Below are 72089 nucleotides of genomic sequence, written 5' to 3' on the forward strand. Positions count from 1 at the left end.
GTAGCTTTCTGCTAGGACAGGCACCAAACCACACTTGCCAGCAATGTAAACATATCCTCCATCAGTACTCATGGCATCAGCTTCCCCTTTCTGTGGAGGCAAAGTAAATCATTACAAAAACATTGTTTCACGGAGCCTAGGAGCCCTTCATCACGCCTGCCATCATATACACTTAGTGACAGGGTGATTGACTAGGGAGAAGGATGGGAAGTGTAGGAACTTAGGTAGAGTTTCATATGAGAAAATTACCTTGAATATCAACCTCATATAGCAGACCACAACTTTTAAAGTTATTTCTAAGGCTTCTGGCATCATAAACTTAGAGCTGGAAGTGATTTCCAAGGTATTCTAATTCAACCCCCTCATTTTATAAAAAAGGAAGAAACTCGACAGTCTAGGATCCAGTACAGGAGACATAAAACACATGGTTTCAAAATATTACATTTTATAAGTACAAAGCTTTTACTGCAGGAAAATCCCACTCTCTCTAACATGGGAAAGGGGGGGGGATTTCTTCTATACTAAGTGAAGGTACACAGAGAAGGGTACAATTCTGTAGTGGGCAATAACACGTCTTTATGTGCACATAACAATGAAAAAAACATAATTTCATTGAGGCAGGGTATAAATTTTCCTGATGTTATCTACAAAGTACAAATTCTTTGACTCATCTCTGTCCTTATCACCATGCTAATAACACACTAGGGATGTCTAAGGAGACCCAGGCTTTTTTCTCAAGCACAGATTCCCAGGAGCACCCAAAAGCATTCACATATTAGTCTGTGACTATACTGAGTTCCTGGTCATGCAGGAAGGGACTCAAGTTGAGTGGCACAAAATGGACTGTCTAAATAAGGGCAGCCATACACTTTGCTCATGGGAAGTTGGTCTTTAATGTAATTCCCTAACAGAGTAGCTCAGATACAGAAGAAATATTGTGATTATTATCATTTTTTATCATCTTCCTTCTCTCGGAGGAAATTCCTACTTTGAATTAAAAGAGTTTAGAATTAGATGTTACTTTCAATATCACCTATACCAAACTTTCCATTTTCCAAGCAAGGAAACTAAGTTCCAGTGAGCCAACAATGTTTTCAGTCACACAATTGATGGAACCATTAACCAGGATTCTGATCTTCCTAGGCTAAAGAGCCCCAAAACACTGATGCTGTACCAAAATGGGAGCACCTACCATTATCTTGACAATGCAGTCTTCAGAGTTTTCTCCTACTGCACATTCAATGACTCCTCTACTGAACACATTCCATTCATCACATTTTTTCTTTTCATCATCATTTACTGTGCACCACGTCACCTTCTTGTCCCCTGAGGGATGAATCTTGTCTAGGTCATGACCTGGGAAAAGAAGTCAAGAGTTTAAACCGTTAATCAATCTTTAAAATGCACTATGCAAAAGCCTGAGCTATGACCAGTGAAAGAAGAAATGGCTTTCTGAAGGTTTGATCTTTTGAGTTTATTATGTATGGTAATACATTACAAAGTACATACAAACAAAGACCAGCGTCCTCAACTTAGGTCTGGGCCCTGAAAACGGGGGTAGTTAGACATTTATACATTAAAAACAATTATTTAAATAAAGCCAATTAATTAGAAGGAAACAATACAACATTGAGTCATCTAATTTGATGAAAGAGCAGAGATTTTCTAAGTTGGGAGGAAAAGCACAAACAGGTACAATTCTTGAAATCAAACTTGCTCCCTGTGTATAAATAATCAGCACGGCAACAGTAACTAATTGATTGATATGGAGCCAGTTCCATCCCAATGATCTTAAAGTCCTAAGATCTAGGATTTAGTCCTGATTGTATTAGCTGTGTTTGTCATTTGATTTTTTAAACCACAATTGCCTTATAAAACAGAGAGGGGACCCACCTCACCAGGTTGTAAGAATTGCAGGAATAAATTAAAAGTGTTTATTATAATCAGGCTGAAAGAATTTTCAAGCTGAAATGGTTCTTATGTAGTACAATCCTATGCTATAGGATTTAGGACTGGAAGGGACCTTGGAGATCATTTTGCCCAGGGCTCAGGAATATCTAGCACATGGACTGTATAAGGCCTGAAAAATCATTTTCTAAGGTAACCACAGGCAATGATGAGCAAAAAGGTAGGTGCAAACACCTTCTACTTCTTGAGTTCTAGAAGTTGAGAATTTTGTAGGACCAGTGAATGATGTCATAATTATCCTTCCCCTGACTTAGACCTATCATCTCATTTTATGTTGAAAAAACTAAGACCCAGAAAAGGTAAGAGAGGTGCTAAGATCTCATGGTAAGTAGCAAGAACAGGATTTTTCCATACAAATTTTCTGGTTTCAACTCCAATTTGTTTTAATAGTTTTTATTTACCAGCTATATGCATGGGTAATTTTACAGCATTGACAATTCCCAAACCTTTTGCTCCAATTTTTCCCCTTTTCCCCCCACCCATGGCAGGTTGACCAATACATGTTAAATACGTTAAAGTATAAATTAAATACAATATAGGTGTACATGTCCAAACAGTTGTTTTGCCATACAAAAAGAATCAGACTTTGAAATAGTGTATAATTCGCCTGTGAAGGAAATAAAAAATGCAGGCAGACAAAAATAAAGGGATTGGGAATTCTATGTAGTGGTTCATAGTCAACTCCCAGAGTTCTTTCACTGGGTGAAGCTGGTTCAGTTCATTACTGTTCTATTGGAATTGATTTGGTTCATCTCATTTTTGAAGCGGGCCATGTCCATCAGAATTGATCATCATATAGTATTGTCGTTGAATCAACTCCAATGTTTTTTACTATACTGAGTCACACCCTTAGTGACAGTGACACACTAAATAATGATGGAGTCAAAACTAGAACTCAGGCCTTTCTAATTCTCAAATCACTGCATTTGAGTTGATCTTGTTATTATTATGATAAACGTGTATCCTTGTTTTTTCCATATGACACTAAAAATACCCCTACTTAATGAATAGAGTACTGGACCTGTTGTCTTTAAGACTTGAGTTAAAATCCAGTTTTAGACACTAGCCGTGTGATCTTAGACAAGTCACAACTCTATCTGCTTCAGTTTCCTCATCTATAAAATGAATTGGAGGAGAAAATGGCAAACCATTCCAGTATCTTTGCCAAGAAAAAGCCATATAGAATCATGAAAAAGTTGGACATGACTAAAATGAGTCAATGATTTTGAGAATAAAACAAAAGGAACATTGTAACACAGTTTCCACACAATTCAACTATATCTAATGCAACATTCAGTACTTTTACAGGAAGAGACAGTTTAAATACTGGCTCATAAGAAAGAGGCTGATTTTTGCAAATTAAAAGTGAACAAAACAAGAACTGTTCCTGAAAAATAGGCCATTTGGTAGCCTGGTACAAAGTGTCCAAGGAATACTAAGTAATCTCCTGGGATCAACAGTAGTAGGGAGTTCTTTATTTATTTTTACCACCTTGAAGGTCATCATAAGGGAGTTTCCTAAATTTGATCTTGCTATGTTTTTTGGGAAGGGAGTCTTCACAGGAGGTGGGATAGATTTGGGAAATTCAAGGAACAGAAACAAAAAGGTTCATGTCCAAAATAACTATGTTATTTTAAGTTAAACTGTATAACTGAATTAAAGACCCTATTCATTCATCTAAAAGAGATAGAAAAATCTGTTGCACACCCTCCCTTCACTGCCATTCCTGGTCATCAGTTTAGCTCAGAGTGGGGAAATGAAGCTCCATATATAAATGACCAAGATCCAGGAAATCAGGACAATTCAGGAATCTTTCTGGTTCTGGATGGCATACAGATGATAGGGGGACACAACTCTTCCTTTCTCATTTGGACTCTTCCTTAGTTTCCCTGCTTTAAAATCTCTCCCCACTTGAGTCCACCATCTACAAAGCCATCAAGGTGATTACCCTAAAATTCAAATCCAAACATCTTACCTCTAGTCCCCCTAATAAATAAACTCCAGTGACTCCATATTAGCTCTTAGATTAAATATAAACTCCTCTCTATGCCCCCTCCCTTCCTATCTGTCCAGATTTGTTTTTTTTTTTTTTTTCTATTTTTTTACACATTACCTACCTCTCTACACTTTATCATCTGGTCATATAGTCATAGTAGTCTACTTGTCTTTTTTTAAAATTTAATTTGTTTTTTAATTTATGAAAGAAAAAATATATTTTCATAGCAAAATAAAAAGGATGATTGCACATGAAGTTGCAAATTTATTATATACAACTTGCTATTACTTTAAAATATGTAATAAAGTTATCATGTAAATTTTCCCCCATCCCTTCTTTTCTCCTCAACGCCATTAAGGTGGTGTTTGTGTCCCCCATCCAGAACCAGAAATATGCTTTGTGTCCCCCATCCATGTAGGCCATCCAGAACCAGAAATATGCCTGAACCATTCGGATTGACTGGGGCTTGGGCATTCTCTATCTTTGTCTTTCTCTCTGTCTATCTCTTTGTCTATCTCCCTCTCTCTGTATCTTTCCTTGTCTCAATCTCTTTTTGCCTCTATGTATCTCTCTGTGTCTCTGTCTCTGTCTCTCTCTCTCCTTGTCTCCATCTCCATTCTTTTTATGTCTGTTTCTCTCTATATGTGTTTGTCTCTCTCTCCACAGAGACTTATAAGATCATTCTAAACAAATTTCTATTTATCAGTTCTTTCTCTGGTTGTAGAGAGCCTCTTCCCTTATAGATTCTTTTGTATTTAATTTGAGTATTTATAAATCAAAATGACTCATTTGACTAAAGTTGTTCACAATTTTGCTGTTACTGTAAACAGTGTTCTCTTGGTTCTGTTTTCATCTTTCATTATTTCTGCCTGTCTATATATGTTTTTCTAAGATTATTGAGCTCATCATTTCTTATAACTCAGTAATATTCCCTAAAAACCATATATAATTTCTTCAGCCATCGTCCAATTGATGGTCATCCCTGCAATTTCCAGTTCTTTGCCACCACAGAGAGAACTGCTATTTTAGAACATATAGGATTTTTTTTCCTTTTCCATTAATCATCTTTAGAAATAGACCTAGTAGTGATATTGCTAGATCAAAGGGCATAGTCAATTTAATAATTCTCTGGGTATAATTCCAGATTGCTCTCCACAATGGTTGGATCAATTTACAGTTCCACTAACAGCAAATTAGTGGCCCATTTTTCCTATTCTTCCCAACATTTTCCTCTTTCTTTCCAAACATTTTAGTCAGTCTGATAGTAAAATTACATCTCAAGATTGTTTTAATTGATAATGTTTAATTAAGAGCATTTTTTATATGACTAAATTGTTTTTATGTTTTGCATTGTCTGTTCATGTCCTTTGATCACTTACCAATTGGGGAATGACTCATATTCTTATAGATTTTACAAAATTCTTTGTATATTTGAGATACAAGATGATTATCTATAAATGATTTCCCCAATTTTCTGCTTTCCTTCTGATCTTGCCTACCTTGTTTTATTTGTACAAACCCTTTTTAGTTTAATATAATTGAAATTATCCATTTTATACCTTACTCTGCTCTTTATTATTTCTTCATAAATTGTTCACTTATTCGTAAGTCTGATAAGTTTCCCTGTTCTTCAGATTTTCTTGTAATCACTCTATCTAGGCCATGTGTCCATTTGATATTTGGTGTAAGATTTCTGTCTATGCCAGTCTGGTTTTGGCCAGACTGTTTTCCAGTTTTCTGAACATTTTTAAAAACTAAATAATGAATTCTTATTCCAAATCTAGTGTTTACACTTATCAAATACAAGGTTATTATAATTTTTTGCTGCTATAAATTTTATTCCTATTCTTCCACTGAATTACCTTTCTATTTCTTGACCAAAACCAGATAGTTTTGTCTTATAATATAGTTTATGACCTGATACTACTAAACCTCCTTCCTTTATGTTCTCCCCTCCCCCATTAATTCATTTGATATTCTTGGCTTTTTGTTCTTTCAAATGAGTTTTGTTATTTTTTTTCTGATTTAGTAAAATATTTTTGGCAACTTAATTGAAATAACCATGATTCTAACCAAATAAGCAATTACCAACATTAATATTTCTCCAATCATTTAAATCTGAATGTATTTGTATAAAATTTTAAAAAAATTTCATTTATATATTTCCTGGATTTGTTTTGGCAGTCTTATTCCCAGGTATTTTACACTGTCTAGATTAATTTTAAATGAGATATCTCTTATTATCTCTTTTTACAGATTTTGTTTGTGAAATATAGGAATACTGATGACCTATGTGCATTTACTCTATATCCTGCTACTTTGCTAAATTTATTAACTGTTACAACTAACTTGTTTAGTTGTGTCTTTAGAATTTTTCAAGTAAATTATTATACTGTCTGCAAAAAAGAAATAGTTTTATTGTCTCATTCCTTATTCTGATTCCTTCTATTTGTTTTTTTTTTATTGTTGTTAGCATTTCAATACAATATTGGATAATATTGGAAGTAATAGGTATCTTTACTTCATATCTGAATTGGGAAGGCTTCTAGATTATTCTTATTACAAATAATTTTTGCTAATGGTTTTAGAGAAATGCTTTGTTTTGGGGGGGTCAATTTTAGAATAAATGCAATTTTCCTAAACTTTCAAGTGTCTTTAATAGAAATGAATGTTGCACTTTATCAAAAGCTTTTTCTGCATCTATTGATATAATCATATGATTTAAATTTTTTTTATTATTGGTAAAATTCTTTATGTTAATAGCCTTCATCATAATGTCAGTAGATCATTCCACTTAGTCATAATGTGTAATCTTTGTAATATATTAGTGTAATCTTTTATCTAGTATTTTATTTAGGATTTTTTTTTTTTGGCATCCTTCATTAGTTGAATTGGTCTATGACTTCCTTTTTCTGTTTTTTCTCTTCCTAGTTTAGGTATCAATATCATATTTGTTTGGTAGTATCTAGTCTTTGTCTATTATTTCAAATAATTTATTTTATATTGTGATTAGTTGATCTTTAAATGTTTGGTAAAGTTTACTTGTAAATTCATCTGGTCCTGGTGTTTTTCTCTTAAGAAGTTCATTTATGGCCTGTTCAATTTCTGTTTCTAAAATAAGTCTATTTAAATATTCTATTCCTTCTTTTACTAACATAGGTAATTTATGTTTTTGTAAATATTTGTAAAATATTTTGTAAGTATTCTTCCATTTCACTTAAATTGTTAAATTTACTAGCATATAACTAAGCAAAATAACTTCTTATAATTGCTTTAATTTCACCTTCATTAGTGATTTATTTGCCCTTTTCATTTTTAGTATTACCGATTTGGTTTTCATTTATTTTTTTCTTAAATCAAATTAACCAATGGTTTAAACAAGTTTAAAAAATAAATCCAAGTCCTAGTTTTATTTATTAATTCAGTTGGGTTTTTTTAAAACAGTAATTTTAATAAACTCAGCTTTAATTTTTTTAGGATTTCCAATTCAGTGTTTAATTGGGGATTTTTAATTTGTTCTTTTTCTAGTTTTTTATTTAAATTGCATATCCAATTCATTGATCTGATCTTTATTTTATTGGCATAAGCATTAAGAAATATAAATTTTCCTCTGATCATTGCTTTTGCTGTTATCATGTAGCTTCTGATATGTTGTCTCATTATTGTCATTTGATTTAATGAAATTATTGATTTGTTTCTGTGATTTGTTCTTTAACTCATTCTTTCTTCAAGATTAGATTGTTTAATTTTTAATTATTTTATAATCTGTGTTTTTGTGGTCCCTTATGAAATATAATTTTTATTGCATTGTGATTTCCAGGTCCTGCATTCTATTACTTCACTCACTTAGCTGCTTTAAAAAGTGGCCAAATCAAGACTATCATTTCTTATGGAAATTATCCATCAACTAGTGATTACCCTATAATTCCACTTACCTTTATATTTCTTTGCCAGTATACTCCTATACATGCTATTTCCCCCATTAGAATGCAAGCTATTAAGAATTGTCTTGTTGGCTTTTATTTGTATCTCCATAGTCTAGCATTTAATAACTGCTTTAAAAAATGCTTTTAAATTTATTTGTTCATTCACTAGTCTTAAAGAAGGAATTAAGGCTAAGCATATGGGCTGCCAAAATACCTCTGAAGGCAGGCCCTGGATTTTGGGATCTTTTGGATTGCTATCTCTATCTAGATGTATCCTACTCTTCCTTGTATGGGTGGTAGTACTGATCAATAGGCCAATTAGAAGATCCAATTATTTTAATAATAGCTCAATATCTTTGCTTAAAATAAGTCCTGTATCTTAAAGCCATTTTTGACTTAAAGTTATGAAGGTGGCATGCAATGGGGCAACAGCAATATTCATCTATTAGGCAATAAGGCCCTTCAAGATAAACATTGTATTCGTTTTAATTTTTTAATCCCCAGACCCCAATACAGTGTTATGCTCATAGTAAGACTTCTGAACATATCTTTATGTCTAGAAAGTCACTAATACCCTACTGTTCTTTGGAATATAGCTCAAATCTTACTTTCTTTACTTTAAAATAGATGGGTTAATGGAAATTGCACTAGACATAGAGTGAAATTCTCTACATTCAAATCCTGATTCTGCTGCATAATGAGCATGTGATTTTAAGAAAGTGACATTGTGTTTCCTCTTTGTAAAATGAAAAGGTAGAACTAGATTAGAGGTTTTAAACCTGGGGTTCATGTATACCTTAGTGATAAATTTCAAGGAATCTATGAACTTGGATTGTAATGCCTCGGTTTCCCTGCCTCATTTTCCTGAATAGTAATAACCTCAGTTTCCCTCAATTATTATTCTATACCCTGAATAAAATATTATGGCCATCCCCACCCTTTTCCTTACCCCACTAAGCTCTGGTCACTCTCACATTTCAATGAATCATAAAACTCCAGATATGACTCACAAAACTCTAGATGGCTTATCTCAAATGCCTTGGTATTGCTCACTGTCTCTTGCTTCAAACTCCTGTCTCCTGCTTCCAACTTTCTTGACCTCCAATCTGTCAGAACTAAAGTTATGATCCTTTCCTAAAATTATAGCTCATCCATTCATCCAGTGTTCTGCTCCCCAGGCCCCCCAGCTTGCCTTTGTTTCCCTAATAGCTGAAGCCCTATAAAAGTCTCTGGAATTAATTGCTCGATGCTGGATGCTTTGAGACAAGAATCCCATTCAGTTGATTTTGGCTACTCCAAATTCTCCATTATTAAAATATAAAAAACCTAATCTCTGCCTTGCCTCACTTTCTTCAAAGTTACAGAATGAGAAAATAAGGCTTCTTTAATTTTTACTAACTTCTAACTGACAATTAGCATTTCCTTAAATTATTTAGAGAACCACTATTCTGTGATGACAAATAATTGGAAAATGGGAAGATTATCATCAATTGGGGAATGGCTGAACAAGTTGTAATATAGACTATAATGGAATAATATTGTGCTAGAAAAGCTTAAATGAGCTGATGCCAAGTAAAACAAGCAGAACCAAGAGAATATTGTACACAGTTCAACAATACAAAGATTTAAGAAAATTTCAAAGGACTCATGATGAAAAATGCTATTCACCTCCAGAAAAAAAAAATAGATGGATAGCAGATTAAGGCATACTGTTTTTTGCTTTTTGTATTTGTTTGTGTACATGTGTATGTACATTTCCTTTGGGTTGGGATCTGTGTCTTCTTTCACAATATAACTAATACGGTAACTTGCTTTGCATGATTGAACATGTATAAGCTATATTAAATTGATTATTGTCTCAGGGAGGGGGAAGGTGAGGGAGAGAGAGAACATTTGGAACTCAATATTTCTTAAAGTTGAATGTTAAAAATTGTCTTTACATGCAACTGAAAAAAAAAAGAAATATTATTACATTTCTCCCTGCCCCCTCTACTCTGAGGAGGAATCCAAAGTCTGTCACCAGACACACACAAAAAGGTTTAGAGCCCTTGGACTAGAAGTCTCTCTCAGGTCTTTTCAAAAACCTTCAGCAAATATTTGTTCAAAGTCTATTATGTGTGCAAAGTAAGGTAGCTGCAAAGACAATTACTATGCTTAAGTCAATAAGCAAAAGGACTACTTTGTTATAAGCACTGTGCCATGCGCTGAGAATACAAAGAAAGGCAAAGGCAGTCCTGCTTTCAGGAAGCCAACAGTTATATGAATGGAACAGCATGGGAACAACTATATGCCAACAAGTTATATAAATCAGAGATAATCACAGAGGGAAGATATTAGCATTAAAGGGGAAAGGCTTCTTGTGGAAAATGGGATTTTAGCTGGGACTTGGAATAAGTCTGGGAAGCCAGGAAGAGGAGATGAAGAGTAAGAGCAATCTAGGCATCAGGACATCCAAAGAAAATGTATTGAGTTGGAAATGTAGTTTTCTGGGCATAAGGAGCATCAAGGACACTGGTTGATACATACACGAGAGTAAAGTATAAGAAGATTGGAATAGTAGGAAGGGTTACAAAAAGTTTTAAAAGACAGGATTTTATATCTATTCTTGAAGATAACAGGAAATAAAAGTCATTTATGGCATATAGAGTTTACAATGTACTAGGCATGGAAATTTTAATAATTTCCAACCTTCTAGGCTTTTGATTCCATTTTTTTCTTTTTTGTTTAAAACATTTATATATATATATATATATATATATATATATATATATATATATATATTTAAAACTTAAATACAAAATAGAAAAAAAAAACAAAGAGGAAAAAATACATTGTTATGTGCATAGCAGAACATCAAGGAGGATTCAGAATATGTAACAATAAATTTCCATTTCAAGAAAGCATTTATAATAATAGAATACATTGTGTTCAAAACTATCCATCTTTTCTTTTTATCTTTTGTAGATTTTCTTCTGTTTTTTGCTATGCATTTTTTACTTTATTCTTTTTTCCTTTTCCTCCCTCCCCCTCCTCTAAGCAGACCACAGTTAAGCATGCAAAATCCACACACATACACTATCTCTATCTTACTGTCTATATAAAAATATATAGCTATATATTACATATATATATACACATACATAAATAACTATAATCATATATATACATACACATTCATATACATCTGTGTAACATTTTATTACACTTATCTGTCCTCTGTTTCTCTGGAAGTGGAGAACAAAATCTTTTTTAGATCTAATCTTTCTATACATTGAGTTGTTTTCTGTGCAAATCTGCAGGATGTGATCCGATGAGGTTTTCTTTGACTCATAGGAGGAGAAGTAAACTACTTCAGGAAATGCCTTTCTGACAATACAGCTACACTATATTGATTCTGGCTCTAATCATTTCAGAATCTCCCATCGACTGAACTAAAATTATATTGGTTATTATCTGTTCAGCATCAGAAGGCAAGTTTACATGAACAAGATCATAGGGGAACATTAACATAAGAGGATATACTCTTCAAAACACTGTAGAAATCCCTATTTGTATCAAGACTGTTGATATCTCTCTTTAAGTGCCTGTTATAGTGCATTAAAGCAGGTCTTTGAAGGACCTCTATTGAGCAACAAGCTTTCTTGGCAGTTTGTCTGATTCTTTGTATAAAACAGCATTTTAGGGCAAGTCTATGTGTCTAAATTTCTTCATTTATAAAATGAAGGTATTGAACTGGATGACCATCAAGATTCCTTCTAATACTAAACCTGCGATCCATGGGTTTTTTAAAAAAATGTTGTATAATTAAAATAAGCATGTCCCTCTCCCACTCCAATTTGCCAGAATTAATAATTTCATTCCATTCAGACGTAGTGATTCAGATACTGACATTTTAAATATTTCTTTATTTGAAGTAAATTAAGAGAGGCATCTTATATAGTAGATAGAAAGCCAGTATCCATGCTAGGAAGAACTGGGATCAAATCTAGTATCTGTGTGACAATAGTCAAGTCTTTTAACCTTGCAATATTCTAGGCAACTTTCTAAGGTAATCATCTAGGAATTTTTTAGGCCAATGAAATGAGGTCTAGATATATCTAATGCAGTTAAGGGACACAGTAGATAGAGTGGTAGACTTGGAATCAGGCAGAAATAAATTTGAATCCAGAAAGTCACAAGCTTTCTGGTCCTTTAGTGTCCTTTTCTAGTAAAATGGAGATAGTTAATATCTGCCTCACAGGATTGTTGTGAGAATCAAAATTCCTCTCAGGAGATTACCTTAAAAGAGATAATATATGTAAAGTGCTTTGCAAACCTCAAATAATTATTCTTATAGGTCCAGTCCCTATCCCTATCCTAAAGGAATAAAAGCAGTAGTCTTCTGAAGGAGGAAAGATCTCAAATTCAGGGTTTAATCGGTGACATTTCAAGCTGCCCATTCTCCTTAAAAGGGGTTGTTGGATGAGGAATGGGTCTTTCCCATTTTGATTTTGGCCTAGCTGACTTCAAATGTATGAACCCCTGAAGTGTTTAACCACAAAAAGCCCTTACAAAACATCTATAGCTTTTCCTAATTCTCTCTCCCCCAGCCCGAGCTCCATCCTCATTAATCAGCATTCCTTCCCCAGGCTCCTGCCAGGCAGTGCAGTAACACAGCCCAAATCTTCTTGAAAATGCACTGATCACTGGGGGGAAAGAGGAGGGGAAGAAGAAGGGAGGAGGAGAAAGGGGAGCGGGAAAAGGGAGGGAAGAGGAAAGAGGGAGAAGAAGGTGGCTGAGTGGCTATTGGGCAACAAGGAAGGACAAACACTGTTAGGTCACTGATTCTGCTAACACAGCTCCTGTTTCTCTATAAAAGGGCCAGTAGAACAGCTAAGAAGGCATCACAGAGTCTAGGGGGTCATTCTGTGATAGGAGCCCCACTACCTCCTTGCTGCCAGACCCAGAACCAACAAAGAAATGAGACTCACTTTTCCCACCTTATTATCCTTCGGGCTAATAGGTAAGTGACCACTGAAAGGGGGTTGATTTAGAAGGGCTGTTGATTTGGGGTGAAGTGGGGTGGGCAGTTTCTCTACCCATTCTTTGTGAGAGAAAACTGAACTTTCTCTGAGGCTACCAGAACACTAGAGGGTGTCAGTCGGTGAATTCCCAACCCTGTCTTCACAAAAGAAATGTGAATGAGGCAGAACCAAACCTGGCTTGGAAGAGAGATTAGTCTCAGGATTAAACTATCTGTGAGAGAAGTTTTGAGATCCTGACCTGCTTCCCTTGTAGATTTAATAATATCAAGAGCCTGTGACGTGCATGTTCTTAAGATTCTCAGCTTATGGATGAAGAAACTGAACCTCAGAGAGGTCTAAAAGTCTTGCAAATACACATCTAGTAAGAATCTGAGATAGAATTTAACTCAAGTTTTCCTTCTTCCAATACTGGACTTTTAGGAAGTTATAAGTGAGCCTTTGAGGTTATCAAATTCAACCCTCTCTTCTTGCAGATAAAGAAATTGAGGCTAAATAATTTGCCCAATATCACACAGCTTCTTTGAAGGGAGTGGGAGACATATCTCAAAAGGTTATTTTATAATATGAGGGCCTGATAAAAATCTAGAAGTTATCTAAGGTTTTCTGATCAGTGCTATAGTAGTCAGTCATGGGTAGAACCTGTTTTTGAAGGATGTAGGACTAATCATATCAAAATGCAGATTCTGAGATAAAAGGAAGCATAAAATCATAACTTTAGAAATAGGGACCATCTAGTCCAGGGGTTCTTAATGTTTGTGTGTGTGTGTGTGTGTGTGTGTGTGTGTGTGTGTGTGTGTGTGTGTGTGTGAGAGAGAGACATCTTTGGCAGCCTAGTAAAGCCTCATGGACCTTTTCTGAGAGTAATGTTTTAAATGCACAAAATAAAATATATGCAATGACAAAGGAAGCTGGGTATATTGAAATAGAGCCATCCAAACATTTAAGAAAACAACAATATAAAAGCAACTTCTCTGGTCCCAGGTTAAAAGCAATAGAGGCAGAAGGAAAAAGGTTCAGCAAGTGAACCTAGGTCTTGATTTCTGAAGTCACACTGCCTCTTAGCAAATCCTTAAGGAGGAATTGAGCTGCTCCTCGTGGGGTGAAACAGAGAGCTCAGCATATCCCCTCTCCTTTTCTTCCAGGGAATTGAGGGGATCATGTAGAGAGGAGGAGGGCAAAGAAAGAAGGAAGATGGGGAGGAATTCACCCCAGCCATGAGAATAGCATCCCATTTTAACTAATAATTCTGGATTACTAAGTTCTAAATTCTAGATTGAAGGACTGACTGTAACATAGAGGAAAGACCATTGGAATAAAAATTTAAGGACTTGGATTCCTCTTGGCTCTGGCACTTATTTCCTATATCTCTGGGAGAAGGCTACTTCATTTTTCTGGGCTACATTTCCCTCCCTGTAAACTGAAGGTATTGGAATTAATTGCATTCTAAGTCTCTCTCGGGCCTAAATGGAGGTGGAGTACAGGACCCATTAGATTAAGTGTGGGAGCCTAATAAGGAAATGCCTAATGTAGAATGTGGCCTGTGAGCCTAGTTTTGAGGTAAACAAGAGCTTGTTAGAGATAAATGAGGGGGGTCAGATGCCAGGATGCCAACACTGGAGATAGGACATTATGTATAAGAATGGCAAGGAGGAAAGATTGGCTGGAAGGTAGAGTGCTTGAAGGGAAGTAATATTTAAGTCTGGAAAGATGAGGTCAGAATTAGACTAAAGAATTTAAATGCTTAGCAAAGGAGTTTGAAGGACATGGGCCCTTTATGATCCTCTATGGTACTTTAGGGAGCTGGTCCTACCCTTGCATTCTGCAAATGAATACACTTTAAATGCAAAAACTGCCTGGGACTTGTCTCGTGTGGTATTTTCAATCCATAGCTAAGGAATCTCCAGACTCTGGGCTTTGGTTTTCTGCATATTTGTAAAACATACTTTGAATATATTCCTGTGAGCTGCTGTGCTTATGTTTCCTTATTGACGTTGTATTGTGGCTGACCCTTTGTGACTGCATTTGGGGTTTTCTTAGCTAAGACATTGGAGTGGTTAGCTATTTCCTTGTCTTACTCATTTTATAGATGAGGAAACTGAAGCAAAGAAGGTTACATGATTTGTCCAGGTCACATAGTTAGTAAATGTCTGAGACCAGATTTGAATTCAGGTCTTAGATTCCAGGACTGATGCTCTATCCACTGAACCTCTTAGCTACTCTGTCAACCTGACCAGAACTAGTCTCTGACCTGAGTGGCTGAAACTGAAACACTGCAGGCTAAAGAGAGGAGAATCAGGACTCAAACAGAAGTTTAATTAATTTCAAAGGGAGGAAAATGACAGCTGAAGGCAGAAACCCACCCACCTGCTAAGAAAGAGGGCTTGATGCTGTTGATGGTGGGGTCTCTCTCTCTCTCTCTCTCTCTCTCTCTCTCTCTCTCTCTCTCTCTCTCTCCCTCTCTCTGTCTCTCTGTCTCTGTCTCTGTCTCTGTCTCTGTCTCTCTCCCTCTCTCTCTGTCTCTCTGTCTCTCTCTCTGTCTCTCTCTCTCTCTCTCTCTCCCTCTCTCTCTGTCTCTCTGTCTCTGTCTCTCTCTCTCTCTGTCTCTCTGTCTCTGTCTCTCTCTCTCTGTCTCTCTCTCTCTATCTCTCTGTTTCTCTGTCTCTCTCTGTCTCTCTCTCTCTCTCTCTCTCTCTCTCTCTCTGTCTCTCTGTCTCTCTCTCTCTGTCTCTCTCTCTCTCTCTCTGTCTCTCTGTCTCTCTCTCTCACACACACACACGAAAGGAATTGGATCACAACAAAGAATTTTTGGATCTTCAGATAATTCAAATGGACATCAGGTATTCTTTGCTCCTACTGGAAGTCATTGTCTCAACTTTTGGAGAGTCTTGGCCACCCTGTGGGGCACAGAATCAGAATTCTGTAGTGAGGACAGGGATTGTGAACTTGTGGCAGAAGACCTTGTAAAAAGGAGAAGGTAAAATCCCTCAGTGAACACCTGGTGCTGGTCCAAGCGCTATATTTTACCAGAGGACGATATCATCCCTAGTGCCAAGCCCAGCACACAGCCCACTTGTTGGGTTTTAGTTCTGGGAACTACAAATTTTGCCAGCTCTCTCTGGGTGTAACACAGAAATATTCCCTCTGCTGGATTCTTCCTCTGATGTTTCACCTTGTCATGAGGGTGATCCTGGTTTCCAAAAGACAATAAACTGAGTTCAAAACCCAGAAGATTCCTCTAAGCTGGGAAGGTTTTTTTTTTTCAACCTAAAGTTTAGTGAAATCTAAACCACAGGCCAATTAATTGTGAAGAGGCTAGTATAGGGAGTTTTCAAAAAAAGGATTCTGAAAATGATGTAAGGTAGTTGTGTAATCCTGGGCAAGTAATTTAAGTCTAGTTATCCCTAAAAGAAAACAGAAAGAAAAGAAAATGAAGTAAGGACTAATGTCGGGGAACCATGAATCTTACAAAGATTGACTTACCATATTAAAAAAGCTGATTTGAGCCTTTCTATAAGTCAGAATTTTTTTTTAACAATCAAGATTAAGTGAATTGTCTAGTGTTAGTAAATGTCTAGAGCTGGATTTGAACTCAGGCCCTCCTAACTTCAGGATCTGTTCATTGTTCCACCTAATTTCCCCTAAGTTAATAGGTTCTTAACTTGGGGTTTGCAGATGCTTTTTTTTAACTGTATTTAATATAGTTGGTTTCCTTTGAAATCCTCTATATTTTATTTTATGCTTCCTATTGAAAGATTTCATGGAAAAAAATAACAGCAACACTAACAAAACAACTCCCTTCCATTATCCCGCCTTCAAAAAAAGAACCACTGATGAGGAGGAAAATAATGGGGAGAGAGGAGGGGGTAAAAACTTTTTCCTATCCCTTGAGTCCTTCCCTAGCTTTGGAAGTAAAGGTGAGGCATCTCAGAAATTAAATTTTGTGGCTTGGATGAGCTGATAATTAATCCAGGTCCAGTTACTAGCTTTGTTCAACTATTTGGTGGGCACAGTCTCCTCTCTTTCAAGCAAGCACTGGAGATCTTGTTCTCTGAGCTCCTTTCTGGAAGATGCAGGACCTGGGATAGAGGACACCTTCTCTGTTCCTGGTTGAGAGAAGTTAGTGTGGCCATGAACTCATTCCCCTCTGGCTTTTCTCCTTTAGGGCTGTGCCTGGCTTCTACAGATCGACAAGTAAGATGGTGTGCCATATCACAAAATGAGCTGAAGAAATGTCATGAATTTAAGGAAGCCTTAAAGACCACCAACAGTCCCAGTCTGGCCTGCATCATGAAAACCTCCCACATGGATTGTGTCAAGGCCATCTCAGTAGGTCACAAGCCCTTGTTAGTGGTGGAGGGTGTGTGACTGTCTGCCTGAAAGAGAATGGAAGAATGCTGTCTCTGCTCTCCACCAATACTCTTACTTTGTTTCCTTTCCATGAGGGTCTCTAAGAAATTCTTGTTATTGTTCAGTTGTTTCAGTCTTGTCTGGTTCTTTATGACCCCATTGCGGTTTCCTTGGCAGAGATCCTGGAGTGATTTGCCATTTCCTTCTCCAGATGAATGTACACATGAGGAAACTGAGGCTACAGAGTTAACTGACTTGCTTGGGAGCTGAGGGCGGATTTGAACTTGGGAAGATGATTCTTCCTAATTCTAGGCTTAACACTCTGTGCACTGTAGTGCCACCTAGCTACTGCAAAGAAGCTCTTAGTTCTCAGTAATTCTGGAAAAAGGCTTTCCTCAAAAAGGGGCTTGGGGGGGGGTTAGGGGGGAGACAGAATTATGCTGACAAAGCAGCTGCATGGAACATAGAGGGAAAGGGCAGTGAGATGGCACAGTGAATACATAGAGTGCTGGCCCTGAAATCAAGAGGACCTGATTTCAAATCTGGCTTCTGTCACTCAATACTTCCTAACTATGTGACCCCTGGGCAAATCACTTAACCCCAATTGCCTCAGCAAAAAAAAGAAAAAAAATGCAGAAATGATTTAATGTAATGGCAACTCAGTTATTTAAAAAAAAAATTGCCAGCTCTGTTGCTACCTTGTAATGGCATGGAACGAAGCCTGACTTCTTTAAGGCTATCTGCAAATAGCCAGCAAAGGGCAAGCTTTGGCAAGGCCTGACAAATTGGAGAGACATCAGCTAAGGGAGGGTCTAGTGATTGGGCACCTGCCAGATGAGGTATTCCAGATCAGTGCAGCCATGCTCCTTATCTGGAACTCAGCTGCCAGGTGAACTATTATTTATTTTTGGCCACAATAATTCCTCTAGACTACCTTGTAGGGATGGAGGAGAATTTAGGTGAAGAAAGCATTCAAGTACAAATGGTAAAAGATTATGGAATCATAGATTTGGATCTGAAAGGGACCTTTGATGCCACTCAGTTTAGCTCTCCTTCCCTTTCCCCACTCCCCCTTTCTTTTGCAGATAAGGAAACCCTAGAGAGATTGAGCAAGATTGTCTGAGGTTGTCCAGGTAATTTAAAGCAAGTTAGGATTTGAACCTGGACCCTTTGGTTTTGGAGGGTACGATAGGTAAATAATTAATAATTCAATGGATGTACAAATGAAAAGAAGGATGTCTGCCCCGCTCCTACGTACTTAGCATTATCAATTCTCATAGCTTATAAATTTAGGGCAAGAAGGAACCTTAAAGGTTACTTAATCCTGTCCCCTCATGTTATAGGTGAGGAAACAGGCTCAGAGAGGTCCCTACAGTAAATAGAAGTGCCAGGATTTGAATTCAAATTTTGGCTTTCAATTCCATATCCAACTATCTTTGCAGATTTCTTAAGAGCAGAGACCAAAAAAAATTAATATTTCCTTAGCCATTTTTTTATCAGGAAGGGCTTCATAAATGCTGTTTGAATGGAAGGCAGGGAAATTACAGGCAGGAAAGGTTAATGAGGGGGATTTTTTCCCCACTTTATGAGAGAGAGAACTTTTGGCATATTTAGCTTCTATTATGTTCCAAGGAAAACAGGAAGGACCTATGGATTTGTGAAATCCCTACTGTGCTAAATACTTTTTATAAAGACTTCACCAGATCCTCTTAACCACCCTGAGAATAGGTGCTGTTAGTATCTCTATTTTACAGTTGAGTAAACTGAGGCTGCAGAGATAAATGATTTGTTCAGGGTCATACTGCTAGTAAGTGTCTAAAGCTAGATTTAAAATCAGGTCTTTGTGACTCAAGACCCAGGATTCACTGAATCCTCTCAGTTATCTTAAGGCAGGGTAAAAGACAATGTAGTTCTGTTAAGGTTTTTCTAGTCCTCAGACTTCCAAACCTACCCATTACATGCGTTCCTACTGTTCCTTACTGAGAGCTAAGGGGCTTCAGTGCTGTTTTCACTCATCTCTTTCAGGATGATGAGGCTGATGCTGTGACTATCGATGGTGGTTTTATCTATGAAGCAAATCTGTTACCCTACAATCTGAAACCCATTGTTGCTGAAGACTATGGTACCGAAGCAAGTGAGTTCTTGATTTGCATATATTGACTCCCAAGTCAGAACAGGAGTTTTGGACAACCCTTGAGTTGCTGAAGAATCAAACTCTGATGATCCAGAAAGTGAAGTTAGTGTTGTTCTCAAAATGAGAATGAGAGAATATGGTTACTGCTGTGGAATAAAACTTACAGAAATTCTCTAGTTACAGAAAATGGCCTTATAAAAATAGTTCCTCCTTCTCCCTTTCTGCCCCCCTCAACTTATTTTCTCTATGTGGTTCTGGCACTGGAGAATTCAAATCCATGTTGTAAGGAGCAGAGAGGGGGAAAAAAAAGGGACATCATTCAGGTCACCAGAACAATAGGAGGATTTTAACTGGGAAGTTGCCTGAGAAGAGACTGCAGAGTTGGGAAATGTAAACTAGGGACTTTTTTTAGCTACTCATTTGCCTGAATAGGACCACTGGAAAAATTCTCAAAATTTAATGATTTGAAAAGGGAGCTTGATTATTTTCTCCTATCAAAGAAGAGTTTTCCTGACGAAGAAGAGTTTTCTTTTTTAAAAATTTCATTCTTAATTCAGGGAATAAAATAAGCATTTCCATAACACAGTATAGGAAAAAAGATGATTTTATTTGAAACTGCAAATTTACTTATGCATAACTTGCTATTCCTTTTTAAACATACAACAAAGCCATCATGTAGATTTCTTTTTTTTTTTCTTCCCTCCTGTACTGCTTCCCAAGATAGCCACCATTACACACAAATAAGTCTGTATATATATATATATATATATGTATATATAATTCTACACTTATTTCTAATTATCAGATTTTTTTATGAATGTAGTATCTTCATATGTCCTTTATAGTTAATTTGGGTATTTATAATTGTCAAAATAACTTATTTTCTTGAAGTTGTTCTTTTAACAATATTGCTACTACTTTATACAATGTTCTCTTTGTTCTGTTCATTTTGCTCTTCAGTACTTTGTGTTTTATATATATGTAAGTATACATAGTGTGTATATATGTATGTATACAAAAATGTGGGTGTGGGTATATGTTTTATAGGCATTTTTAAATTCTTCCTTTACCTGATCAGTCCAAGTCCAGGATCAGATATTTCTTGGGATTTCCCCCACCCCTCAAGAGATCATCAGGGAATGCCATCTTCTTGTCTTTGACTCCTAGCTGAGAATCTTCCTGTTTATTTTATGTTGTATAGACCCTCTGTCTCAGTACTTTGCTGTGGCTGTTGTGAAGAAGGGAACTGATTTCCAATTCAAGGACCTCAAAGGCAAGAAGTCCTGTCACACTGGCCTGGGCAGGTCAGCTGGGTGGATCATCCCTGTGTGGACACTTTATGCACTTGGCCTGTTGCAGTGGGAAGGACCACCAGAACCCATCGAGGATGGTAAGCTGGCAAGTACAGTGAGGATTCTGAATGTAGTGGTGATTAGCTGTATTATTATTATTATTATTAAGTTTTTTCCCCTATCAGTTCTGTGATTTCAATAGTGAAATGAGTTCTCAAGAGGGGAAAATTTTCTGCTATAATTTATAAACTTAGACTGTGGGGCACTGAGAGTTCAAGGAACTTGACTGTACATGGCAGGACTTTGAATTCAGGTCTTCCTGACTCAGAAGTCAATTTTCTTTTTCTTTTTTAAGAAAATGTTTTATTCCCCCTCCCCAACTATTACATGTTAAAGTGATTTGCAAAAAAATTTTTCAAAAAAAAGTTTTGAATTCCCAATACTATTCCTTTCATCTTTCTTTCTTTTCCCTCCCCCTCACTAAGCACTCTGTTATAGTTTATACAATTATGTAAACCAGGTAAAAATCCAGTTATGCAATTATGTAAAATATCAGAGGCCACTTTTTTGATCACTTTCCCATATTCTGTATTCATTTAACACATATTCACTACACACATCGGAAGCTGGAACACTAAGAGAAATATCACCACCATACACAATGGCAACAATAGAAAATATTATTTGTTGTTGTTATCAATTTATTTGATTTAATGTGCAAAATTTGAATGTATGTCTTGAATCAAAGGCAAATTTTACATAAAATTTGCTAAAAAGATTTTTCTGGACAAATAGGGATGAGTAAAGGTCTGGGCATGATGTAGTTTTCTTTGTGTTTGAAAATTGTGTATTCAGGGACAACGGGGAAACTGAAGTCAGAAGGACCTGAGTTCAAATCCAGCCTCAGGTACTTACTAGGTATGTGACCTTGGGCAAGTCACAACCCCAGTTTCCTACAACAAAAAAAAGGAAATTGTGATCTCTAAAAAGAATATCATCTGAACCTTTGACTTTTTATTTATTCCCAATTTCTTGCCTGAAGTTTGTTCCCTTAAAGTCCCCAGACTTGGATAGCAATGTGCTGCCTCTTGTATGCAAAGCACCCTACCATTTGAATGTTTTACAGAAGCTTCTTCTAATTCAAGAGTCTTATCCTTTTTTTGGTGTAATGAATCTTCTCAGCAGTCTGGTAAAACCTAAAAAATAAAATATATAGGATCACAAAGGATCACAAGTTAAAAAAAATACATATATATATATATATATTTAAAAAGCCAGTTCATAGACTCTCAGGTTAATATTGAAAAAGTAGTTCCTAGAATTAACTTATTTTTTTCTAGGCTTTGAAACTTTTCCAGGAATTAGAGGGTAGATGTATATTTATCGTAGGGTATTGGCTCAGAATTGACACCTGAAGAATGGGCCCAGGATTGTATGTTAGGAATGAAAATGGGAAATTAGTGGGGTAGCTAGGTGTTTCAGTGACTTAACGAACTTGTTTGCCTCAGTTTCCTCATCTGTAAAATAAGCTGGAGAAGGAAACGGCAAACTATTCTAGTAGCTTTGCTAAGAAAACCCAAAAAGGGGTCACAAAGAGTAAGATATAACTGAAATTGAATTTAGAAGTAGAGTGTTGACATTGTGAACTCATTCATCCAAAATGAAAAGCAATCACTTCATATCTCTATGTTCCTGCAGATTGCTATTGATATGTCTTCTGGAAAGAAGGCAAGCCTAGAAAGTTTATATCTGGAGACGGACATTGTTTCTGTGTGTCCTCCCACATACCCTTTACACTGCTCACGTGTGCTGTTTCTTTCTCTCTCTCTCTCTAGCTGTGGCCAGGTTCTTCTCAGGCAGCTGCGTTCCCTGTGCATTGCAAAGGAATCCTAAATTGTGTTCTTTGTGTGCCGGAAAAGGATGTGATAAGTGTGCCTGCTCGGACAGAGAACCTTATTTTGGCTACTCAGGAGCATTCCAGTAAGTTGAACCCTCCCCATAACTCCGGTGAAATGTCAAGCATCTATAAGTCTATGAACAATCCCCCAATCTCTATGGTTTTCTTGGGTCCTAGAAATAGTCACATCTTAACTTCAACCATCCTGACCCTGGTCTTCCAGTAATGGGACAGGACAGCAGGGAGCCTGTTCTTTGTCCCCTTCCTTCCATAGCCACTTCTACTTTTGTTCAAATGAGGTTACTATAGTATTATAGTATAATAGTATTATATAGTATATAGTACTATATATACTTTGCAGAACATATAGCATTATATGCAGAGGCACTGTTATTAGTATTAATATTATCAGTGACAGTTCTTTCAGTTTCTTGCACCTAGTCTGAGCCTAAACCGAAGAAAGACAAAGGGCCTGGCTAAGAAAGCTCTTTAGTATCTAGCAATCTAGCCAAGGGTCCCTGATTATTAGAGAAGGGATGAATTGGATCATTCAAGTTAGAGAAGTTGGTGGAGACTGAGATGGGCACTTAGGTCTGAATCTTAGCTCTAGGACTTCCTACCTTTGTTGCCTTACAAGCCCTTGGTGAAGTAGATACTCTCTGGATTCTTTTGCTTTGGAAATCCTGCATATGCTTCTGTCTGTGATGGCTATTGGAAAGCATGGGATAAGCTATTGATGCTGGACTGTGCCCATTCTTGTGATTCTCCTTTTCCCTAGATGTCTGAAGGATGGTGTTGGAGAAGTGAGTTTTGTCAAGCACACAACTGTGTTAGGTAAGTACTAGGGTAGAGAGGCCCAATTCCCCACTATCTCAAGCATTGGACACAGCTTTATTTAACCTCCGTCTATTTTTTCTGTTTCCTGCCCTCGTGTTTCTTACAATGCTCTTCTGAAGAAAATTTTAAAAGTTAGTTCACAGTGGTGTTATACCATTTACCATCTGCTGGAGTTCCCTGCACAAAGCAATTTATTAATCTTTTCATCGACTTCCCCTCCCACCACCTAATACTCATAGATTGAAGTTACCCACCTTGGTGCCTTGTTAAATTGTAATGTCCCTCAGAGTGAGGACCTTACATGGTAGACAAAAATATAGGACACAAAAGGTGGAATCATTAAGGATCAACAGCCACGAGAGGTGGAAAGGTAGAGATGGATGGAGAAGAATAATGTTAAGATATTCTTTTTAAAAAAGTAAAATATTAATGGATAATTAATTATGTTAAGGTACATAATACATTGCCTTCAGGGGGCAGTATTTAAAATTTGCTCTCAGTGGTTCAGTAGATAAAGTGCTGAGTCTAGAGTCAAGAAGATTCATATTCCTGAATTCAAGACAGACTATTGCCAAGATTCTAGAAGCACAAAAAGTAGTCAGCTTAGCATCATTTTGGCCTAGAATTCTGATTCCACTATAGATTTTAGTCAGAGATTTTTTTTAATCTTTTAGTTTTATTCAAAATATATATCTCATTTAATGCCTGTCGAAGTGTTTTACACACAATAGAAGCTTAATAAATGCTTATTCTCTTTAAGAATGGTCTTTCTAGTCTTATTTGGAATTTTTGCTTTTTCTTGCAGACAACCTTCTCACCGAGGCTGACAAGGAAAATTATGAGCTACTGTGCCCTGATAACACAAGAAGGCCTCTCGATCAGTACAAGGATTGTCACCTGGCCAGGATTGCTGCTCATGCTGTTGTGGCCCGAAGTGTGAATGGCAAGGAGGATCTGATCTGGGAACTTCTCTCCACTGCACAGGTATTGGCCATCCCCATTTTTCTCCTTTTTTAAAATTCAATTTTATTTTCACTTCTAAGTTCTGTCCCTCTGCCCATTCACTCCTCCACTTATTGGGAAGACAAGAAATACAAATCTCATTACAAATATGAAGTCATATCAAAATAAAAAAAACAAGTTAGACTTGTTCTGGGATTGGGGTGGAACAGAAAAAAGAAAGGAAGAAGAAAAAATATGCTTCAATCTGTATCTGAATATCAGCTTTCTCTCAGAAGTTGGATGACATTTTTTGATTGCATTGCACTGCACTGATTATATTTACTACGTCTTTCACAGTTGATCGTCTTTATTCATGTTGCTGTTACTGTGCAGATAGTTCTCTTGCTTCTACTCTCTTCTTTGCATCAGTTCCCATGAATCATCCCAGGGTTTTCTGAAACCATCCTCTTCATTATTTCTTATGGCACAATAATATTCCATCACATTCATAAACTATAACTTTTCTAGTCATTCCTCGATTGATGGTCATCTCCTCAGTTTCCAACTCTGCCACAACAAAGAGAGGTGCCATAAATATTTGTGTACACGTGGATGGACCTTTTTTCTTTGAGCTCTTTAGGATATAAACTTAGTAGTGGTGTTGCAGAGTGAAAGGATATGTAGATGATTTGGCCATAAAGGATGATAGCATAAACAAATTAGGAGAGCAAGTGAAAATTTACCTGCTACATCTCCATAAAATGAGGAATTTATGATCAAAGAAGAATTAGATAATAGTATCAAAGGAAAAATGGACAACTTTAATTTAAAAAATTAATTTAATTTTAAATTTAAATTTAAATTTTTAAATCTTACTTAAAAATTACAATTAAAAATCTACATTAAATTAAAATGTTTTTGCACAAACAAAACCAACAAAAACAAGATTAAAAGGGAAGTACAAAATTGGGAAAAAATCTTTACAGCCGACGTTTCTGATAAAAATCTCATTTCCAAAATATGTTAAAAAATGTGACAAATTTATAGGAATACAAGTCATAACCAAATGATAGTTAAAGAATATGACCTAATTTTCAGATGACAAAATTAAAGCTATCTATAGTCATATGAAAAAATGCTCTGACTATTGGTTAGAGAAATGTAAATTAAAAGAACTCTGAGATATCACCTCACTTGTTGGCTACTTTGACAGGAAAAGATAATGATAAATATTGGAAGGAATGTGAGAAAACTGGGACACTAATCATTGCTGGTGGAGTTGAGAAATGATCCAACCATTCTGGAAAGAAATTTGGAACTATGTTCAAAGTCTATAAAAGTGTGCATACCTTTTGACCCAGCAGTGCCATTCCTGGGTCTGTATCCCAAGCAAATTTTCAAGGAGGGAAAAGGACCCACATGTGTAAAAGTGTATGTAGCAACTCTTTTTTTGAGGTAGCAAAGAATTGGAAAAGGATAGATGCCCATCAATTGGAGAATAGCTAAACAAGTTGTGGTATATGAAGATAATGGTATATTATTGTTCTATAAAATATGATGAACAAGCTAATTTTAGAAAGGCCTGGAAAGATTTACATGAACTGGTGCTGAACAAAATAAGCAGGAACAGGAATACATCATACACAATAACTGCAAGAACAAGGGATGATCCGCTATGAAAAACTTGATTTTTCTCAGTGGTTCACAGATCCAATGCAATTTCAATAAACTTTATACAGAAAATGTCATCTGTATCTAGAAAAAGAACCAAGGAGACTGAATGTAAATCAACACGTGCTATGTTCATTTCTTTTTTTTGTTTTTTTTTCAATATCTCCCATGGTTTTTCTTGTTTACTCTGTCTGATTTTTCTCTCCTAATATGATTCATAAAGTAATGTATATTAAAAATTAATAAATTTACTGGAAAAATATCCTTTCTTGAAAAAAAAAAGTCATGCAGCATTTATTGTGTACAGTTCTGCACTGTTCCAGATTGCTTTTTAATATGATTAGGGTAGTTCACAGGTCCCCAAAAATATAATGTGTCTCTTTTACCACAGCCCCTTAATCTATTGTTATTTTGCTTTTAACATCAAAGTCAGTTTGATGGGATATGAGGCATTACCTTAGAGTTGTTTAAATTTCTTTCCTTTACTTACTAATAATTTAGAAATTTACTTATTAGTGATTTAGAGAATTTTTTCATATCACTATTGATCATTTTTTCCTTCTTCTAAGTTCTTATTATGTTCTAATTTCCTGTTCCTTTTTTAATCCTTTTAAAGATGTTAAAGTGGTTTTCCCTTCCCTTTTCCAGATGATTTTACAGATAAGAAAACTGAAGTAAACAGGGTTGTTGTGCAGGGTGACATAAATAGTATCAGATACTGGATCTGACCTTGGGAAGATGAATTTTCTTGACTCCATCCCAACACCTTATGCACTGTGCCACATAGAAGTCATTCTCATTTTACAATTAAATTACTTGCTCAAAGCAACCCAACTACTATGTATCTGAGGCCAGATTGGAACTCTATTCTTTTTGATATCAAGTTTAGTGTTGCTGAATATTTCTTTTGTGATTATTTTGGAAGAAATGATTGAACAGATGATTCTCAGTGTAATCAAGTGTTTACGGTCATGAAAGGTAATTTCTCAAAGAGAAAAGAACTAAGAAGATGCTTCTTATTCAACTGCGCTAGGGTACATTATGCTTTGGAATACAATTAAATGAAAGTCTTAGAGAAGATAAATGGAGATAGATAAACTGGGAGATTAATAGGGATCTACAAAATAGACAAGATTATGAAATATAGAAGATGGAATCTCTGATTACACAACAAACCTGGTATTGGTAGAGATGGTTAGGATGTTCTGAAAGAGGTAAAATATAAATGGATTACAGCATATAATCAGTTCCTCCAGGGGACTGAAAAGCACAGAACAGTAGTATTTGGGAGAGATGAATAGCAGTTGAGGAGCCAGGTTAAATTTTATGTAGAGGGGATAGTACAAGAGCTGAATCTTGAAGGCAACAAGTTATTCAAAGAGGCAGAGATGGAGAGAGAGTGAATTCTGTGTAAAGTGGACATGGATGGTGAAGGCCTGGACTAAAATAGAAACATTTAGTAGAAAAATGTGAGTATGGGACAAGATCATGAGATCTGTTTTGGGTGTTTGTAGAACTTTCTAATAGGTGGTTGGTGAGGAAAGAAACAGATTGGAGCTCGAGAGGGATTAGGACAGAATAAAGGGATTGGTGAAGCACAGAGATGATAATTAAAAGTATGGAAACAGGTTAGATTACTGAACTCATGAAGGAATATGGCAAAAAGGGCCACACACTGAGTTACCTCTTCCCTTGTTAGCAATTTTCATTCATGGTTTTCTTTTTCCCTTGAATAGGAACATTTTGGCAAGGGCAAATCAAAGAAATTCAATCTATTTGCTTCCCAACATGGAAAAGACTTGCTATTTAAGGACACTGCTAATAGACTTCTGAGAGTACCTCCAAAAATGGACTATGAATTGTACCTAGGATACAAATTCATCCAGGCCATCAAGCCTGTGAAAGGTAAGCAGACTCTGGTCCATTTCAGAGATGGGGAGTGGGGGCCCAAGCAGTAAATTATTAGCATATGGGTCTATGATTCTAACTCAGTTGCAGTCATTGTAAGACATTATAATGCTTCCAGGCATCCGATCCTTCTTCAAAATCTTTGGCAAGATGGAGAAACTGAAATTCGGAGGAGTTAAATTGCTTTCTTGTACTAGTCTCCTGTAGATTGTTAGGCCAGATGGTTCTATTTGCCATCTGAGCCGAGGAGCTTTATAGAGTTAGTTCTGATGAAGGACAGGGGGCAAACATTTTAAGAACTACATACAGAAGTTCTACATTATATTCAGTATTATTTCTAAAGTTTTCAGAATGCCTCTCTCCAATCATATCTATGATCCTCAGTGCAGCAACTCAGAAAATCTTCCTACCCGTCATAGTTTCTAGCTGATATCACTAGGGAAGTACAGAATCAGGGACTGTCAGGGATAGAAGAGACCTTCGTAGTCATATATTTGAATCACATATTTGAAAGATCTCAATCATATAAATGTCATAAGTTTGAGAATCTTAATCATAGTCAGGGAATTTCAAGGATATAAAAGGCCTTAGAGAGTATGTTTTTGTTTCCCTCATTTTAAAGACCTGAAAAACAGAGGCCATCAAAGGAAAATGAACACTCTAAAATCCTGTAGGGAAGTCCTTGAAAGGCCAGGTCAAATCAGTTAATTAGTAATTATTTAGGGGGCAGCTAGGTGGAGGAGTGGATAGAGTGGCAGTCCTGAAGTCAGGGGAACCTGAGTTCAAATATGGCCTGGACACTTAACACTCCCTAGCTATGTGACCCTGGGCAAGTCATTTAACCCCAGTTGCCTCAGGCAAAAAAGGAAAAAAAAAAGATAAAAGAAGAAAAGAATTATTTAGAAAGTGAACTTCTGGAATATTTTACTTTTGTTTTTTAAATATCCATAATCTCTAGCACAATGCCTAGTTGATATCACTAGGGAAGTACAGAATCAAGGAATGTCAGGGGAAGAGACCCTAGAAATCATATATTTGAATCAAACATTTGAAAGATCTTATACTTATTTATTCATATTTATATTTATATATATTATACATATTTTATATATACATATAATATATTTGAGAATCCGATTATATATCAAAGAATTTCAGGGATAGGAGGAATCCGGAGGAATCTTGGAAATCTTATATGTATATATGAATGTATCTGATATACACAGTTAATACTTATTAATTACACTTAAGGAAAGTACATCCGAGCTATAGGGAGAGTGGAAATGGAAATAAAAATGCTCTCTTCTAGGGTTGAAGCATCTAGGCTAAAAACAGTGCTTGCTACCTGCAGAACCTTAGGCCAAGTCGTGTAAACTTTCTCTGCTTCCATTTATTCCTCTATAAAATGAAGGGGTTGGAGTAGATGGCCTCTGAGAGCTCTTTCAGGTCTAGATCTGTGATTCAGTGTTGTTTCTTATATTCTGATTCTCTTATTAACTAACTGTAAGAGTTCTTACAATTGTACATCTCAAGCAATTCTTCTCTGAAAACTGGCTCCATATCAATCAGTTACTGTTGCCGTGCTGATTATTTATACACAGGGAGCAAGTTTGATTTCAAGAATTGTACCTGTTTGTGCTTTTCCTCCCAAGTTAGAAAATCTCTACTCTTTCATCCAATTAGGTGACTCAATGTTGTATTGTTTCCTTCTGATTAATTGCCTTTATTTAAATAATTGTTTTTAATGTATAAATGTCTAACTACCCCCGTTTTCAGGGCCCAGACCTAAGTTGAGGACGCTGGTCTTTGTTTGTATGTACTTTGTAATGTATTACCATACATAATAAACTCAAAAGGTCAAACCTTCAGAAAGCCATTTCTTCTTTCACTGGTCATAGCTCAGGCTTTTGCATAGTGCATTTTAAAAATTGATTAATGGTTTAAACTCTTGACTTCTTTTCCCAGGTAATGACCTAGACAGAATTCATCCCTCAGGGGACAAGAAGGTGACGTGGTGCACAGTAAATGATGATGAAAAGATAAAATGTGATGAATGGAGTGTGTTCAGTAGAGGAGTCATTGAATGTGCAGTAGGAGAAAACTCTGAAGATTGCATTGTCAAGATAATGGTAGGTGCTCCCATTTTAGTACAGCATCAGTGTTTTGGGGCTCTTTAGCCTAGGAAGATCAGAATCCTGGTTAATGGTTCCATCAATTGTGTGACTGAAAACATTGTTGGCTCACTGGAACTTAGTTTCCTTGCTTGGAAATGGAAAGTTTGGTATAGGTCATATTGAAAGTAACATCTAATTCTAAACCCTTTTAATTCAAAGTAGGAATTTCCTCCGAGAGAAGGAAGATGATAAAAAATGATAATAATCACAATATTTCTTCTGTATCTGAGCTACTCTGTTAGGGAATTACATTAAATACCAACTTCCCATGACAGTCCATTTTGTGCCACTCAACTTGAGTCCCTTCCTGCATGACCAGGAACTCAGTATAGTCACAGACTAATATGTGAATGCTTTTGGGTGCTCCTGGGAATCTGTGCTTGAGAAAAAACCTGGGTCTCCTTAGACATCCCTAGTGTGTTATTAGCGTGGTGATAAGGACAGAGATGAGTCAAAGAATTTGTACTTTGTAGATAACATCAGGAAAATTCACTCCCTGCCTCAATGAAATTATGTTTTTTTCATTGTTATGTGCACATAAAGACGTGTTATTGCCCACTACAGAATTGTACCCTTCTCTGTGTACCTTCACTTAGTATAGAAGAAATCCCCCCCCCCCTTTCCCATGTTAGAGAGAGTGGGATTTTCCTGCAGTAAAAGCTTTGTACTTATAAAATGTAATATTTTAAAACCATGTGTTTTATGTCTCCTGTATTGGATCCTAGACTGTCGAGTTTCTTCCTTTTTTATAAAATGAGGGGGTTGAATTAGAATACCTTGGAAATCACTTCCAGCTCTAAGTTTATGATGCCAGAAGCCTTAGAAATAACTTTAAAAGTTGTGGTCTGCTATATGAGGTTGATATTCAAGGTAATTTTCTCATATGAAACTCTACCTAAGTTCCTACACTTCCCATCCTTCTCCCTAGTCAATCACCCTGTCACTAAGTGTATATGATGGCAGGCGTGATGAAGGGCTCCTAGGCTCCGTGAAACAATGTTTTTGTAATGATTTACTTTGCCTCCACAGAAAGGGGAAGCTGATGCCATGAGTACTGATGGAGGATATGTTTACATTGCTGGCAAGTGTGGTTTGGTGCCTGTCCTAGCAGAAAGCTACAGTAAGTAGAGGGAATATTTCTCCTTTAGCTTGACTCTCTCTAGGCTCTGAACAAAAGATTTTATGCAGAGCTCTCACTAGGGCAGCAGAACAAGGGTGGGAAATAGCAAAGGGATAAATTAGACTCACTAATAATCATTTAAACATTTAAAGCCCTGAGATAGTTGATAGAGCTCAGGTTAGCTCCTTCTCTTTTTTTTTTCCTTTGCTATATATGCTATATACATATATATATATGTATACCAAACATAGCAAAGGTCACATACTATATACAAATATATAGCAAAGGTCATACACTATATCTTGCTTCTGGTATAGAAAGATTCTAATAAACCCTGAAGTGATTAAAAAGCACAAAGAAAAAGAAAATATGGGCCTGAGTCATTTGAACACTCTAAGGGTGGGATCAAAATGGAAGCAAAGTTAGCTGAATAGGAATGAATTTTCATTTTTCATGTTATTCTAAACTGTGGAGAATCAAAGATTCTCCTGAATAGAATGGAATGGATTCTCCTTAATGGAATGGAATGGAATGACATTGTAGTGGTATAAGCACTCATGCTTAAGAAAACCTGATATTTAGTGAATGCAGATGGAAGATTCATTCCATTGGCGTCTTTATTTTTTCAGCACCTAAGAATGGACAGAGTCATGGGAAGGACTGTGTGAATAAACCTGCTCAGGGTGAGTCTGAATTGGTAAACCCAGCGATGGAAGGGTTAGCCAGGTGGCACAGGATAGATCACTGGGTCCATCTTCCTGAGTTCAAGTCCAGCCAGACAACTTAATCGTTGTGTTACCCTGGGCATGTCACTTCACTCTGATTACCTCAGTTTCTCCATCTGTAAAATAAGCTGGAGAAGGAAACTCAAGCTACTCTAGTGTCCCTGCCAAGAAAACCCCAAATGGGGTCACAAAGTGTCTGATAATACTGATAAATGACTGAATGCAAATAATTAATGGAAGAGATTTCCTTAGGAAATAATAGGATTCTCTTTAACTGAAAGTCTTTTGAGAATAGTCTGGATGACTACTTGCTGAGTTTGTTATAGTATGGATAATTTTCTGGTCATGAGAAATTAAGTAAAAGACTGAGCTTCTTCCAATGCTCTGGTTCCTATAAGTCTGAGGACATTTATGTATCTGTTTTCCCCAAGGCATGAAGTAAGTTTGGTCTAGTGGCATCAAATGGCCCTTTCTGGAATGGCTCATAATGCTAACTTTTGCTTTTTTGTGTCTGTTATTTTCAAGGTTATTATGCTGTGGCTGTTGTTAGGTCAGGTACTGATCTCTCATGGAATTCACTGAAAGACAAGAAATCCTGCCACACAGCAGTTGGCAGAACTGCTGGTTGGAACATTCCCATGGGCCTGATACACAACCAAACCCATTCCTGTGAATTTGGTAAGCTGGTTCTTTGAGGAAGTTATTTGTCTAATTTTCTCTAATTGTTAGAGGCTTAGGGAAATTTACACTGTGAAGTCCCTCGTTACCTTGGGTGGTAGAGAGTGCTAAATATTTCTATACGTGTAGAATCAGGTTAAAACATATCAAGGACACATTTGAAGGAGAAAAGCAGTCACCAATGTACCTGGATTATGGTGTGGTATATGAATTGACTTTCTAAATAGGAGCCTTGAGTGATTTTTTAAATCACCATTTGAAAAAAGAATAAAGTAAAAAGGGTACAGTAAAGAACAAAAGAATAACGTACATGGAAGCAACAACAACAAAAACATGGATAATCATAAATATAATACCTTCTTTGTTTCTTGAAATGGAAATTTATTGAATATTGTTATTCTGCTGGGCACATGACAATATATATATTTTTACTTTCCATGTTCTGTCTTTCTTTTTCTTTTTTTTTTTTTTTTTTTGCAATTTTAAACATTTTAAAAAAAGAAAAAAATCACCATCAGGTGTGTCTGTCGGGGGAGGGGGGGCGTCACCTTCTCTCCCTGCAATGTTGCCTTATCTCTGAACCTCTGATTTATTTCAGGTTCTGGGCTTATGATCACGTCTTCATTTAATTGGGGCAATTATGTAATTTAAAATAGAGGCTTTTAACATGGGAAATAAAAGGAAGCACTCATATTATTCAAGTAGAAACCACTGTCTTTTCTCTGTGTAGATAAATACTTCAGTGAATCTTGTGCTCCTGGTGCTGATCCTACTTCCAATCTCTGTGCCTTATGTATTGGCAATCCAAAGTCACCAATTTTGGATAAATGTGCTTCTAGTACCAAAGAAACCTACTATGGCTACAATGGGGCTTTTAGGTAAGTGTATTAAACCCAACCCTAAAATACCATCACCAATATCAGTCTCTTCTTCCTTTTATTCTCAACATCTTTCCAATACATTAACTCTTCCTTCTGCTTTACAGCTCTGGGCTATACTTAGAAGGGTATCAGCTTTAGGAAATCGTCTTTCAAAGAAACTGAAAGATGCACACAATGACATGATCAGGGATCCAAGTGTCCCTGATATCCAAAAAAGATACTCTTATCTGTAAGATTCCTCAAGATACCTTGGTTTCCCATTGCTTTCCTTCTTGTTCTCTTGGACTCAGGTCTTTTGTCACTCCCATTGATGTACTTCCTCTTCTCTTGGATTCAGGCCTTTTGCCATGGATTGTTCATTATTACAGCTTATAAATTCTTTCCCAGGAATGCAGAAATGAAAATGTACTGGCACAGGATTAATAGTTAAATTGTAAAATCATAGATCAGAAGGAGCTGTTATTGATCATCTAGTCCCCAGCTTCTTAAACTGGGATCTTGTAATGTGGGGGTCATGAAATTATGATTGAATCATTTTATATACTTGTTATATTCGGGGCCATGAAAAATTTCTTGGGTGAAAAAGGGCCATGAGTGGAAAAGTTTAAGAAGCCCTGAATTTTTCTAGTCTACTTTTATCTTTTTATAGATGGGGAAATTGAAGTGGAGAAACCTTATGTGATTTGCTCAGGATTGTGCAGCTGGTTAGGGGCAGGTCCATGACTACTAGTGAGGTCTCCTCACTCTCACTGAGGATTTTAGACCAGGTCCATAGGATGTAGTCCAGATCAGTGGCTCTATACATTTGGTCATTTGCCAGCATCATCAAATTTGCTGGGTGGCTGTTGGATTTTTTTCCCTAACAGTCTGATGGGCAATGTGGCCTTTTAATGCCTCTTAGTTGGAGTAAAGATAGGAAACATTAGAAGTTGAACAGCTAAAGGAAAAGGTAGCATTCTGCATTGGAAAGAATACAGATTGTGGAGTCAGAAAACCTAGGCTGTCCTCTGATACTTATTTACCTGTATAATGTTGAATACATTAAGCTTCAGTTTGTTCTCTGTAAAAATAAAGTTGGCCCAAAAGTATTCGCTAAGGCTATTCTAGATCTCAGTTTAGTACTGTGATTACTTTGCCTCTTTTATTATCATGGAATGAATTATTGAATCTCAGAATTAGAAAGATGCTCAGTAACCATCCAATCCGATTTATGTCCCAGAAGAAATTCTTTCCCTAACATCTAAGAAATGATCTAGACTCTGGGCAGTGAGATAGATAGGTCACTTACCTGAGGTGTTCGTTCCACTTTGGGACTGATCTCAAAAGTTGCTGGTGTTCAGTCACTTCAGTCGTGTCTGCCTCTTTGTGACCCCATCTCAGATTTCCTTGGCATAGACACTGGAGCAGTTTGCCATTTGCTTCTCCAATTAATTTTATAGGTGAGGAAATTGAGGCAAACAGGGTGAAGTGATTTGCCCAAGATCTGCAATCAGTTCCTGACTCTAGGCGTAGCATTCTGTGCACTATGGTGCCACCTGGCTGCTCCAAGAAAATTCTTAGTGCTCAGTGATTCTGAAAATGCACTTTTTTCAAAGGCAGCCTGTGAAAAGAGAGACCCGTGATATCATTGTTGTAGGAAATTCCTTCTGCTAAGCACAGACAAGTTTATCTAATTTATAACCTTGAAAGGTTACCCAGAACACAGTGCTTAAAAGCTAACACATGTCCGAGGAGATGCTTGACATGGGGTCTTCATCATGCTGGGAAGGCTAGCCTTCTAAAAGGGGTCATGGAATCATAGATTATTAATTAATACCAGAAGAGTCTCAAAAGGTAAACCCTCTATTTTCTATATAAGGCACCGAGAGATCATGGGACTTGTCCAAGATCACATAGGCTATGAGTGACAAAACTAAAATTTGAACTGATCTTTTCTGATTTCCAACCCAACCCAACATGCTTTCGATGGCATCCTGCTATTGGGGGAAAAATTATAATGTCAGCCAAGTGTACAGCATCTTTGGCTCTTAGCAGAAGGAACCTTACAGATCACAGAGTGTATCCTCTTCAGATACAGAAGACTGAGGCCCAAGGAGGTTGTGATATACAGGTAGTTTCAGAGGAGGGAATAAACAATATAAACCTGTAAAGTATTTTGTGTTTGTTTAATGTAATTTTGTATGATCAGCTAACACACTGAATAAATTATGATTGATCAAAATGGATTATGGTGACTAAAGCCTTGGCTTCTTTTTGTTCTAAAATTAATCGCTGATAACTTTGACTCTACTTAGTGATATATGATGCACAATAACTTGATTGTTGGCCAGTCTTTACCAGGATAAATATAAAATATTTTGTAAAGATTTTATTTCATTATATAATATTTTATCCATGTAGAGGGACTTTCTTTTAAAAATATTTATTTTTACATGCATCATAATGTGCTCCTTTCACTGCCTCTCTCCTTCTGAACACAAATTAATAAGAGTTGCATAATAAATATGTATAGTGCAGTAAAAATAAATTCCTATATTGGCCACACCCAAAAATGTATGCTCCTGTCTCTGTGCTTTTTTAAATTTATCATTTCCTCAGAAGAGGTGAGTGGCATATTTCACCTCGAGGTTTTTATCACTACATTGATCAGAATACTAAAGACTTTCAAAGTTAAATTTCTTCATAATCCTGCCGTTATATAGCTTATCTTCCTAGTTTTGCTCACTTTGCTTTACATCAGTTCAAAAATGCCTTTCTAGTTTCCTCTGAAAATGTCTATTTTATTATTTCTTATGGATGTGAATATTCCATCACTTTCAGATCCTATAATTTGTTTAACCATTACCCAACAGAAGAAAAGACTTTTTTCAATTTTAATCCACCAAGAAGATAAGAGCCTCTAGAGCTACTATGGTATTTTGGTACATATAGATCCTTTGGAAGTTCCATTTTATTCTTTTTCTACTAATAGTAGGCTCTTTGGGTCAAAGGACAAGAACATTTTAGTAATTTTCTTTGAAGAATGGAACAAATTCACAGCTCCATCAACAATAAATCAGTGTGCTCATTTCCCCATCACTCCTCCAATATTGTCTATTCTGATCTTTGGATATTTTTACCAATTTCCTGCATTAGAAGTGAAGCCTCAGAAGTATTTTGTTTGCTTTTATTTGTTTTAAGTTCTCTGCAAATTGATTTAGAGAAATCTGAAGTAGTCAAAAATGGTTTGCAATTCTTCTGAGGAATATCTGTTCAGGTTCTTTGACTACTTATTCAATGGGCAATGGGTTTTGGTTTTATATATGTATATTAGTTCCCTCTAAATATTGGATATCAGAGCCATGTCAGTGATATTAAATGCAAAGACTAATTTTTTTCCTCCCATTGACCTCTTCCCTTATCCTAGTTATACTGATTGTGTTTAGGCAAAAGATTTTCAAAGTTACTTAACAGGAAATACCCTTTTTATCTTTTGTGATCGCCTCTATCCTTAGTTCAGAATTCTTCTTTTGACTAATACTGTGGATGGTATTAAGTATATTGTTGTTACTAACATTATATACTTTGGCCCATTATGAACAATTGGATAACATGAAGGTGTCTACAGAGACAAGGAAACAAAATTATTAATAAACAAAAATATGAAACAAAGTTCAAATCTAGTTTTGGTATCAAATCCCAAATAGAGAAGTCATGCAAATGTGGAAATGGCTGTCTCCAATTTGTTTTTGCTTTTAGTTAACCTGATGCTCTGCAGGTATTGTTTCCACATTTTAAAATATAGTTCCATAGCTAATTTTATGAATGATTAAGAGGTAAAGGAGAACATTTAAAGGTAAAACTCCAAATCTGAAAGCCAAAATGTGATGAATGGAAATATTTTCACCTTCCTTCTCAATTTTCTCTCCCACCTCACCCTCCTTTACCCCCATAGTGACTTACATCAGATGAGGAAGTGGAAATTTCTGTGAGTCATCTCACAAAGAGGCTTTTGAATTAAAATCTTTCCAAATTTTTAAACACTTGTTGATGAGAAGCAATTCCACTGTTCTCATTAAATGGTTCATAATGCTGTTAGATTTATTTGGGGGAAAGTGCTCTGATAATAGAAATTTAAATTTTTTTACTACTTCATTTTACTTGGTATCATCAGTAGTATCTTGAATAAATTATGATTGACCAAAATGGATTATGGTGACTAAAGCATTGACTTCTTTTTGTTCCATAATTAATCACTAATCACTGGTTCCTGGGTCAATGGATTTGGGTTGGAATCTTGCTTTTGTTTGCTCAAAGTTCCTGGACCTCAGTTTTGTTATTTGGAAAATGAGGAGATTAGACTCAAAGACCTCCAAGGGCCCTTCCAGCTTTAAAGTCCACACTTCTATAATAGAAAATTGTTTGATTCTGGAAAAGATTCTCTTCAAGAAAGAGAATCTTAATGCTCACTTGCTTTTCATCTTTTGTAGATGCCTGGCTGAGAATAAAGGAGATGTTGCTTTTGTGAAACACAGCACCGTCTTGGATAATGTAGATGGTATGTGATTCCCTCTAGGTTTTAGTGAACTATGACATCAGCACCAAGGGTGGCACATGGATCTTTATAGCAATCTTGCACAATTCAGTCCAACAAAGAGAAACTGAGTACATATGGTTATGCAGAATGCTAGAGGCCAGGAGAAGCTGTAGATTATAGTAAAAAAGCACCACATTTAGAGTTGAATCTGAGTTCAAAGATTAGTCTTATTTATGTGACTTTTGACCAATCACCCCTCCTCTCAAAGTCTTAGTTTCTTCAATTAGAAAGTGAAAGAATTGGACACTACTTGCTTTCTTGGGTTTCTTTGAACTCTAATAACTATGTAGAAAACATAGCTAAGATTTAGGCCCAGACTCTTGGAGTTTATGAGAGCTTAATTTGAGACATATAAAAATTGTGACAGAGATTGTGCATAATCAGTAGCATCACCTTACACTCCTAATAACTGACACTATCTCTATTACTCTAAGAAGTAGTGTTAATCAATCAATAGATATCCATTAAATGCCTACTATGTGTCAGGCATTATGCCAAATCCTAGACAAACAAAGAAAAAAGATAATCCTTGCCCTTAGGGAGGCCTCCAGTTTAATGCAGGAGGCAAGGTGCAAATAATTATAAACAAACAAGCTATTTGCAGAAAAATTGGAAATAATTAACAGAGGGAAGGCACTAGACTTTTTGAGGGTGGATCTTTGTAGAAGATGGAATTTTATTTAGGACTTGAAGAAAGCCTGGAAGTAGAGATTAGCAGAGAGAGTAGTCTAGGTACTGGAGACATGCAGTGAAAATGCCCAAAGATGGGATATGTAGTGTCTCCTCTATGGAGCAGCAAGGAGAAAGTGTGACAGAGATGTTGAATATAAAAAGAAAAAATTGAGGAGAGTGATACAGAGGTAACGCTTATTAAAGACTTTGAATGACACAGTATTTTTATCTTTGGTCCTGGAGGTGATAAAGAAGCACTTAAATTTATTGAATGTGTGTGTGTGTGTGTGTGTGTGTGTGTGTGTGTTGGATGGGAAGGAGTGTTAAATGCTCAAATATACCCTTTAGGAAGATCACTTTCGGAGTTGAGTGCAGGATGGAATATTTGGAGTAAGTAGAGACTTGTGAGTTGAGTTTTGAACATATTGAGTTTAAGATATCAATAGGACATCCAATTTGAGATGTCCAATAGATATTTGAAGATGAGAACTTGGAGGTTAGCAGAGAATTTACGACTAGATAACATTCAAGAATCATCAATTTTGAGATAATAATCAAATCCATGAGAACTGATGAGATTCACCAAGGGAAATCTTATCAGGGGAAAGGAGAAGAAGCTTCAGGATAGGACCCTGTATGATATATGAAGTTAGAGGGCATGACCAGGATGAAGATCCAGCAAAGGAGACTGAGAAACTGTGGTCAGGTAGATAGGAGAAGAATAAGGAGAGAAAGGAATCATGAAAACCAGTAGAAAATCTCAAGGAGGAGAGGGTGAATGATAGTGTGAAAGGCTGCAGAAAGGTCAAGAAGGATGAGGATTGATAAAAGGCCATTGGTTTTGGCAATCAGACCTTGAATGACTTTAGAGAAAGCAGTTCTGTTTGAATGAGAGATCCCAAGCTAAACTGCAAAGAGCTAAGAAGAGGATGAGAGGAAAGGATGGGAAAGACCCTCTTGTAGATGTTTTTCTCAAGAATGGTAACAAAAGATAGGAAAGATATGCTATGAATGGATGAATGAAGTGAAATTTTTGTGAGGATGGAGGAAATATTGGCATGTTTGTAGAGTGTAGAATAGTAGCCAGTAGAGGAAGAGAGGCTGATATTTGAGTGAAAGTGGGGATGTCAAAGAGGGAAATCCAGTGGAGAAAACAGAATGGAAGAGGATCACATATGCATGTGAAGAGTTTTGTTTAGCAAGGTAAAAGTGGCTATCTCTTCATGTGAGTCAAGGGTGAAGGAGACAGTGGTAAAAGGCATCTGAGTAATGTGAGTTGAGGAGGAAAAAGAAGGAGCTCTTGGCAAAGGGAAAAAAGTAGATTTGGAGTTAGAAGATCTATTTTCAAATATCAGCTCTGACATTGACTGCATATATGATCTTGGATAAGTCCTCAAATGAAGAATGAAGGGTTTGAGTGGGAATGGGAAGGGAGCTTGCAGGATCCCTTTCAGCTCAAATTCCATACAAGTCTGTATATCCACATACAGTAGATTCTTGAATATCCATTCTTTACTTACACTAACAGATGGAAGGAGAAATGCATGCTTAGTAATTTTTTCTTTTTGTTTTCCTCTTTCTCCCCCATCAGAGGTGTGTGTGTGGGATAGTTTTGCTAGTGCAGATCAGTACTTGTCTTGGAGCTTGGTTTTTAGAGGGATGCCAGGGCCACTGAGAGGTTAATTGGATTGCACCAAGCACATACCCTTAATGTATTAGAGATGGAACTGGAAAGCTAGATCATCTTGATTCCTGACAACAATGACAATCATTAGAATAAGACCTAGCATTTATTTGGTGTTTTAAGGTTTATTTAACAACAACACTGTTAGGTAGATTCCCATCATTAATCCCATTTTACAGAAGGGAAACCAAGGAAGACAGAGGTTAAGGGATTGCCCAGCATCACATAGCTATTAAGTATCTGATACCAAATTTGAACTCAGAATTCCAAGCCACTGAGCTTTCTAACTACTTCCTAGATCAGCTTTCTATCCACTACTCTACAAAGCCTCTCAAAAAACTGTTAATTTCCCAACAACAAATTTTTGGATTGATATGAAAACCAGTCCTATATCTTAGGTACCCACAATTTCAGGTTTAGTGGACCCAGTTGAATATAGATTTAAGATTAACTCAGAGGATTCATAACTAATTGTTCAATGAGCAGTGTAGACATTTGTTGTCATTATTTCAATCATATTTGGCTCTCTGTTACCCCATTTGGGGTTTTCTTGGCAAAAATACTAGATTAATTCACCATTTCTTTTTGCAAGATGAGGAAACTGAGACAGTGTTAAATGACTTGCCCAGGGTCACACATCCAGGAAGTGTCTAAGATCAGATTTGAACTCAGGAAGATAAGTTTTCCTGATTGTAAGTCTGGCATGCTATCGATTGCACCACCTAGTTTCCCTTTAGACTCAAAATTCAGAGTTCAGCTTTGATGTGGACTCTTTCTCAGAGGATTTTGAGAATGGAGCTGGGCCTTGAATGATGGTTAAGAATTGGATGGGGAAAGAAGATAAACAAGAAGCATCTTGAAAGAGTGCTAAAAGCATAATCCAGAGTCTACATCCTCCCCTCATCATGGCCACCTTTTTGACTCAGTACTCCTCCCCAGTTTTAGTTTTCCCCTCTGTTAAGTGAGGAAGATTAGTGAGAGTGAGAATGCAAAATGAGGGAATCTGGTGAAAACAGGCTGGTCACTTCCATTTCTAATCTCCTTATGATTCATCCCTATAGGGATAATGGTGAGAGTAGAATGATGGAAGTACAAAGACACAATACTTATGACAGACTATTTCAAGTCAATTTTGATTCCTACAAAGAAATAGTGGGGCACAATGGCAGTCCTTGCCTGACATAAGAACTTGCTAAATTTTCTGCAAAGAGGTGGTAAACTATTTACATGATAATCAAAACCATTTGAATGAATAAATGAATTCTCCCTGGGACTAAAGCAACATAGATTTAGAACTAGAGGTGATTTCAGAGATTATTTAGTCAAACTCCTTCCTTTTATTGATGAGGAAACAGGCCCAGAGGAGTTTCACATCACATAATGTCTAAGATGCTCTCTTAACACTCTTTTCAATGTCCATGTTTTCTCCTCTAGTAGCATGACAAAAGATAGATAACAAATGAAAAGGCTGCCTATGAAATATGTATTCACATGAGTATGCTAATGTGTATAGACAGGTGGTATTCATTGAGCCTGTGAAGTAGCTTTTAAAAATGATCCTCCAAAGAATTTTGCCCCCAGGGGAACCTAACAAGTGAAGCAGAGAAACTAGTGCTCAATGTCTGGGAAACAATAAGAACATTAAGGTTTTTTCTTTCTCTACTTATACTAAAAGTTATTTGGAAACAGAAGAACAAATTACATTCTCCTTGGTCTTAAAACTAAAAGTTTGTTTTGAACCTCAAGAAAAATTTCATGGACGGAAGTGTTCAGGATAGGATGAATGATTGGTTATAAAATATGAAATTGAATTGTCTTTCTGGGGGGATAGTAGATATATTCTTCTTTCCATGAATCATCATGGCACAGATGTATAGATTTTTATGAAGAAGTAAATTAGAGTCATAGGTACTATAATTACATGAGTAATAGCCTGTAGATTAACAACTAGTCAAAGTAAATGGTTGTTGATGTTTACTTTCATTCTCATTTCAGGAAAGAATACAGAATCTTGGGCAAAAAATCTGAAAAGTGCTGACTTTAAGTTATTATGTTTAAATGGAGGCCAGGATGATGTGGAAAATTTTGAGAATTGTCACCTGGCTAGGGCACCAAACCATGCTGTGATCTCACGGCAAGAAAAGGCATCTTTAGTTCGCCAGGTGCTATTGGATCAACAGGTCTGTATAATCCAGTGCTTGCTATCCCTTTTCCTTACTTAATTGGACTTGAATGCGTTAATAGGACCCAGAAACCAGTCACTTAATTTTATTTCCACTTAAATCTGAAAGTGGGTTATTGGCTGTGGCTGTATATTAACACTATTGCCTTAAGTATCTATATAGAAAGTAAAAGAGAATGTGCAGGATCCTTTATGATCTTCTGTTAGTGAGCTTTCTGACTCAAGAACAGAGGAGCATTAAGTTTTTCAAACTCTGTGCCTTCTTGATTTTATTGAGAGACTTTGGGAAAGCTTCCTGTACTCAATCCTATTTCACTTAGTTCTTTTTCTAGGTGAGAATGATGGTTTAAATCACTTGGCAGACAATTTGGGTATAAGTTATGATAAATATATTTGGCTTTGTCCTTGATTATCTGCTTTTTAAAATCAAAGTTAAAACAGTCAGAAATAGCACTGGTAGAAGTTAGCATAACACTGGACACTATGAAAAAGACATGGTCTCTGAATTCAAGATATCACAAAAACGACAAACCAAATGAATAAACCAGGGAAAGCAGTAGTTACTGAATAGTATAATTGAAGGAGGATTCTGAAAACTTCTTTCCTCTCAGAAGGCAGCTTCACAATTTGGATAACATACTGCCTCAGATTTGGCCAATTATTCCTTTAGATAAGGGTATTTTATCTCTAGGAAGGCCATTATAAATTCCCCTTAAGGCAATGTGTTAAGCAGAAATCTTTCAGGATCTGAGAAAACAGTGGCATAGCCTTTGGGCTATAAGGGGACCAGACAGAGGACAAATGAGAGGTGTCTATAATATTAGGAAGGGATAATGTTGACAAGGTAAAGAAAAAGATACCAGAGGTCAATGTGGATTGCTTTGAAGTTTTCTCTAAGGTTGATCCTGAGTATATTATATTTTTCTCCCTTTTTCCATGGATGCCTACTGATAACATGTCTGTCTCTTTGACTCAGAACCATTTTGGAACTTATGGCAGTGAGAAAGAAACTTTTAATATTCTACCCAAAACCGGAAACCTCCTGTTCAAAGACAACACTGAGTGCTTGGCAAAAATCCCAGATGGCACCACCTATGAAAGTTTCTTAGGAAAAGACTATGTCACAGCTGTTGGCTCTCTCAAGAAATGCTTGACTTCCTGTAAGTAGGAAGACACATAATGGGGAAATGGAGCACATAATCAAATGAATTCCTTAGAAACACCGGAATCATCAAATCTGATAAATATTGAGTATTTGCTATGGGTCCAGCACTGTCCAAGGTGCTGAATAGTAGACAAAGAGCAATCTATTAGTCTTCATCTTCTGACTGTCTCTAATTAACAGCCATGTAGGGGAATAGCTGGTGGCCACACAGATTTCCTTCCAGCTTGCTGCTGGCCTATTTCTTCCCCTTTCAGACTAAGGTTGGCCCTGAATGTAACCTATGGCAAAAGGGGTGATGGTCTAGAGCAAGACAGAAGAGAATAAGTCAATAAGCATTGTATGAAAACTCATTGCCTTCATACCAACAACTCTTTCCAGGCCCTTAACAACCTCTACTCAGGCTGGGATCACTGGCCTGGGTCACAGGTGACAACTCCAGTGACTTGAAACTTGAGGGTTGTGCACAAAGCAAAATTTAGACTAGATGACCTTTCTGGCTTCCATCCAACCCTAAAAATGTGTGTGTGTGTGTGTGTGTGTGTGTGTGTGTGTGTGTGTGTGCATATGACAACAGAACAGAATAAATTAGAAACAGATACAGGAAGGTAGCAGAATAGGAAAATAATAAACAGTCATTTTTAAGATACTTCTTTTGTGATGTATGAAGTTGTATAAGGGACCTTTTGGCTATTAAGGAGAAAGGTAGGAATATGTGGCCATGGCAGATCTCTTATCCCATTAAGATAAGGGCAAGGGAGAATTATTTCTATGCTCTTTATTTCCCATGATTTCTAGTGTTTAACTGCCATTTACATATTGTAGGAGGGTGGGGATAGAATCATTTTTAGCAAATAGCCAGCAGAGTCTGAATAACCATCTGTTCTATTCTTTCCCCACAGCTATTCTGCCTGTTTGTGAATTTCACAAATTCTAGAAATCCAGGAAAACCAGACATCCACCTGTGAGGGACTAGCCACCAGATTGTTATATTTCTCTTTGCCGCTCTCTTTCCTGATCACCAAATATGGTGGGGACTTCCTTCTCACTTTCTTTTAACAGATGATCCTAGAGAGGAATATTGTCTTCAACCTTCACACTTCCCTGTTTTCATCTGAACAATAAATAAAAGTGGAAGAATGTCACTGATTCTGTGTGTCTTTGTATCACACTTCCTTCACACCTCATGATTTTACTTAATTCTAAACTACTTTGCCATATTGAAATGCCATTTTTGTTTTACACTAGATACATGATTTCATTGGTACAAGGAACTCTCTCTCAGAGGAAATTAACTCTGTCAATATAGACTGGTTCCTATTATATCAACTACAGTCTTAAGCATGGCCTGGAGATCTTGAAAGCTCAAGGGTACTCAAGGGTATCTAGCAAGGAGTAGAATTAAAATTAGCTCTTCCATGTAGAGGTCAGTTTTCTAAGGATTCTACTACTTACTACTAGCCACATGACTCTTGGTTAACTATTTCACTGCTTCGTCCTCACCTCCCTCATCTGTAAAATGGGGATAATCATACTTGTACCTGATACATGGGATGGGTATATTGAGAAATCCCTTAAATATTATAAAGGGCCATATCAGAAATCTACTTTGACAAATATGTAAAAGGTTTACCATATCAATATTTCCATGTAAACAAATTTTAAGTTTTTAAAATGTATTTAGTTTTGGAAATAGGATATATATGCATTGATATATGTTTACATACATGTATATGTGTATGTATGTATGTATGTATTGTCCTTTGTAATTCTTATTTTCCTAATTTGCTTAGCAAGGGTAATTTCAGTTTAGCCTGGCTCATACTTGACATAATTTCCAGAATTTGATTATTGAGACTTGAATAGTAGCTAGATAGAGCAGTCCCCAGTCTGGAGTCAGGAAGATTCCTCTTTATAGGTTCAAATCTGGCCTCAGACACTTACTGATTGATCATGTTACTTAATGCTGTTTGCTTCAGTTTCCTCATCTGTAAAATGAAGTGGGGAAGAAAATGACAATCACTCCAGTATCTTTGCCAAGAAAATACCAAATATAATCAAGAAGAGTTGAAAACAAATGGAAAGACTGAACAACAAAAAATCAATTTGAATAAGCAAGAATAGTCCCATAGAATTTCCTTGATTTCACCTAGATACTCTTATTTATAAAACAATTGAGGAAATTCAGGCTTCCTTTTTGGCTGTTTATTACACAAAAAGTAATCAGAGGCACAGATAACAGAGAAAAAAATGTGACTTTTTCACTGCATCTTTCCTCCTGCCTTACTTTTCCTAATTTTGCTCCTTTTTACCCTGATTAGCCGCTACCACCTCTCCTAAACCTCCCAATCTACCATTGCTTCTCTGATGTTCCTACATAGTAGCCTCTGCACTTGACCCTTTCACCTTTTTACCAAACACCAACCCTTGCTTATACTTGTCATCTTTCTTATTCACTCTTACTGGAGTATTGCCAATATAAAGAAAGAAAAAACTTCCAGGAAACAGTTTCTAGGTAATTAATGATAATTTAACTTAACAGTATAATAACTTTATAGTATTAATTAGAATATAAGATAATATTTAGTAATAAATAAAATTATTAAGTTAGTTAATAATATGTTGATGGTTTGCTTTATCTTGGCAATCAAAGACAAAAGTCATGGAAAGCAGGAAAGTTTTAGATAATCCTGGAAAGGAATTCCCTTGACAACTGAAAATCAATTGATTGGTGGACATTCGATGAGGAAATGGAATAAAAATTTCAGCTCTTCCTACTGAGAATATGTTGATCATGAGGTTTAACTATCTCCAGCAGTCTGGACAAGAGAAAACCTCTTCATTCAGACCACTCTGGTTGGCTTTCTCTTAAACGATTTTTTGACAGTACATATGCATGAGTAATTTTTTTTTTATAATGTTATCCCTTGTATTCATTTTTCCAAATTAGCCCATCCTTCCCTCTACTCCCTCCCCTAGATGACAGGCAATTCCATACATTTTACATGTGTTACAATATAACCTAGATACAATATATGTGTGTAAATCCCATTTTCTTGTTGCACATTAAGTATTAGATTCCGAAGGTGTAAGTAACCTGGGTAGTTAGACAGTAGTGCTGACAATTTACATTCATTTCCCAGTGTTCCTTCTCTGGGTGTAGTTTTTTCTGTCCATCATTGATCAACTGGAAGTGAATTGGATGTTCTTTATGTTGAAAATATCCACTTCCATCAGAATACATCTTCATATAACATTGAAGTGTACAGTGATCTTCTGGTTCTGTTCATTTCACTCAGCATCAGTTGATGTAAGTCTCTCCAAGCCTCTCTGTATTCCTCCTGCTGGTCATTTCTTACAGAGCAATAATATTCCATAACCTTCATATACCATAATTTACCCAACCATTCTCCAATTGATGGACATCCATTCAACTTCCAGTTTCTAGCCAATATGAAAAGAGCAGCCATAAACATTTTGGCACATACAGGTCCCTTTCCCCTCCTCAGTATTTCTTTGGGATATAAGCCCAGTAGTAGCACTGCTGGGTCAAAGGGTATGCACAGTTTGATAACTTTTTGGGCATAATTCCAGATTGCTCTCCAGAATGGTTGGATTCTTTCACAAATCTACCAACAATGTATTAGTGGGTGACCCTAAATTCTAATGAAGAGTTACAAGGGTTCATTTCCCTGGGCTAGATTCTATTTACACTCCCTCCCAAAATGGAAAGGAATGTTATTAAATTAGGATCCAGGCTTTTTCTCTGCTGTTTCTTCATTGAGGTCCAGCTCCTGTGGAAGGTTAGCCTCTGAAGACATGACTGATTGAGATGAACCCTAATCCAGAGAATGTGGATGACTCAAACTATGATCCACAGTTTGAGCCCATAGTGCCTCTTCCTGAGCAGGAGATCAAGACTCTTGAAGAAGATGAAGAGCTTTTTATGATTTGGGCCACGTAGTTCTGATTTGCATCTGAGAATGATCTTTCCAAATGGAAAGAGCTAGGAGCAGGTAACACAAATCTACTGAAACACAAGGAGAAGGGGATGATTTGCCTCCTCCTGAGAAGGGACAAAATTTTGAATATCTGTGCAAATCACCATTTGACACCATTGATGGAGCTGAAGGCCAATGCAGGCAGTGCTCAAAGGGCCTGGGTCTGAAACACACATGTTGACTTTGTTGATTAAAATCCCAAGCCTAAATGTGATCCAGTTCCTAAATGCAGCAAATGCCCTGAAGCTTAAGGCAAAATATGAAAATAAGGAATATATAGAAGGAAGAATAGGTAACAAGAGCAGGCATAGTAGCATCAAAAATGGGGTGAGGAAGTTCTCAGAACTGTCCATGAATAAGGTGAAAGAGGAGAAGGAAAAGAAATAATTTAGACAAAAGCTGGAGGTGCCCAAGGAGGAAACCTAGCACCATAATGTATTAAACTTGTAGGCCTCACTTTCTTTCTTTTAATTTAACTTCTTTTTCTTTCTTTCTTTTTTATTAACAAGGGACATTATTTTAAAAACTGAATTCCAGCCTCCAGGTTGTTTTCTAAGTTTTTACTCTGCTGAAGGTGTCTTCAGCAAACCCATTCCCATAACTTTCTTTTCCATGTGGAAACACTTAGTAATAATATATCCAAAAGAGTAAATAAAACTTTGGAAAGCTAGAAAAAGGGCATTCATCAAGTATTCAATTAAATAGGAATTTATTTAACATAAATAGATAACAGATAGATAATAATCTATGTGAAATGGCACAAATGAAACAGTCCCTGCACTCCTTTGGAGCTTAGATTCTAATAGTGGGATTAAACATTCATTGTAAGTCAGACTAGCATAAGAAAAAGTAAGGATGAAGAAAGCATTAACAAGTAGGGATGGAGAGAAAGGAAAGGGAGCCTTCATCAAGAAGGTGGTACCCAAATTAAACCTTGAATTAGACAAGGATTCTGAGAGGTGGAAATATATTCCAGCTAGAGGGAATGCTTGTGAAAATTCACTGAGGTGAAGATGGAGTATAGATGTAACTTTGGCTTCAAGTGTAGAACAGTAGTATACAAGTCTCCTTATTGGCAGAATGATGATAATGGTACATGCCTGTGCCAGGGAACGTTGGTGTAAGAGCTTGAGAGAAGAGAAATGTGCTTCCTAATTCCATAGAAAATACATGTACTGACAAACTCTATGAGGAGAAATTCAGAGGTAAAGAGAATAAAGCCTGGAAAGAAGCCATGTAGGTGAAAAGCAGGGCTTCAGTATATCCTCAATTTCCAGTTTGGTTTACACTAAAAAGTATAAAGAATTTTCCTTTGGGTGAGATCAGAGTCTTTTGTATGAATGGAGATAACTTCTTCCCAGTAGGAGAAATTGTTAACTTTAATTGTTAATTGGCATATTTTAATCCATGTAGCTTCTATTATTTCTGCTTGCTATTTACTTGGATAAATGGATTTATTCACTATTCACTAACTATTATGGTCTTTTTCATGATTAACATTGGTCAAGAAGGTCTTCAAATTCAAGCTTGAAGTATCCCTTTGAAAGGATAGTGTGGCAGTGAAATTCAACACAAGTGTTTGCTTCTATTCTCCCCACCTCATTCTTGCCTCAAGAGAGCTCACAATCAATTTGTATTTGCAATTGTTGTTGTTCAGTCATGCCCTGCTCTTTATGACCTCATTTAATGATTTCTTGGCAGAAATATTAGAGTAAATGTCCTGTTCTTCTCCAGTTCATTTTACAGATGAAGAAATTGAGACAATAAGGGTGAAGTGACTTGCTAATTCTTACAACTAGTAAATATCTGAGGTCAGATTTGAACTTAGGAAGATGAGGTTTTTGATTCCAGGCCCAGCACTCTATTCACTGTGCATCACTACCACAGAAAGTTCCGTGGGACAATGCACTGAATATTGAACTTGGAGTCAGATGAACCACTGAATATGTAGACCTTTCTTAAGGTCAGATATTCCCAAATTTCTAAGTAGATAAAGGCAAGTACTAGACAATGGAGACAATATACAATAGGTAGACTTTATATAGAGTTTTAAAGTTTACAAAGCACTTTATATGTATTGTCAATTCATTTGATCCTTACTTATGATGAAGTGCCAGCACTATCCCCATTTCATAGATGGAGAAATTTCAGTAGAGAGGTTAATATTTTCCCAGAATCACACTGCTTGCAAGCGTCTAAGGCAACACTCAGTCCCCTGAGTGGGAAATTTTACCCATAGCATCTGCATCTATGCTGTCATAATCAGTTAAGTCTCCACAGCTTCATTGTGGCTTGGATGTCTTTTTTGCTTTGGGACATCATAGGCGGCTTGTTTGTCTCTGGGGTATCCCTATATAGTCCTGGTCCTGGAAAGAACCTCCAACTCCCACCAAATGTTTTTCCAAGTCTATTTATACCAATCCTTAGCCCCGCTTTGGTCACATGGCTTTTTGAAAATTGGAGTCAGTGTTCCCCAATGAATGTTTACACATATTTCCCAAGTGTCCTGGGAAATTTAATCATCTTTTGATTTTGGATATTTTTATCATAGAAATACTTTACAGGTGAGGGGGTAGAGAGAGACTTGGAGAGTTATTGGGTTAATAAGCAGCAGAGTTAAGATTCCAACTGGGATGGTGTGACTTCAAGTTCAGGGCTCCTTTATGGGTACAAACTATATACCAAGTCTGCTGGTAGGGATACTCTTTCTCCTGTGTGGTTCTAGAAGCACAAAGATAAAGTCTGTTGTTGTTGGGTTGTTCCACCCCCCCTTTTTTTTTTTCTACACTCCATTCGAACCATCTGATTGAATAATATTACTTTATAAAGGAAAGGTTACACTTGCTTAGATTACAGCTTATTTTAGAATCATATAATACTAACTTTGAAAGGAACTTTTCAGATCATTCAGTCCAGCCTTCTCATTTGACAGATGAGAAAGTTAAAGGCCAAAAACATAAAGTGGCATTCAAAGCCACCCAACCCCAAATGCCAAAAACAAAAATTTCCTTTTCCTTCCCTTCCCCTTTCCCTACCTCCTTTCCCTTCTTCCTTCCTTTCTCTTCCTCTTTTCCTCTCCCTTCCGTTGTGCTATCCTCTTCTAACTAGGAGAACAAACTAAAAGGCCGCTAAGTGCCACAGCTAAGTTGGAGCTCTGGGCTTGAAGTCAGGAAGTTCAAATCCAGCTTCAGATACTTACTAGCTGTGTGATACTGAGCAAGTAACTTAATGTCTGTTTACTTTGGTCTTCTCAACTGTAAAATGTAAAAAAAATTTAAAAAATTACAGCATTATCCTCCCAAGGTTGTGAGGATCAAATGAAATAATATTTGTAAAGCTCTTAACACAGCGCTTGACACAGAGTAACCATCATATAAATGCTTATTCCCTCTCTTCCCTTCTCTTGCACTGTGATTGTCTCATATCAACAGTTCTGCAGCAGGGTAGGAATGGGCAGGAACGTATAGATGTGTAGGTTACTCTCAGACTCATCAGAGTCCGTAGGTAAGGCAAATCACCAAGAATTTTTATTTGCTGTTGATCAGTTCTGTCCAACTTTTCATGACCTCATGTAGAGTTTCTTAGCGAGGATACTGGGCTGGTTTGCCATGTCCTTCTTCAGCTCATTTTACAGAGGAGGAAACTGAGGCAAACAGGGTTAAGAGACTTGTCCCGCTGGTTAAGGTCTATAGTTAGATTTGAACTGAGGAAGATGAGTTAACTGCTAGGTTAAATATTGGAGACACCTCTCCCCCCTCCAAAAAATAAAGCATTAAGATCTGTAGGAGTTCACATTCTAATGAGAAGTCATACACAATTGAAATGACTAAAAAATATTATGAAAAATTCAACTTAGAAGCTCCTCAAATTGGTCAGGGGAATCCCCAATGAACTATCTACATCAGTTTCCCCACCCTCATGCTTGTTCTTTCATTTAGTTGAATTTTAGATGAGATTCTCCAGGAAAGGTTTTGGGGAAGCCTTACTTACTTCATTCAGCAGCTCCTTCCTAATGTATATCTTAGAATGAATTACTACTGCCAATGGCTACTCACATCTGCATTATGGTAATTATTACTTTCATTTTCTGAAAGTGATGTCTTCTGATTGTCTCCAAGTTATGGGGAAATGTCCTGCTTAGGCCTTATACCCTGCACTAGCACGATTTGTTAGGATTTTAAGTTTTCAGAAGTTCTTTCCTCATCAGCTCATCAAGGAGGGGCAGGTTGTTCCAGTGGAGGGTATGTTAGTTTTGGAATATGAAGAGCTGAGCTGAACTTCAGCTCTGCCATTGTTATCTGTGTGACCTTGAATAAATCACTTAAATGCCTCTGGGCCTTCCTTTATAAATCAAGGGCATTGGACTACATGATCTTATCTCTAAATCTCTATTTCAATTTTTATTATTCTCATTTTTCAGAGGAAGCAAATGGGGCTCAGTAAGGTTGTAAGTGATCTGCTCATGTTCATAGTGATCATGGCAAAACTGAGGCTTAAACCTGGAGGAGACTCTTTAGCCAAATGTTCTTTTTCACTAAACCACACAACTGGGAAGGAAAGGACTACAACAAGTAGAAATGGCAACAGGAGATTAGAGACTTTAACAAAGGATAACCAGCAACAGAAAAGAAGTTACTATTGAGGGGGCAGCCTATTTGAATAGGGGATCTTCCCAGACTTCTTGGAGCAAGATAGAGTAGAGTGAGGTGGGCAAGCCTGAACCTCATGATGAAGACATTTAATTGCACTCGACTTGTGATGGGGAAGGGAAGAGGACTGAGGATGGGAAGAGTAAGCCAGTTCTTCACACGGAAATCTCTTAGAAGAAAGATCCAAGGGGACAGAGCTTAAGGAGGAAAGCAGCCCAGGGCACCTTGTTTTCAGTAATTAAGCCTAGTGAACTTCAACAAGGAATTTGCTGTACATAATTTATGGTTCTTTTGTTTCTCCTGTCAATGAGGGGATTTCTGTCTATAATATGGGGTTGTTTACTTTATTCTTTCTGTCTCTCTGTCTCTGTCTCTATCTCCACCTCTGTCTCTGTATCTTTGTCTTTCTCGTCTCTTTCGGTCTCCATCTCTATCTCTGACTATCTCTCTCTCTGTTTCTGTCTCTATCTCTGTCTCTCTTTGTCTCCTTCTCAATCACTGTCTCTCTCATAGCCTCTCTATGCATACAAAGTAATTTCCTTAGTGCCTACCCACTTTGCCCTCCTGACTTTCCTTGACAGAAAATTTTATTTCCTTATTGATTCAGGTAAGAAGAAGATTTCTGCTGTTTCTTGTTCCATGTTTTGTTTTCAGTGGAGATTACAGAAACACAGATTGTTCTTTTGGGGAGGCGTTTGGGTAGCTGCTGATCATGAACAGTGTCGAGAGGTTTCCTTTCTTCACTATGGTCCATTTTGGCTTTTGACATTCTTGAGACATAGTCATTATCTTCCAAAAGTCGAACATGATTACATCCACATGTGTACTCTTTTTACTGATATAGATGACCATCTTTATACGCCTTAGGAGAAAGTGGAACTGAAAAAATTATTTTAAAAAAATTAAACTTGAAATTCTCTCTCTCCCTCCAACTCCTCCCGCCACTAGTGAGAAAGTAAGCCATATAATATCCATTATACATGTGAAATCAAGCAAAATATATTTCCTTCTTAACTATTTTACAAAAAAAAATCCCCAAACACCCCCCCCAAACCCACAAGCTAAAAATGCTTCAGTCTGCACTCAGAGTTTATCAGTTCTCTTTTGGGTAGTGAATACCATTTTTCATCAAGAATCCTTTGGACTTGCCATAGATCATTGTATTGATGAGGGTACCCAAGACTTCAGAGTTGGTCATCGTTACAATATTGCTGTTACTGTGTACACTGATTTCTTGGTTTTGACCATTTCACTTTGTTTCAGTTCACATAAGTGTTCCCAGATTTTTCTGAAGCCCTCATGCTCATCACTTCTTATAGTACAGTGGTATTTCAACACTACATCACAACTTGTTCAGCCATTTCCTAATTGATGGGCATCTCTTCAAATTTCCAGCTTCACCACTACATAAAGAGCCCTATAAATGTTTTTGCACATATAGATCTGTTTCCTTTGTCTTTGATGTTTTTAGGGTACAGTCAGTATTGCTAAATCAAAGGCTATGCAGTGGGCATAGTTCCACATTTTTCTACAAAATGGTCAGACCAGTTCATAACTCTACTGACAGTGTATTAGTGCCACTATTTTTCCGCGTCTCCTCCATGTTTCTTTTCTGTCATGTTAGTCAATTTGATAAATGTGAGGTGGTATTTCTGAGTTATTTTTAATATACATTTCTTTAATTATTAGGGATTTAAATCCTTTCTTAATAACATAGGCTATTAATAGCTTTGTTTCTTTTGAAAACTGTTCATATCCTATGACCATTTATCAACTGGGGAATGGGTCTTATTTTTATAAATTTATACATTTCTCTGTATATTTGAGAAATATCTTTATTAAAGAAACATGCTATAACATTCTATTCCTCCTCTCAGTTTCTTTTCTTTTTAGTTTTTGACTGCCTTGGTTTGTTTGTGCAAAACCATTTCAATTTAATTAATCAAAACCATCCATATTGCTTCCTGTGATCCTCTCCATCTCTTTTTGGTGATAAAATCTTCCCTTATCCATTGATCTGATAAGTAGGCTTTTTCTGTGTTTTCCTTATTTGCCTACAATATTCACCCTTATGTTTAAATCATGTGCCCATTTTTACTTTATCTTGATATATAATTGAGGATGTTGATCTATGCTTAGTTTCTTCCACACTGCTTCCTAGTTTTCCCAGCAGTTTTTGTCTAATAAATTCTTGCCCCCAAACTTAGATCTTTAGATTTGTCAAACAGAAAATTACTGTGATCATTTACTTGTGTTTATTGTTTATCTAATATATTCTACTGATCAACCATTCTATTTCTTATCCAGTACCAGATTGTTTTGATGATTGTCACATAGTAGTATGGTTTGAAATCTGCTACTACTAGGTGCCCTTCCTTCAATTTAAAAATTATTTCCCTTAATGTTACTGACCTTTTTCTTCTTCCAAATAAATTTTGTTATTATTTGTTCTGTTCTATAAAATCATTTTTGGCATTTTGATGGGTAGGATATGGAATAAGTAAATTAACAGGTAGAATTGAAATTTTTATTATATTGGCTCAGCCAACTCATGAGCAATTACTATTTCTTTAAGTGTTTAGATTTGACTTTATTTGTGTTTTGTAATTGGATATATACTTCCTGGGGTGGGTAGATTCCTAAGTAAATATAATTTATTCTTCTATGTCTTCCTTCTGGGTTTTGTTGATAGGATACAGAAAGGCTGATGATTTATGTGGATTTTTAAATATTTTGCAATTTTGTTAAAATCATTTTTTCAACTTGTTTTTTAGTCAAAAAACTAGTCATGTCATCTGCAAAAAGGGAAAATTTTGTTTCCTCATTTTTTATTCTTATTCCTTCAATTTCTTTTCTTTTCTTTTTTTTTATTGCTACACCTAGAATTTCCAATGCAATATTACTTAATACTGGTGATAAAGGACATTTTGGCTCTACTCCTGATTTTTGGGAAGCCTTCTAGTTTGTCCCAATTACAAAAAATGCATTCTCTTGGTTTAGGAAAAGCTCCATTTATTCTTACATTTATTTTCTAATGTTTTTAATAGTGTATTTTGTCAGTAGTTATATCTGCATCTATTAAGATTATTATATGATTTTTATTTATATTGTCAACTACATCAATGGTTTTCTATTATTGAACCAACTCTATTACTGATATAAATCCAAGCTGATTGTAGTATATGATCTTTGTGATATATTAGTGCACTCTCTTTGCTAAAATTTTATTTAAATTTTTTGCATCAATTAACATTAGGGAAATTGGTCTATTTTCATTCTCTGTTTTTGCTCTTCCTGGCTTAAATATCAAAATCATATTTGTATGGTATTTGGTAGTACTTCTTTATTTTTGAAATGTTTTTATGGTATTGGAATTAATTTTTCTGTAAATGTTTGGCAGAATTCACTTGTAAATCTACATGGCTCTGTTGTTGATTCCTCCCACCCTGGAAATTTTTTTTAATGGTTTAAGTTGTTAAAAAATAGAATTATTTAACTATTCTATTTCCTCTTCTGTCAATCTGTGAAAATTTATATTTATTATATAGAAATACATTTTGTTTAGTTTGTTGATTTCATTGACATGTAATTCAGCAAAATACATTTAATAATTGCTTTAATTTCATCTCTATTTGTGGTGTATTCACCCTTTTCATTTTTTATACTAGAAATTTGACTTTCTTCTTTTTTAAAAAACAAAATAACCAATGGTTTACTTATTTTATTCATTTTTTTCATAAAGTCAGGTCCTAGTTTTTATTTTTTAAACTTTCAATTTTATTAAACTTTCCATTTGATTTTTAAGATTCATATTTTAAAGTTTAATTGGGAATTTAAAATATATTTTCTACTTTTTTAGTTGAAAGTTCAGTTTGTTAATTTGTTTTCTCTCTTTTATTGATGTGTTTTGAAATATAAAAATTTCCCCAAGCATTCCTTTGACTGTATTTCCCGATTTTGTTATGTTGTGTCATTGTTCTCATTATCTTAATGAAATTATTGTTTCTATACTTTGCTTTTTGACATACATATTCTTTTTTTTTTTTTTTTGAGGCTGGGGTTAAGTGATATCCCCAGGGTCACACAACTAGGAAATGTTAAGTGTCTGAGACCAGATTTGAACTCGGGTCCTGAATTCAGGGATGATGCTCTATCCACTGCGCCACCTAGCTGCCCCCCATACTTATTCTTTAGGATTCTATTAGTTTAAAATTATTCATAATCTATGCTTCTATTCATCTTCTTAATTTCTTATTCATCTTATGGTTCCATTCTTCTAGATCTCTGAAGGGTAAACTGAGATTCCCCACTAACACATTTTTAACTGTCTATTTCCTTCTGTGATTCATTTAACTTTTCCTTTAAGAATTTGTATGCTATAGAAAAAGATAATGATAAATGTTGAAGGGGATGTGGGGAAACTAATGCATTGTTGGTGGAATTGTGAGCTGATCCAACTAATCCAAATTGCTTTCCATCTGGAAACAATTTGAAACTATGTCCAAAAGGCCATAAAACGGCGCATGCTTTTTGATCCAGCAGTGCTACTACGGGTCAAAAGAGGGAAAAGTACCCACACATGCAAAAATGTGGCAGCTATTTTTTGTGGTGGCAAAGAATCGGAAAATGAGTAGATGCCCATCAATTGCAGAATGGGTACATAAGTTATGGTATAAGAATTTGGTGCATACAAGTTTTGAAACTTGAACTCCACTGAGAGTCTCTAAGAAGCTAAGAAACTTTAAGGACCAGGGTCATTTCCATGGTACAGTGAGATATTTGAGTGAGGCATTCAAGGGTTAAAAATAGAGCACTGATCTGTGATTTCATTGGTTTAGAAAATTCCCTGAAAAGGAAATGACACCAATCAGTTAAGTTTGGTAAGTTCCCTGAAATTTACACTCTTAGAGAGCAGCCTAAAGCCCTACTCTCTATCTACTACTCCATGCTGCCCTAAAATAGGACTTTAGCAGAGATTTTAAAACATCTATCATCAATTAATAACTGGCATTTATACTCAAAATAAGTCTATAACCTCATAAATTTATTACTTTTCCTTAAATGGCCTAGATTGCGACTCAGTGATGCCTGCTCATCCTTTTAGTGTCCTTCTCTAAAACTCTCATCAATTCACAATAGTGGGGTCTACCTCATGTACCGGAGGCTGACCTTGCTTTCTTCAGGCATGGTGAGGAAAGCATTGGAATTTATGAATTGTACACCCGTCATCACTTGCCCTCACCACATTACCAGTCCATCTTTTCCATTTTATATTTGGCTGGTGGAATCTTTTATGTCTATTTTATCATTGCTCATTGCTTAGCTGTGGTAGCCTCCTCATACCCATTATGTACTTCACTACCCTATGTGTGTGAAATTCATTTTCAATTTTTCATGTGTCCTAACATTTATGTAGCCTTTCAAATTTTGTCAAGCACTTAATACTCATTTCACCCGAGTCTCATGACAACACTGAGAAAGTACTAGAGACTTTATTCTTCATATTTTACACATTGGCAAACTAAGGCTACATGTTAAATGGCTTGTCCTTGTGTCACATAGCTAGTAAGGATCAAAAACAGAATTTGGACTTAGACCTCCCTTATACCAGATTCAGCATTCTATCTTCTACATTACATTTCCATGTTGCATATTAACAATAATAGAATGTAAACTCCTTAAAAACAGAAAATGTTTAATTTTTACCTGTATTTCCAGCACCTAGGATAGCATCTGGAACATAGCAGGTATTTAATAAATGCTTGTTTATTGATTGATATGTCCTTCTCTCTCAGCCTTTCCCTATATTCAAGTTTTTATTTAATCTAAGGAGAGCTTTTCCAGAGGTAATTTTATCTTTTGGATTGCAAGAAACCATTCTAGGTAGATGGAGGCTGAATTTTTTCGTGAAACTTTTAAGGAAGGAGTTTCCATAATTTTTCTCGGGAATTTATACAAGAGGAAGTATCATAAAAAGGGAAAGAGGGATGGATATGGGATTTAAAAACTGGGTTTAAGTCCTCGCTTTTCTGCATGGATAATTTTGGACAACACATCTAGGTGGCACAGTGGACAGAACAATGGGCCTGGAATCAGGAAGACCTGAGTTCACATTCAGCCTCAGTCACATTTATGACCCTGGGAAAGTCATTTAAATGCTGCCTATCTTAGTTTCCTCAACAGTATAATGGGTAGAATAATAACACCCTTCTCCCAGAGTTATTGTGAAGTTCCAATGAGATATTATTTGGAAAGCACATTGCCTGGCATATAGTTGGTGTCTAATAAATGCTTTTTTCCTTCTTTCCTCTGAACCTCAGTTTCTGATCTCATCTGATGAACTATATATTGTGAAAGACTATTGCAAACATTCAGTAGAATAATGTATATCCAGAGCTTTATCAACCTTAAACTTACATACAACCATTAGCTATCATAGGTCATTGGCCTTATTGCCTCCTTAATGAGAATTGTTTGGAAGCAAATTTTCCTATCCAATCAAAATCCTACCTGCTTTCATTTCAAACCATTTCTTTTCTTCTCATCACTGTGGTAATGGTGATTTTTGTACTAAGCCTATCCAGAGACCACTCATTATAGTTCAACAAGCAATAATTATTACTGAATAATTTCTAGGACTGTCAGTGATGCTTGATTCCTCATGAAAGAACTTTGAAAAGCATTTGAAAAATGTTAAATACAAGGCAGTGTCATGCGTGGATCTGTGAGTTCCTAGAATTGAATTCTGAAGGGACATTTTATATGGGATGTTATTATTTATCTAATATCAAGTATTGCTTCTGTATTTGTGGGCAGAGTGGAGAACTGGAAGTCCTCCAAACCTCTTTTCAGATACCTGACCACTTGCTCATGCTTTATCATAGGTTTTTCTTTGAGTAACCACTGAATGACCTGGAATTGTAGCAAGCCTGATCATAGTCCCATTTGGTTGGAAAAAGGACAACTAATATTAAGTGTGAGACAAGCTAGGGAACGGATCAGCAGGAGTGAAAGAATCCTAGACTAGCTCAGCTTCAAAGGTCATTTAAGCCCAAGTCTGTTACAGAAATAATAACAATTCACATTGATCTCATGCTTAAAGATCTGCCATGCTCTGTCCTTCCCATGACCCTGTGAGATCACGTGGACTTTGAAGTTGGTGTTCTTGTTGTTCAGTTATGTCCAAATCTTTGTGATCTTATTTGGTGTTTTTTGGCCTAGGCACTAGAATGGCTTGCCATTTCCTTCTGTAACTCATTTTACAGATGAGGAAACTGAGGCAAACAGGGTTAAGTGACTTGTTTAGGGTCACTCTATCCATTGCAGTAACTTATTTTCATATATATATATACACATACATGCAGATAAATACACATACATGTAGATATATTAATGCAGATACACCATATATATATATATATATATAATATGGATACATACAGATATAGACACACACATATATACATTTACATATAACATGAATATATGCATACATACAGGTGTGTGTGTGTGTGTGTGTGTTTGTATTCTGAGATTTCCATAGATTTTTCAAGCAGGAAGACACTTTAGAGTCCAAATACTCCTCCCCTAGTCTAGAGTGCTTTGTTCATGGTCATATGACCCAGGATTAGATCCCAGGCCTTCCTATTCTCCCACAATCTGCAGGAGGAAGTCAGAGGTGCTGATTGAATCCCAGTCATGGTCACAGTGATTCTGAGTCAGGTACTTTCTCCCCTTTGGGCTTTCATTTCCTCATCTGTAAGAAAAAAGGAACAAACTCAATGACGGCTCCTTCCTGTTCTGAATCTATGGTTCTAGGTCTCATTTTAGTGGTACAGCTTATATTAGGATCAATGCATCCTTTATGTCAGCATTTCTGCCATCCCATTGTTCTTCCTCCTTCCTTTTTCCTTTTCCAACAAATCCCCATAATTTTTTTTCTGAGAAGCCATGAGCTTGCTGCCTGCACCTTCTCTTCTCCATAACTTCTGCCTTCTGGGACTGGCCCTTCAGAGACCAGGGATAGCTGTATCTCCTCCTCCCCTACTCCCTTTCCTGGCACCAACTGCTGTAGAGGCAAATGGATTCCCTGGGACTTGTCTCCTTGTACCCCCAGTTCTCTCATTTTCAGCAGCATCATGGAAGTCTCAACACTGTTTTCTGTATTCTGTATTTTTGAGAGCTGGTCTGTGCTCTGGTGTTCTCTGCTCATGGTATCTCTACACTCTAATGCCATCCAGCATTGCCATCCCCCTCCGTCTCTAAGCTACAAAGCCAGGGAGATGTTATGTCCCTGATTTCTACAATATCTCTCTGAGAAAACAGTTGCAATCTTGGGGACCTAAGCATAAGCTAGTATAGAATAGAAGAAAGGGGCTTGATAAAGATAAGGCAAACTTATCTCAGCCTTCTGCTATCTTCAATTACTAGAGTGTTGCCTGCATCTTTAGCTGAGCTCTTAAAGGGACTTTACTCCTTAATCCTTAAGTACCTATTGGGAGCTTTTCTTCACTCCATCTTTGGGGACTGGACTTTGGTCTGAGATTATTTAATGTGGAGAAGAGTCTTTAAATATCTGAAGACTGTGTTCTACATGGATGTTCTCTCTGCCAAGGACTGAATAAGAAGCAGCCTTAAACAGCAGCAGAGATAATAAGAAGCATTTAGAAGACAGTGAGTGCTATAATGGAGGAGATGATAAAAGTCTTTCAAGATTTGGTATATAATACTTTCTCTTGACACACTCAAATATATCCTTAAAGCCTGAAAGAGTTAGCTCACAGTCACCAATATGAGTCTTGTGCCTTTGGGGAGTCACAGACACCCTTGAAATCAGATAACTTTCTTTTCAAGTACATGTTAAGTTCAAATCAGCATCGGTTCCCTTTACCTTTCTTTTAAAAATTTTCCAGATTTTCCCTTTCTGTGAGTTGTTAAACTCACTGAAATTCCTTTCTATTCACTCCAAACTTCTAGTAATATTTATCTCTTTGTGAATTATCAGAAGGTGACTTTGCAAAACTCAGTGAGGACTTATTCTTTCCTCCAAAATTTACTCCTCCTCCCAAGATGTTTTCCCCTAAAGTATTACTATTATAATTTTCACATTATCCACGTTCCAAAACCTGTCATCCTTGATTCTGAAATCTTACTCTTAATTTCTAATCCATTTGCCAATTCCCATTGATTCTAACTCACCAATATCCTTCATTACCTTTTGTCCACTTACTTCATTGCCATTCTAGATCAGGCCCTCATTACAATTTCAATTGCTTTCTAATTGGCTTCCCTGGGTACTTTTTTCTGGGACTCTTCTCAGAATCCTAATGATGGGATTTTGCCATCAAATGTTGGGTGAGGGACTATTGGGCACCAAAAGTAGAATGGAATTATGAGCCAGTGTTGCATAGTATCTCAAAAGAATGTGTAGGCTTAGATCATCTCCAAATCAAAAGGCAAAGATTTTATTATGCTACCAACAGTAGGTTAAATCCATATGTTTTTTGTTTTGTTTTGTTTTGTTTTTTATCAAGGAAAAGGGTTTTTAGCAGTTAACAAGGGGAAAGAGGGATTCTGAGTGAAACTCAATAGAACCAGTAGAAAGATGCCATCAAAGCCTGGCAAGTTCCTAATGAGCCCATGATGTCATAAAGTGGGATAAATTCCTAAAAAAAGGAGTTTTGTGGGTTTACAATACAGTAGGTTCCTTTATGGGGGAAAAATATAATAATTTGTAAGTTTTGTCAATTTTCAGAATTGAACAAGGAATTCAATCAGGGCCACTACAATAAAGGCCTACTTAGGAAAACAAAAGGTCTAATCAAAATCAAAAGGTCCACTTATAATCCTATCAGTGTTCCTCCCTGCTTGCCTCAGGGAATGGGGTTTGGCTTCTAGATTGTATATAGTAATTTAACCTCTTTTGGTCAATGACCACCTAGCTACCAAAGACCAAGGACTTTAATCATTCTAACCATTGCTGATATCTGGCTCCCATCAAAATGTTTGTGGCAGCCTTCTTTGTAGTGGCAAGAAACTGAATAATGAGTGAATGCCCATCAATTGAAGAATGGCTGGATAAGCTGTGGTATATGAATATTATGGAATATTATTGCTCTGTAAGAAATGACCAGCAGGATGAATACAGAGAGGCTTTGAGAGACTTACATGAATTGATGCTGAGTGAAGTGAGCAGAACGAGTAGATCATTATGATGCAGTTTTAATGGTAGAGGAGAAGTGTGAGAATTGAAGTGGGGATCCCCTCTGGTTGGAGACGCAGGTCCAACATGAAAGAATTCGTGAACCCAAAAAGTCTGAATTGTAAAAGGGATTTTTATTGGCACTGAGAAGCCAGCTTTACTAGGAAGACAGACCCCTTAGTGCCAAGAGATCCTATTAGGGACATAAAGGTCAACACTGAGAAGAGAATTGTGTGGGAAAAGGGTGAAGAACTTACAGCACATATTGATCAGAGACTGTTTACTAAAGTAGACCAAGCCTATTAGGCCTCAGTTTCAGCTTTTCCAGAATCACGTGATTTTAGATAAGGCCTAAACAACATTTCATTGTCCAACATGGCCGAAGAAGCCTTATATCACCTTGTCTACTACCAACTAGGGGTACAGTGGACTTATGTGACCAATCACAACATATAAAGGGCGGGATTTTGGAGGTTCTTTGTTTGAAATGTATAAAAGCTGTAAGCATTTTCAAGGCTCTGGCCCTTTCCTGCTGTGAATTTGGCTCACAGACCAGCATGGGGTCTGCTTCTTGAGATCCTAATAAATAGTTCTGCTTTCTATGAGTGATCTCTGAGTAGTCAATTTGGGTGGTCTTCTTGTCCCAAACAGTTGGTGGCTCGTCCAGGATGGAGTCTTTGGGGGAGATGGCTGTGTGTACCCCGAACAGGGATGGGCGCCCACAGAGCAGTTTTCTCCATGTTCTCTGACTCTGGGTGTGCAGCCTCCCTCCCCTCTTAGACAACGACCCGAAGTGGAGATACTCAGTGGAAAGCAGAATTGAAGATTGAAGAAAGAGGATAATGGACAAGTCCTGACAGCCAGCACAGTCTAGAATATGTACACATAGCTCAAGAGGTAAGCTCGAATCGGAGCCTGAGGGTCTATTGGCTGAGGGAGAGACAAGCTCTCTAAAAGAAGTGGAGGACTGCTCAGACCCCAAGGAAAAGGCTTCCGAGAACACTCTTGGGGGACTGTTGATGTGAGGGTGACCTATACTGGTACTGAGAATATGGGAAGGTAGCAGTCCATGCATTTATGTCAGGACATTAGGGAATTCAAGAAAAATAGAACTCTGTGTGTGTCTGTGTATTTATGTTTGTCTGCTTTGCATTTTTTGTTCTGTGTTAAAAGTTGGAAAGCTCATAAGGGACAAGAATTCAGCCTTTATGTTACAGGCTTAGAGAAATAGGAGACTGAATTGTGGGAACTGGAATTCATTCAAAGTAGTAATTCTTTCAAAATGGCTCAGATAGAAAGAAAAGAAGTTTGAAAAGTCTTTTTTTTTTTTTTTTTCTTTTTCTCTTCCTCTGGCTCTGGCTTTGCAGGTGGAGGGAGAGAAGGGGGAAAATAAGAAAGTTTTGAGAAAATAGAACAGTGGTTATCACTCCTATAAACAAGGAGCCCTGTTATCAGAACTCTGGCTTGTGGGAATCTTGCCAAAATATATATATTTTGGGATATTTCTGTGTATTGGGTATTTGAAAAAAAAATGATTGGTATAATATTCAATTTATGGAAGATCTATTTGGGTATTTAAGAATTCTGTGAACATTCTGGGATAAATTTCTTATTGTCTTACAAAATCTAGATGATCTTCTTGTGATAGAAAAAAAAAGAGTGATCCTGTCCAAGTCACTATCGATTTATTAAATTATTTAAGAGCACAGGGTCTGAGAATTTCTCAAGACAAATTGCAATTTGTGAAATGTGAGGTTTAGGTTTGCAGATATTGGAAGGGAGAAATAAAAATAGAGTAAGAGAAGTAAATGGCTGAACATGGGGGCTCTCTGACCTGTTGGAGCTGTGGGAAAACTAGGCATACTCATTGTATAAGTGAAGGGAAAAAGTAATTAGCTCCTGTAAATTACTTGAGGGAAAGAATGGAAACAGTAAAGGGAAGGGATTGGCACACAGGCCATTGGTCACTATAATTTTGACTAATCTTATGTTACCTAAGAACTTTGCAGTGATTCATGTGCAGGGGCATAAAAGAGGAGATTCATTTGAGATAAGGAGGTGAAACAGCCTGGAGAAGAGGAATCTGTAAGTATGGAGGAGATGATGGTGCTAATTCTGACATTTCTGCCTCCAATGCCTCCACCTTCCCATACCCCAGAAGATAAGCAGGAAATCCAAAGCCTTGGTGCTCAGGAGGATAAAGAGGGCACTGGCTCCTCCCTAATGGCAGAAATGTACTGGTCACAGCAGGTATGAGATATGTACTCCAACATTTACATCAGGGCAGTCATTGGGGTGTCCAAGGCCTGTGTGACCTGGTGCTGACTAGGTTTGTGGTACTGGCTTATACACAATAGCAGGCAACTGGTCAGCGGGTGTCCTGTTTGTCAGAGGATGAATAAAGTGGCCTAATGACAAGTCTAAAAGGAGGAAAGCTCCTGGTATCAGGCCTTTCCAAAACATACAGGTAGACTTTACCGAGCTGCCATTGGTGGGGCATCTCAAATACCTATTGGTCATAGTGGACCATCTGACCTTATGGGTGGAGGCCTTTCCCCTTGCCTGGGCAACTGCCTCAGCAGTTGTAAAAGTACTCCTTGAGCATATCATTCCAGGGTATGGGTTGGTGGAGCAGGTAGATTCGGACCAAGGAACTTGTTTCACAGCTAAGATCCTCCAATCTGTGGCCCAAGCTCTAGAAATATCATGGGACTTACATACCTCATAGCATCTGCCCTCATCAAGTAAAGTGGAAAGGATGGATAAGGAAATTAAACAGCAACTGACTAAATTGGCTGAAACACAATTGTCCTGGACCAAGTGCCTTCCCCTTGCCTTATTAAGAATTAGCCCAAAACCCTGAAGAGATGTGGGATTGTCACTTTATGAATTATTGTATGGTCACCCTTATCCAAAAGGGATTCAAAATTCTTCCTTGGATCCAATATTTCAAACTAAGGATTTGTTTTTAAGGAAATATGTTATGTCTTTACTGTAACATCTGAAAACTTTACACCTAAAAGGGCTTATTGATCAGACTTCTCCCTTAGGATTTCAACAGTGCATGAGTTCTAGCTTGGAGACTGGGTCCTGGTTCGGATGTGGAAGGAGGACAAGCTGATCCTGAACTGGAAAGAACCGTTACAGATCCTCTTGACATAAAATACAACAGTACTACACAGGAAAGAGGGTGGACTCAGAATACCAGAATTAAAGGACCGGTGGACACTCCGAGGGTATGGACTTCCCAACTGAATGCAGAGAACGAGCTGAGACAAACACTAAAAAGGAACTGATGAACTGTGCATGTAAAATCTTGATAGCGGTATTGATCTGGGGTACTTCATTGGGGCATTGCCTAAATCAAACAGGTGAAGGGATATGGATGGGAGAGAGTAAGTGTGAATGGACTTTTACTCATTGACCAGAGAGGGTAGATAGATATCATAGATGGTGGTGAGTGTAGAAACAGATGGAGCAAGTTAAATATTGTTTATAATGATGGGTCAGTGATTAATTGTGTCTACCAGCATTCATTAGGGGATAATGGGAACAAACTGGTGATGATCCAGATGAGGAGATTAACAAGCTATGTGTAGAGAGGTTAATTGAATTTGACCATTATGTAAGTTCTTCATGAAGAAATATATATACAAATATATTTATGAATAACAGGGGGGACTGTGTGGGAAAAGGGTGAAGAACTTACAGCACATATTGATCAGAGACTGTCTATTAAAGTAGACCAAGCCTATGAGTCCTCAGTTTTGACTTCTCCAGAATCACGTGATTTTAGATAAGGACTAAACCACATTCCGTTGTCCAACATGGTCGAAGTAGCTGTATATCACCTTGTCTACTACCAACTAAGGGTACAGTAGAGTTATGTGACTAGTCACAACATATAGAGGGCAGGATTTCGGAGGTTCTTTGTTGGAAATGTATAAAAGCTATAAGCATTTTCAAGGCTCTGGCCCTATCCTGCTGTGAATTTGGCTCACAGACCAGGATGGGGTCTGCTTCTTGAGATCTTAATAAATAATTCTGCTTTCTATGAGTGATCTCTGAGTAGTCAATTTGGGTGGTCTTCTTGTCCCAAACAGAATGTCTTCACAATGGGCAAGAGGCCTGGTAGGCAGCTTTGCCAAGAGAGCTTAATTGGCAAAGCATAATCCTACTTCAGACTTCTGCAGAGATTTGGAGTTCAGAATTATTTTTTATAGCAGTCTGAGGCTAGAGCTTCCATTCAAAATTGAATGAGAATCCCTCACTGTTGTTAACCTCCCCCACACACACACCTAGATTTTCAGTTGAAAAGAGAGTACTTAACTTGGAGTTTCAAGCCACTCAAATAGAAATATCAGGCCCAGATCTCCAATTGAATGAGACCACTTAAGGGAGTGTTATAGCTACTGGGAGTGGTCCTGGGCTAATCTTCAACTCAATAGAAGGTGCACCTTCTCCCCACCAAGATTTCCAACAGAATGAAACCACTTAACTGCCCTGAAGGATGGGTTTCTGTCAGAGAAGAGTTTCCGAGTTCACCCCATCATTTTTCAGGGTTCACCCCTGTCAATTATACATGGCAACAACAAGATTATATGATGATTAATTCTGATGGACATGGCTCTCTTCAACAATGAGATGATTCAAATCAGTTCTACTTGTTTAGTGATGAAGAGAGCCATCTACACCCAGAGAGAGGACTGTGGGAACTGAGTATGGAACACAACATAGCATTCTCACTCTCTCTGTGTTGTTTGCTTGCATTTTGTTTTCTTTCTCATTTTTTTCTTCTTTCTTCATCTGATATTTCCTGTGCAGCCAGATAACTGTATAAATATGTATACATATATTGGGTTTAACATATATTTTAACATATTTAACATGTATTGGATTACCTGCCAGCTAGGAGAGGGGATGGAGGGAAGGAGGGGAAAATTTGTAACAAAAAATTTTGCAATTGTCAATGTTGAAAAATTACCCATCCTTATGTTTTGTAAATAAAATCTTTAAGAAAAAACAAAGAGATTATAGCTAGAAATTCTGATAAGCTAATCAAAACTGACGTGTTAATAATTATAAAGTTTTACCAAAGGTCTTATAGAAATATACTCTAAGCCAAAGAAAGTATGTTAATGATGGGCAGTAAGGACCTGGGAAGTAGGACCTTGAGTCAACATTCCCACTAACTTTTAAAATTTTGAGCTGATGACCATACAATATGAATAACAAATTGTGACGGCTGAGAGCATCTAGGTTAGTGTAGTATTAAAAAAAACCCCACAAAAACCTTGTAACATATTTCTATTATTAACATATTCAATAATAGAAATAATAGCTATCTTCAAACATGAAAAACAGGCATGGATTGAAGTGAATTTATTAAAATTTATAACTATAGCTAGTATCAATATTTAAGCAATGAATTGCCTTTTTTTCCCATTCCAAATTTCAGTGCTGACTGTTTTCTCTGACATTGTAAATAGTTTAATTCTTGTTACTTAAAACATCCCAAACAATGGTCCTTATGGTGATTTACATAGGAGAAACAAGTAAAAAATTAGAAATCTATCCATATATATGTATATGCATATACAAATGCTATATATATTCATATACACATATGTATAGATGGATTTAAGATTAATTGGTAGTCTTATCTACTGCACTACCTAGCTGTTTTATAATATTTTATGGAAGAGAGTCATTCATTTATTCAATGAATGGTCATTAAATATTTGTTATACGCCAAGCATTTTGCTAAGTATTAGTAATTGGTAATTGAGACAAAATTGGAATCTGAAATGATAATTGGGAATAAAGATAAAAAACACTTAACCTTTTTGTCTCAGTTTCCTCATTGTAAAATGAGTTGGAGAAGGAAATGGCAAACAATTCTAATATCCTTGCAAAGCAAACCCATCCCCTTTATACCCATGCAGTCATGAAGATTTGGACATGACTGAAATAGCAACAACAACCACAATAATAATGAGTGTTCCAAAGTACCAAGTAGCCTCTCAGGTCTCTTGTTGGGAACCAAAGATCTAATTCAGGCTTTCACTACATAAACTCCCAGCTGAATCTTGTGAAGGACTCTGGATCTGGAGTCAGGAGAACTGACTTTGAATTCCCCCTTTGCTGCTACAGTGGGCCAAGTCCTTCTGCAATCCCTACTGGGTCTGGTTGTTAAAATATGATAGGTATAGTAAGAATTTAACTACGTGAGTGGAAAAATAAGGTTGTAAAATAGAGGAAGGGAAAAAGTTTAAAAAACCCCCACAAAATAGTCAAATGTGAAATAGACATACATCACAGAAACAGTCCCCTCTTTTTTTCTTGCCATTTACCAAAATACATCTGGTATTTGGGGAGAAAAGCAATTACAGGGAGCTGAGTCTCTGCTTCTCTGACCTAGGAGACCTTTCCTTCACATTGATGTAGGATCTAGGATAAGTCTTACTGTGAGGGACAGAGAGAGGCGTCTGGCTGTCTACTGATTGCAAATCTTCTTGAATCTGATTTCACATCATGTGTCCTTGCCCAAGTGCATCTTATATTTTAAAAATATCCCTTGTTTGTGCTTGATCAATTTTTTATATCATCTTGATAGCCGAGGTTAGGATAGCTGCCAAGCAGCCTTCTACTGTATTTTCTCACCACCTTTATGACCTTGGGCATTCCGTGTGTCTGGATCTCAATTTCCTCATTTGTAAAATGAAGGGATTATACTAGGAAATCTGTAATGTTCCTTCCAGTTCTGACATTCTATGATTATTTTATAGATCTGTGATCTGCAAATAGATATTCTGCATTAATAGGGAAGAACATAGTGATTCTCTCCAACTGTATGTATATGAAGTGCATTTCGTTTTGTTATCTCAATCCATTGATCTGTAAGTATATTTTCTTATTGTTCAGTTGTTTTTCAGTTATGTCCAACTAAGTATGACACCCTCCATTTGAGGTTTTTTTGGCAGAGATACTGGATGGTTTGCCTTTCCTTCTCCAGTTTATTGTTCAGATGAAGAAACTGAGGCAAATTAGGTTTATTAAGTACAGTAGGTGCTTAATAACTCCTTATTGACTTGATTGACTGAAGGGACTCAGAAAATATATAGTTGTATGAACCAATAGGAAGTTGATGGCTGATGCGATAGGCACAGTACAGTAAGACACAGTACAATTACCTGACAATAATTTGCATAAATAAGCTAATCCCAAAGAGAGCGCATAGTGATATACTATTTTTCTATATTTTCAGGTTCTTCATGGGGAACAAAAGAAAAATAAAACTCTGGGAACATAAGGCAAAATGGTATAGTGGAGAGAAGATTGACTCTAGAGTAAAGGGAACCTGGATTTGAAACCTGGCTTTCATACATAAGGTCTAAGTGTTGTTGGACAAATATTGTATTTGACTTCTGGGCCTCCAAGACTCTATCTGCAAGGTAAGGAAGGTGATTCAATGATTTTGATTCCCAACTGCCACAGATGGACAATAAGGCACCATTCCCCCCATTCAACTGGTCCTGGTTGCAGACCAGTGTCGTCAGCCACCATCCTGAGAAAACACCCCTGGGAAGATGTACCCTGGCAATAGCTCCTTCAGATGCTAATGCCCGTAGATTTAGGAAAGAAAATTATAGTCCCCAAAGTCTTTGACACTTTTAAATGATTTAGCATCAGAAACAGATATGGAAATGACCTTTAAAAGGCATTACCCTCTACTTTGCTAGTGCCTCTACAGATTATGGGACCTATCATTTAACTTGGAGTTAAAACTTTCCATTAGAATATGAACTTCTTGAGAGATGGAAATGATTTACTTTTTATCTCTAATGCTTAGCATTGAACACAGCAATTGCTTAATAAATATTTTTCCATCAATCCATCCATTCAGTCACTTTTAAATTCGGTGAATCTCAGAAATCTGCATTTTGAATTCATTCTGGAACAAAGTTATTCCTCTATTCTAGTGTAAAGAATAGCTTCTATTCTTGTCCACTGGCTTCTACAATTAAATGATTTCTTTTACTCAAAGTGCCCCAGCTGTCTCGCACATCTATCTCCTTGACTGGAGGAACAAATCCAAAGCCCCCATGAAATAGGTCACATGGTGGCAGAAATAGGAAGTAAGCTGCTGGCTTAATAGAGAATGTCTGAGAATAGGATTTGAATTTCTAGACCATAGCTGAAAATTATAGGAATGAAAACAGTCCTGGCCAGGGATGTGGTGTACCTAACAAAGGCTGGTAAGAATGTACTTGTATTTCAAGTCTTCCAAATCTAGTCTAAGTGGCTAACCTAAACTGAAAATAAAAAGTTGGAGAAAATTGTTTAAATGTATCTACCAAATTCTATGTCAGAAAGAAGAGCTATAATATAGGAAGAAGACCAGCAGGAGAAATATCCAGAAATTCAGAGAAGCCCATGATTTTCTAGGTCTACAAGAATAACAACTCTAGTAAACTAGAGATCCCATACAAAAGGGCAAATTGGACTTTGTAGGTATCACTGAGAATTGGTGGGATTAGACTGGCTAGTGGCTCCACAAAGGAACATTTAACTTAAAGAGAACAGGAGACCTAAATTGGGGTAGGGAGGAAAGTGTGCCACCATATATAAAGAAGATACATTCCCATGAGGAAATCCAGGACACACACTTGGGTGAAGATCAACAGAGGCAGAAATAGAAACAATATGGTTACTGTAACATAGGAGTATGATACTTAGACCAAGAAAGAAAAATTGAAAATTGATTGTTTGGGAAAAAACAATGGGAATCTTAGTGATATTTTAGAACCAGTGATACTGAAGGAGAGGAAAGTTTAACAGGCATCTTAGATTTTAGGAAAATAGATTTCAAAGGATTAAAAAAAAATGACAAGTAGGATCCCATGGCCCAAGGTGCCAAGCCTGGAGGTCTTGAAAATGATATTCCAAAGATATAAAAAAAGAAATAATTCTGAAGAGCAAGTGAAAGGTTACTTATATGATAAGACCAAGGAGGATGCATAGGGAATTCATCAACAAACTTAGATTTTTTTAAAAACACATTAAAAAGAAAAGTTGGAACAAAAGGTTTTGCAATTGTCAATGCACTTTCCATGCATATATCTTGTAAATAAAAAGCTATAATAAAAAAAGGGGGAAAAAAGAAACATAAAAAAGAGGAAGAAAGAAAAACAGGGAAACATAGGATGAATATAAATGCCTGGCATCATAAGAATTATTCTGTATTATTCAGGACTGCTAAAATGTTAAGAATCAAGAAAAGTAAAGAGAAAGGTATAGAGTACCTAGATATCCTTGGTTTCAAGTCACCAAGCCCAGAGGAACAATCTTAAGCTATGAAGAGAACTGAGCTACCATTGGTAACTTTGTACTATCATGGTCTATAGGAAAAATTCTTAAGAATTAGAGAAAGGCAAGTGTT

The 72089-nt window shown here is 36.7% G+C and overlaps 1 protein-coding gene, 3 long non-coding RNA genes and 1 pseudogene across 5 annotated transcripts in view; 3 read left to right on the forward strand and 2 right to left on the reverse strand.

Annotated features, from left to right (window-relative positions):
* Positions 1–1287, reverse strand: part of LOC141564762 (uncharacterized) — a 1993-nt gene extending 706 nt beyond the window's left edge. Inside the window, exons 1-2 of the long non-coding RNA XR_012488695.1 lie at positions 1193–1287; positions 1–90 (exon numbers count right to left, since the gene is read on the reverse strand). The exon at positions 1–90 is cut by the window's left edge and continues 1 nt beyond it. This is a non-coding gene — a long non-coding RNA (uncharacterized LOC141564762). The remainder of the gene's footprint in view (positions 91–1192) is intronic.
* Positions 1288–12734: 11447 nt separating this feature from the next.
* Positions 12735–44945, forward strand: LOC141564754 (lactotransferrin-like). The gene is made up of 17 exons (XM_074307653.1): positions 12735–12892; positions 17077–17240; positions 19287–19395; positions 20597–20785; positions 22523–22667; positions 23363–23418; positions 24227–24405; positions 27771–27939; positions 29908–30071; positions 31146–31236; positions 31866–31919; positions 32487–32639; positions 33370–33517; positions 37990–38057; positions 42448–42632; positions 43611–43794; positions 44699–44945. The coding sequence occupies exons 1-17, from the start codon at positions 12850–12852 to the stop codon at positions 44731–44733; spliced, it is 2136 nt and encodes a 711-aa protein (XP_074163754.1). The 5' UTR covers positions 12735–12849; the 3' UTR covers positions 44734–44945.
* On the reverse strand, positions 21063–35097 carry LOC141564770 (uncharacterized). 2 transcript variants are annotated; one of them, XR_012488709.1, is made up of 3 exons: positions 33769–35097; positions 21796–21883; positions 21063–21640 (listed from the first exon to the last, which is right to left on the reverse strand). It is a non-coding gene; the product is annotated as an uncharacterized LOC141564770 (long non-coding RNA). The 2 variants fall into 2 exon arrangements; XR_012488708.1 differs by lacking the exon at positions 21063–21640 and having other exon boundaries at positions 21687–21883.
* Positions 44946–47597: 2652 nt separating the features above from the next.
* On the forward strand, positions 47598–48223 carry LOC141559536 (ran-specific GTPase-activating protein pseudogene; annotated as a pseudogene).
* Positions 48224–64069: 15846 nt separating this feature from the next.
* LOC141564768 (uncharacterized) overlaps positions 64070–72089 on the forward strand; it is a 24182-nt gene continuing 16162 nt past the window's right edge. The window contains exons 1-2 of the long non-coding RNA XR_012488706.1: positions 64070–65883; positions 69915–70101. This is a non-coding gene — a long non-coding RNA (uncharacterized LOC141564768). The remainder of the gene's footprint in view (positions 65884–69914; positions 70102–72089) is intronic.

This window comes from Sminthopsis crassicaudata, chromosome 3 (genome assembly GCF_048593235.1).
Source record: "Sminthopsis crassicaudata isolate SCR6 chromosome 3, ASM4859323v1, whole genome shotgun sequence".
In the NCBI taxonomy this organism is placed as follows: Eukaryota; Metazoa; Chordata; class Mammalia; order Dasyuromorphia; family Dasyuridae; genus Sminthopsis; species Sminthopsis crassicaudata.

Coding starts and splice junctions, on each gene's coding strand:
- LOC141564754 (XM_074307653.1), top strand. CDS start 12,850: ATGAGACTCACTTTTCCCACCTTATTATCCTTCGGGCTAATAG. Junction 30,072..31,145: donor ATTGCATTGTCAAGATAATG/GTAGGTGCTCCC, acceptor TTGCCTCCACAG/AAAGGGGAAGCTGATGCCAT. Junction 32,640..33,369: donor AACCCATTCCTGTGAATTTG/GTAAGCTGGTTC, acceptor TTCTCTGTGTAG/ATAAATACTTCAGTGAATCT.